This window comes from Lolium perenne, chromosome 4, assembly GCF_019359855.2.
Source record: "Lolium perenne isolate Kyuss_39 chromosome 4, Kyuss_2.0, whole genome shotgun sequence".
In the NCBI taxonomy this organism is placed as follows: Eukaryota; Viridiplantae; Streptophyta; class Magnoliopsida; order Poales; family Poaceae; genus Lolium; species Lolium perenne.
Genome location: NC_067247.2, coordinates 104,794,895 through 104,866,020, shown reverse-complemented (window position 1 = coordinate 104,866,020; position 71,126 = coordinate 104,794,895). Strand labels below are relative to the sequence as shown.

The 71,126-nt window shown below is 45.8% G+C and overlaps 4 protein-coding genes across 9 annotated transcripts; 2 read left to right on the top strand and 2 right to left on the bottom strand.

Moving 5' to 3' along the window:
- Nucleotides 1–39,049: 39,049 nt before the first annotated feature.
- Nucleotides 39,050–52,262, bottom strand: LOC127293535 (protein WHAT'S THIS FACTOR 1 homolog, chloroplastic-like). Of its 5 annotated transcripts, XR_007845904.2 has the most exons (10): nucleotides 52,041–52,262; nucleotides 50,043–51,391; nucleotides 48,889–49,642; nucleotides 48,164–48,329; nucleotides 47,753–47,976; nucleotides 45,615–45,766; nucleotides 41,126–41,266; nucleotides 40,234–40,855; nucleotides 39,352–39,497; nucleotides 39,050–39,253 (listed from the first exon to the last, which is right to left on the bottom strand). XR_007845904.2 is itself a non-coding variant. In XM_051323176.2 (2 exons), exon 2 carries the CDS (start codon nucleotides 51,303–51,305, stop codon nucleotides 50,151–50,153), a length of 1,155 nt encoding a protein of 384 aa, XP_051179136.1. In that variant the 5' UTR covers nucleotides 51,306–51,391; nucleotides 52,036–52,262; the 3' UTR covers nucleotides 49,709–50,150. The 5 variants fall into 5 exon arrangements, 2 of the variants coding, with proteins under 2 accessions (XP_051179136.1, XP_051179135.1); XR_007845903.2 differs by having other exon boundaries at nucleotides 39,050–39,497; XR_007845905.2 differs by lacking the exons at nucleotides 39,050–39,253; nucleotides 39,352–39,497; nucleotides 40,234–40,855; nucleotides 41,126–41,266; nucleotides 45,615–45,766 and adding an exon at nucleotides 47,136–47,676.
- Nucleotides 52,263–52,428: 166 nt separating this feature from the next.
- Nucleotides 52,429–55,432, top strand: LOC127293537 (acidic leucine-rich nuclear phosphoprotein 32-related protein 2). 2 transcript variants are annotated; one of them, XM_071818739.1, is made up of 3 exons: nucleotides 52,429–53,139; nucleotides 53,176–53,188; nucleotides 55,034–55,432. In XM_071818739.1, the coding sequence occupies exons 1-3, from the start codon at nucleotides 52,487–52,489 to the stop codon at nucleotides 55,187–55,189; spliced, it is 822 nt and encodes a 273-aa protein (XP_071674840.1). In that variant the 5' UTR covers nucleotides 52,429–52,486; the 3' UTR covers nucleotides 55,190–55,432. The 2 variants fall into 2 exon arrangements, with proteins under 2 accessions (XP_071674840.1, XP_051179138.1); XM_051323178.1 differs by having other exon boundaries at nucleotides 52,432–53,188.
- Nucleotides 55,433–55,678: 246 nt separating this feature from the next.
- On the bottom strand, nucleotides 55,679–57,360 carry LOC127293536 (uncharacterized). Its single transcript, XM_051323177.2, has 3 exons — nucleotides 56,862–57,360; nucleotides 56,172–56,780; nucleotides 55,679–56,080 (listed from the first exon to the last, which is right to left on the bottom strand). The coding sequence occupies exons 1-3, from the start codon at nucleotides 57,229–57,231 to the stop codon at nucleotides 55,911–55,913; spliced, it is 1,149 nt and encodes a 382-aa protein (XP_051179137.1). The 5' UTR covers nucleotides 57,232–57,360; the 3' UTR covers nucleotides 55,679–55,910.
- An 8,386-nt stretch (nucleotides 57,361–65,746) lies between these two features.
- On the top strand, nucleotides 65,747–70,201 carry LOC127293534 (cysteine-rich receptor-like protein kinase 15). The gene is made up of 7 exons (XM_051323174.2): nucleotides 65,747–66,722; nucleotides 66,926–67,036; nucleotides 68,169–68,290; nucleotides 68,701–68,911; nucleotides 69,130–69,364; nucleotides 69,446–69,605; nucleotides 69,704–70,201. Exons 1-7 carry the CDS (start codon nucleotides 65,813–65,815, stop codon nucleotides 70,034–70,036), a joined length of 2,082 nt encoding a protein of 693 aa, XP_051179134.1. The 5' UTR covers nucleotides 65,747–65,812; the 3' UTR covers nucleotides 70,037–70,201.
- The last annotated feature ends 925 nt before the right edge of the window (nucleotides 70,202–71,126 follow it).

Below are 71,126 nucleotides of genomic sequence, written 5' to 3'. Positions count from 1 at the left end.
AATATGAAACTTATTTTGTGCATTTTTGAGCAGTTATCGGGGTTGAAGATAAATTTCCATAAGAGCGAAGTATTTTGTTTTGGTAAAGCATCGGAGATGGAACACCAATATAAAGAAATATTTGGGTGTGCTTCTGGGTCTTTGCCTATTAGATATCTTGGTATTCCGATTCATCACCGTATGCTTCGTAATTCTGAATGGAATCCGGTGGAAAATAGATTTGCTGCAAAATTAGGTTGTTGGAGGGGTAAGATGCTATCGTATGGGGATCGTCTTACCCTTATTAAGTCAGTTCTTACTAGTCTACCTATGTTTATGCTATCCTTTTGGAGATTCCAATAGGAGTGAGAAAGAGACTTGATTTTTATCGATCTCGCTTCTTTTGGCAATCTGATGAACATAAGAAGAAATATAGATTGACTCGTTGGAATATAATATGTAGACCGAAGGATCAAGGGGGTTTAGGCATTGAAGTTCTTGAATTGAAAAATAAATATTTACTAAGCAAATGGCATTTCAAGTTACTAATGGAGGAGGGAATGTGGCAACAGTTGTTACATAATAAATATCTCAAACATAATACTTTAGCCCAAGTTGAGGAGAAACCCACTGATTCTCCATTTTGGAAGGGTTTAATGCGGGTTAAATCTGATTTCTTCAACCAGGGAAAATTCAAGATAGGGGATGGGTCGAGAACTAGGTTCTGGGAAGATGTATGGCTGGGTGAGGTGTCCTTAGCGCAGCAATATTCGTCCCTGTACAATATTGTCCAACGGAAAAACGTTTTGGTTTCCACAGTTTTGGGTCAAGTGCCTATTAACATTGGTTTTAGGAGATCCCTAAATGAACATAAATGGTTTTTGTGGCTGCATCTATATATGTGAGTGTTTAATGTCGGTACAGCTAACTAATGAAGCTGATAAGTTTGTATGGAAGTTAACAGAGTCGGGTTTGTTTACAGTTAAATCTATGTACTTGTATCTTATGAACGGTCATACTAGATTTTTGCGTAAGTATCTTTGGAAGATCAAAATACCCCTTAAGATTAAAAAAATTATGTGGTTCCTTAGCAATAAGGTTTTGTTGACAAAGGATAATTTGATAAAGAGAAAGTGGACAGGTAGTCAAAAGTGTTGTTTTTGTGATGAGAATGAGATTATTGATCACTTGTTTATTTCTTGTTCCGTTTGCAAAACTAATTTGGAGGATGGTTTTCTTTTCCTACAACATTCCTCCTCCATCTAATATTACAAATATGTTTGGTAATTGGTTGTATGGAGTGAATAAGAAAGATAAAGAACGTATTCACATTGGTGTTTCTGCAATTTGCTGGTCGATATGGACTACTAGAAATGACATTGTGTTTAATAAACAGAAGGGAACCAATTTTTTGCAGGTTATTCTTCGTGCGGCGCATTGGATACAGTTATGGCATACCTTCTCTCGGAGGAGGAGCGGGATATTATGGTTACTGGATGCAACCATCTATTGACGGTCACTCGGGACTGTTATTTTCAGGCTACTGGATGGCGACATATTAGAAGAATCGAAGATGGATAGCCTTTGTTTACTTTTCATCTTTGTTTGGTTGGTCCTTGTTGAGACCTTAGATACTGCATGATTGTAATAAGTATACTCTTTGAAATTCCTTTTTAATAAAAAGCAGGGTTGTGTGCATCTATTGATGCAGAGGCCGGAGCTATGCTCCCATATCGAAAAATTAAGTTGCATATCAGCTCGAGACAAAGAAAAGGATATTTGGTGCTTAAATTTCAGCGCAGTTGCTTCGGTATCGGGACAGACGTGTAGTCTGAAAGTTTCATGGAGGACCATTTGTTATGTCGACGGCCAAAACTGATGGTACTCCGTGATCATCCCTCTTTACTTTTTTCGGCGAGAAATGATGGTACTCCTCAACTGTCACTTCCGATGATTTGATTATTTGAAGATACATGGTAAAACAACGTCAGATTATATCAGCTTCTTAAATAACTGGAACCATTTCTTCAAATTTTCCATTATTCCAACACTGAAAATATTGTTTCGTGCTACTACTACACGATCATCTAATTAATCAAGAGTCTTCGTTTCATAGTCCTTTTCCTTTTGACAGAGTACACGCATAATAGAGTGGTTAGCACACCTGGTGTCATATGGGTTGGCTTCCATCTTCATCCAATAGCTAGCTAGAATGGAAATGTTGTTGACTAACCAAAACTAAATATTATCAGCATGTCCACATCATCAACATGTAGAATATAAACATCGATTTGGACACCAGCGTGCACAAACGGAGACACGACGCAATACGTACCAGGAAGCAGTCCTTTTCTGTGGTCACCTTTCAGACTCTTCTAGGTGTCACGATTGCGAGAGGCTACAGCACTACAAGAATGGAGCTATATGCCAAGGGCCGGGAACCCTCGGCGTAGCCTGCTTTGGCCGTCGACGTAGGCTACGCTGAGGGCCACCCTCGGCATAGCTCATCGGCGTATAACTCCCTCGGCAAAGCCACTATCGCCGTCGGCATAGCCCGGCGCTACGCCGGCGGCAAAACCCTCGGCATAGACTTTTAAAAATTCAAATTTTCCTTTTCAAAAAAAATTCAAAAAAAATTCAAAAAAATATTTTTTCCTATATGCCGATGGCAAAACCCTCGGCGTAGACTATTAAATTTTTTAAGATTTTAATTTCTTTTACATAATTTTTTTTCTTTTTTTTACTTGTTTATCTTTCACCCAATACACTTTTAACTCTAACTACACTTAATCTTAGGTCAAATACAATTATGGTTAAACTTCCTGGTTGGTCACCCATCCTCACACTACTCCAGCCTCAGCACGCTTAACTTATTGGTTCCATTCGCATGAGCTTCCATTATAGAATTAACACCTCTTGCTGATAATAATAGCATATCAACCCTATTAACCCTTGAACCGTGATGCACACCTCTTTAGTTTTGAATCCCAAACAATTATTAAGTAGACAACAATTAATATATAAGTAATAATAATATTGAATTCAAATAACAATAAAATAATTTTATTTTTTGGTCTTCATTCTATTTAATATGGAATAATTAATATCTTTAAATCGGAAAATCGAAATTCCACAAATAATATGTCTAAATCGATCAGAAAAATGAGAGGAATCTAAATATAGCATCCATATCATCATTTGAACCTAAAAATTAGAGGACTCCAAATATGACGCTCAATTTGCCATGTGGCCAAAACGGCCCCCACTAGTAGGAAAACGCTTATAGGTGGAGCTTAGTTCTGTGGCGCACCACAAACAATGCGCCACAGAAAGTTATTTTGTGGCGCATCAGGCACGGTGCGCCAATAGCTTAATTTTGTGGCGCACCATGGATCCATGCGCCCCAGAAATTTGGTGGGGCCAGTCCCAATCATTGGTTTCACTATTTCTGTGGCGCACAGGATCATGTGCGCCACAGAAATAAGACATTCTGTGGCGCACTGGTCCTGGTGCACCACTGAATTAATACTTTCTGTGGCGCATGTGGGATGGTGCGCCATTTCTGTGGCGCACATGAGTTCCATGCGCCACAGAACATTTTTTGGCTCCCCACGCAACTCCCCCCCCCCCCCCACCCCCCCCCCCCCCCCCCGTGGATCGTCTTTTTTACCTCTTTAAAAAATAAAAAATAGCTAAAAATTTCAAAAAATAAATTCCTTCAAGATGCCCATGTATTATGTCATCTTTTACTAGTAAGAATTAACAAACAATAATTTCGACTTTTTTTGCAAAATTGCGTGGGAAAATCATCAAACTGGATTTCTGGTTGCATACGAACTCGAAAAAAAACGCATAATATATCAAAATGTTCCCACGAAAAATCTACATCCGAATTCACCGGGGCTTGCCCTGTTGGACAATTTTTAGAATCTCCAAATCCCAAAAGATTAAAAAGTTACAGGCAGTTAAAGACTTTTTCCTGCAAAATACAAAAAAATAAAAAAAAAATCCGTGGCGCACCAAGTGCCCATGCGCCACAGAATTAACGTTCAAAATTTGAAATTTCTGGCACCCACTTCTCCCCTTCTCCACTTCTCCCCTTCTCCACTTCTCCCCTTCTCCACTTCTCCTCTTCTCCTCCTCTCCTCTTCTCTTCCTCTCCTCCACTTCTCCACTTCTCCTCTCCTCCACCAGCGACCAACTCCGGTAACCAACTCCGGCGACCTACTCCGGCGACCTCCTCCGGCGACCACGACAAACACCTCCTCCGGCGACAACCTCCTCCACAACAACCACCTTCTCCTCCTCCTCCGGCGACAACAACAACCACCACCACCACCTCCTCCTCTACCACCACCACCACCACCACCACCTCCTCCTCCTCCACCTCCTCCTATTCCACCACCACCTCCTCCTCCGGCCGGCCTCATCCTCCACCCACCCACCCACCCCATCCACCCCACCCACGCAACCAACCACCCACCTCCGGCGACCTTCCAGAAATATAAAAAAAAATCGGCGGCCCCAGATCTAGATCTAGATCTGGCCGCCACTTTTTTTTGAAAATTTTAAAAAAATTATGTGGTGCGCCACAGAAATAAGACTTTCTGTTTCTGTGGCGCACCACCGCCCGGTGCGCCACAGAAATAAGACTTTCTGTGGCGCATGGGCAGGTGCGCCACAGAATCCTTATTTTTGTGGCGAGAATTATGTGGCGCACCACCCATGCGCCACAGAATGTTTTTTTGGTGCGCCACTGATGAGACTTTTCCTACTAGTGCCCCTCGGGAGATGCGAAATGGCCGTATCGGGCGGGCTGGTGCACCTTTCGTCAACACGCTAAACGGATAAAAATTAGCACATAAAGTGATGTGTTATAGACCTAAAAACATTTTTTGCGGAATTTATTGAGCGATGGAAAGTGTACCCCTAGTTCAAATTCGGTCAGTTTCCAGCGGATTTGGCGGGACACCGCAGGAAGCCGCAGGGATTCCCAGATAGCTAGCGCGTACATATGGCATGTGATATATGGTGCGGAGACGGTATCCTATGATACGTCTCCGACGTATCGATAATTTCTTATGTTCCATGCCACATTATTGATGTTATCTACATGTTTTATGCACACTTTATGTCATATTCGTGCATTTTCTGGAACTAACCTATTAACAAGATGCCGAAGTGCCAGTTGCTGTTTTCTGCTGTTTTTGGTTTCAGAAATCCTAGTAAAGAAATATTCTCGGAATTGGACGAAATCAACGCCCAAGGTCCTATTTTGCCACGAAGCTTCCAGAAGACCGAAGAGGAGACGAAGTGGGGCCACGAGGTGGCCAAACCACAGGCGGCGCGGCCCAAGCCCTGGCCGCGCCGACCTATAGTGTGGGCCCCTCGTGTGGCCCCCTGACCTGCCCTTCCGCCTACAAATAGCCTCCGTCGCGAAACCCCCAGTACCGAGAGCCACGATACGGAAAACCTTACTGAGACGCCGCCGCCGCCAATCCCATCTCGGGGGATTCAGGAGATCGCCTCCGGCACCCTGCCGGAGAGGGGAATCATCTCCCGGAGGACTCTACGCCGCCATGGTCGCCTCCGGAGTGATGTGTGACTAGTCTACCCCTGGACTATGGGTCCATAGCAGTAGCTAGATGGTTGTCTTCTCCCCATTGTGCTTAATTGTCGGGTCTTGTGAGCTGCCGAACATGATCAAGATCATCTATCTGTAATTCTATATGTTGCGTTTGTTGGGATCCGATGAATAGAGAATACTATGTTATGTTGATTATCAATTCATGTCTATGTGTTGTTTATGATCTTGCATGCTCTCCGTTATTAGTAGATGCTCTGGCCAAGTTGATGCTAGTAACTCCAAGAGGGAGTATTTATGCTCGATAGTGGGTTCATGTCTCCGTGAATCTGGGGGAGTGAGAGAAACCTCTAAGATTATGGATGTGCTGTTGCCACTAGAGATAAAACATTGGTTCTATGTTCGAGGATGTAGTCACTGATTACATTACGCGCAATACTTAATGCAATTGTCTGTTGTTAGCAACTTAATACTGGAGGGGGTTCGGATGATAACCTGAAGGTGGACTTTTTAGGCATAGATGCATGCTGGATAGCGGTCTATGTACTTTGTCGTAATGCCCAATTAAATCTCACTATACTCATCATAATATGTATGTGCATGGTCATGCCCTCTTTATTTGTCAATTGCCCAACTGTAATTTGTTCACCCAACATGCTGTTTATCTTATGGGAGAGACACCTCTAGTGAACTATGGACCCCGGTCCAATTCTCTATACTGAAATACAATCTCAAAATCGTTCTCATGTTTTCTGCAAACAATCATCATCCACACTATACATCTAATCCTTTGTTACAGCAAGCCGGTGAGATTGACAACCTCACTGTTACGTTGGGGCAAAGTACTTGGTTTGTGTTGTGCAGGTTCCACGTTGGCGCCGGAATCCCTGATGTTGCGCCGCACTACATCTCGCCGCCATCAACCTTCAACGTGCTTCTTGGCTCCTACTGGTTCGATAAACCTTGGTTTCATACTGAGGGAAAACTTGCCGCTGTACGCTTCACACCTTCCTCTTGGGGTTCCCAACGGACGTGTGCTGTACACGCCATCAAGCAATTTTTCTGGCGCCGTTGCCGGGGAGATCAAGACACGCTGCAAGGGGAGTCTCCACATCCCAATCTCTTTACTTTGTTTTTGTCTTGCTTAGTTTTATTTACTACTTTGTTTGCTGCACTAAATCAAAATACAAAAAAAATAGTTGCTAGTTTTACTTTATTTGCTATCTTGTTTGCTATATCAAAAACACAAAAAATTAGTTACTTGTTTTACTTTACTTAATATCATGCATGTTTTTATTTCACTAGTTAAGCATAATGGAAAACAACAAAAATATGAGAGATCTTTATGAACTTTATCTTGAATTAGGACATGATGTGTTTGAAGAGAGAATTAAAAAACCCATGGAACTTTATATGCATGCTAATGGGAATGTTATTACTATGAATGCTTTGAACACCATTGTTGCTAATGCTATGGAAAATTCTAAGCTTGGGGAGGCTGGCTCTGATGAGCATGATCTTTTTAGTCCCCCAAGCATTGAGGAGAAAATTTTCTTTTATGATTACAATATGCCTCCTATATATGATGATAGCCACTTTGTTGAATTTGCTCCCACTACAACTAATAAAATTGATTATGCTTCTGTGGAGAGTAATAATTTTATGCATGAGACTCATGATAAGAATGCTTTATGTGATAGTTATATTGTTGAGTTTGCTCATGATGCTACTGAAAATTATTATGAGAGAGGAAAATATGGTTGTAGAAATTTTCATGTTACTAAAACACCTCTCTATGTGCTGAAATTCTTGAAGCTACACTTGTTTTATCTTCCTGTGCTTGTTACTTTGCTCTTCATGAACTTGTTTATTTACAAGATTCCTATGCATAGGAAGCATTTTAGACTTAAATGTGTTTTGAATTTTCCTCTTGATGCTCTCTTTTGCTTCAAATACTATTTCTTGCGAGTGCATCATTAAAACTGCTGAGCACATCTTAATGGCTATAAAGAAAGAACTTCTTGGGAGATAACCCATGTGTTATTTTGCTACAGTACTTTGTTTTTATTTTGTGTATTGGAAGTTGTTTACTACTGTAGCAACCTCTCCTTATCTTAGTTTAGTGTTTTGTTGTGCCAAGTAAAGTCGTTGATAGAAAAGTTCATACTAGATTTGGATTACTGCGCAGAAACAGATTTCTTTGCTGTCACAAATCTGGGCAAAATTCTCTGTAGGTAACTCAGAAAATTATGCCAATTTACGTGAGTGATCCTCAGATATGTACGCAACTTTCATTCAATTTGAGCATTTTCATTTGAGCAAGTCTGGTGCCTCAATAAAATTCGTCAATACGAACTGTTCTGTTTTTGACAGATTCTGCCTTTTATTTCGCATTGCCAGTTTTGTTATGTTCGATGGATTTTTGATTCCATTGACTTTCAGTAGCTTTGTGCAATGTCCAGAAGTGTTAAGAATGATTATGTCACCTCTGAACATGTATATTTTGATTGTGCACTAACCCTCTAATGAGTTGTTCTAAGTTTGGTGTGGAGGAAGTTTTCAAGGATCAAGAGAGGGAGATGATACAACATGATCAAGGAGAGTGAAAGCTCTAAGCTTGGGGATGCCCCGGTGGTTCACCCCTGCATATATCAAGAAGACTCAAGCGTCTAAGCTTGGGGATGCCTTGGGCATCCCCTTCTTCATCGACAACATTATCAGGTTCCTCTAGTGAAACTATATTTTTATTCCATCACATCTTATGTGCTTTTCTTGGAGCGTCGGTTTGTTTTTGTTTTTTGTTTTGTTTGAATAAAATGGATCCTAGCATTCTTTGTGTGGGAGAGTGACACGCTCCGCTGTAGCATATGGACAAGTATGTCCTTAGGCTTTACTCATAGTATTCATGGCAAAGTTTCTTCTTCGTTAAATTGTTATATGGTTGGAATTGGAAAATGATACATGTAGTAATTGCTATAATGTTTTGGGTAATGTGATACTTGGCAATTGTTGTGCTCATGTTTAAGCTCTTGCATCATATACTTTGCACCCATTAATGAAGAAATACATAGAGCATGCTAAAATTTGGTTTGCATATTTGGTCTCTCTAAGGTCTAGATAATTTCTAGTATTGAGTTTAAACAACAAGGAAGACGGTGTAGAGTCTTATAATGTTTACAATGTGTCTTTTATGTGAGTTTTGCTGCACCTCTTCATCCTTGTGTTTGTTTCAAATAGCCTTGCTAGCCTAAACCTTGTATCGAGAGGGAATACTTCTCATGCATCCAAAATACTTGAGCCAACCACTATGCCATTTGTGTCCACCATACCTACCTACTACATGGTATTTCTCCGCCATTCCAAAGTAAATTGCTTGAGTGCTACCTTTAAATTTCCATTCTCCACCTTTACAATATATAGCTCATGGGACAAATAGCTTAAAAACTATTGTGGTATTGAATATGTACTTATGCACTTTATCTCTTATTAAGTTGCTTGTTGTGCGATAACCATGTTCACTGGGGACGCCATCAACTACTCTTTGTTGAATATCATGTGAGTTGCTATGCATGTTCGTCTTGTCTGAAGTAAGAGCGATCTACCACCTTATGGTTAGAGCATGCATATTGTTAGAGAAGAACATTGGGCCGCTAACTAAAGCCATGATCCATGGTGGAAGTTTCAGTTTTGGACAATATCCTCAATCTCAAATGAGAAAATTAATTGTTGTTACATGCTTATGCATAAAAGAGGAGTCCATTATCTGTTGTCTATATTGTCCCGGTATGGATGTCTAAGTTGAGAATAATCAATAGCGAGAAATCCGATGCGAGCTTTCTCCTTAGACCTTTGTACATGCGGCATAGAGGTACCCCTTTGTGACACTTGGTTAAAACATGTGCATTGCGACGATCCCGGTAGTCCAAGCTAATTAGGACAAGGTGCGGGCACTATTAGTATACTATGCATGAGGCTTGCAACTTGTAAGATATAATTTACATAACACATATGCTTTATTACTACCGTTGACAAAATTGTTTCTTGTTTTCAAAAATCAAAGCTCTAGCACAAATATAGCAATCGATGCTTTTCCTCTTCGAAGGACCTTTCTTTTACTTTTATGTTGAGTCAGTTCACCTATTTCTCTCCATCTCAAGAAGCAAACACTTGTGTGAATTGTGCATTGATTCCTACATACTTGCATATTGCACTTATTATATTACTCTATGTTGACAATATCCATGAGATATACATGTTACAAGTTGAAAGCAACCGCTGAAACTTAATCTTCCTTTGTGTTGCTTCAATGCTTCTACTATGAATTATTGCTTTATGAGTTAACTCTTATGCAAGACTTATTGATGCTTGTCTTGAAGTACTATTCATGAAAAGTCTTTGCTACATGATTCATTTGTTTACTCATGTCATATACATTGTTTTGATCGCTGCATTCACTACATATGCTTTACAAATAGTATGATCAAGGTTATGATGGCATGTCACTCCAGAAATTATCTTTGTTTATCGTTTACCTGCTCGGGACGAGCAGGAACTAAGCTTGGGGATGCTGATACGTCTCCGACGTATCGATAATTTCTTATGTTCCATGCCACATTATTGATGTTATCTACATGTTTTATGCACACTTTATGTCATATTCGTGCATTTTCTGGAACTAACCTATTAACAAGATGCCGAAGTGCCAGTTGCTGTTTTCTGCTGTTTTTGGTTTCAGAAATCCTAGTAAAGAAATATTCTCGGAATTGGACGAAATCAACGCCCAGGATCCTATTTTGCCACGAAGCTTCCAGAAGACCGAAGAGGAGACGAAGTGGGGCCACGAGGTGGCCAAACCACAGGGCGGCGCGGCCCAAGCCCTGGCCGCGCCGACCTATAGTGTGGGCCCCTCGTGTGGCCCCCTGACCTGCCCTTCCGCCTACAAATAGCCTCCGTCGCGAAACCCCCAGTACCGAGAGCCACGATACGGAAAACCTTACTGAGACGCCGCCGCCGCCAATCCCATCTCGGGGATTCAGAGATCGCCTCCGGCACCTGCCGGAGAGGGGAATCATCTCCCGGAGGACTCTACGCCGCCATGGTCGCCTCCGGAGTGATGTGTGAGTAGTCTATCCCTGGACTATGGGTCCATAGCAGTAGCTAGATGGTTGTCTTCTCCCCATTGTGCTTAATTGTCGGGTCTTGTGAGCTGCCGAACATGATCAAGATCATCTATCTGTAATTCTATATGTTGCGTTTGTTGGGATCCGATGAATAGAGAATACTATGTTATGTTGATTATCAATTCATGTCTATGTGTTGTTTATGATCTTGCATGCTCTCCGTTATTAGTAGATGCTCTGGCCAAGTTGATGCTAGTAACTCCAAGAGGGAGTATTTATGCTCGATAGTGGGTTCATGTCTCCGTGAATCTGGGGGAGTGAGAGAAACCTCTAAGATTATGGATGTGCTGTTGCCACTAGGGATAAAACATTGGTGCTATGTTCGAGGATGTAGTCACTGATTACATTACACGCAATACTTAATGCAATTGTCTGTTGTTAGCAACTTAATACTGGAGGGGGTTCGGATGATAACCTGAAGGTGGGCTTTTTAGGCATAGATGCATGCTGGATAGCGGTTTATGTACTTTGTCGTAATGCCCAATTAAATCTCACTATACTCATCATAATATGTATGTGCATGGTCATGCCCTCTTTATTTGTCAATTGCCCAACTGTAATTTGTTCACCCAACATGTTGTTTATCTTATGGGAGAGACACCTCTAGTGAACTGTGGACCCCGGTCCAATTCTCTATACTGAAATACAATCTACTGCAATTGTTCTACTGTTTTCTGCAAACAATCATCATCCACACTATACATCTAATCCTTTGTTACAGCAAGCCGGTGAGATTGACAACCTCACTGTTACGTTGGGGCAAAGTACTTGGTTTGTGTTGTGCAGGTTCCACGTTGGCGCCGGAATCCCTGGTGTTGCGCCGCACTATATCTCGCCGCCATCAACCTTCAACGTGCTTCTTGGCTCCTACTGGTTCGATAAACCTTGGTTTCATACTGAGGGAAAACTTGCCGCTGTACGCATCACACCTTCCTCTTGGGGTTCCCAACGGACGTGTGCTGTACACGCCATCATCCTACCACTACGCGGAGGTCTCGCGCAATACTAAAATGCGCCCCATGTAGCTGCTTCAGAAAAAAAAACCGTTTTAGCACCTCGAAAATGAAAAAAACCATCGCCTATGGGTCGGATTGGAAATCCGCTCCCGGGGCCTTGCTTCCCATCCCAGGTACCACGCACGTGCCAAATATGGCCTCATTCGGACAAACTATCCGGTGTCACGGGCCGTTTCCTACGCCTAAAAGCCATAGAACTTCGGACGTGATAGTCCTGTTTGTGAAGGGTTTTCCAAAATAATTGTCGTATCCTAATTCTGACTTTTGTAGTGGTTACTAGGACACATAAAATGACGCCATGCGGCTCCACGGGATTTTCTGACTTCGTTTAAATTGCCATTTGGCCAAAACGGGCCCCCACGGATATGCTGTAAGGCCGTACCGGGCGCGCTGGTGCACTCGTTTACCATTGCACTAAACGGAAAAAAAAATTCGCATATAAAGTGATATGTCATAGATCTAAAAACATTTTTTCTGGAATTTATTGAGCGACGGAAAGTGTAGCCCTAGTTCAAATCCGGTCACTTTCCAGCGGATTCGGCGGGAGACCACAGAAAGCCGCAGTGATTCCCAGATAGCTAGCGTGTACATATTGAAAGAACATCTCTCATATTATGTTTTGTGTGTTTGATGTCCATGTATGTGATACACTAATGTTTGTCTAAGTGGTACAGGGATTATATAGATACATTTATATGTGTGTTGGATGTGGTTAGTCATGTCAAAAAGAAGCAGCAAAAAGATCACCAGGCCGGATAATCCGGGCCAGATATTTCCACAATATACGGCCCCCAGTTTTCGGCTAAGGACTTGAGTAATTGTGGCTCAGTATTCTTCTGGATAGGGGCCGGACATTTGCCCGAATATTTGCCCGGTTTTGTCCCAGGGCCGGATTATCCGGGCCGGATATTTCCAAAATATCCGGCCCCCTCGAAAATGGCTAAGGACCTGAAGAAAAGCAAGTCTGGATAGGGGCCGAACATTTGGCCGGATATTCACCTGGTTTTGTCCCTGAGGCCGGATTATCCGGGGGGGGGGGGGGGCGGATTATCCGGCCCTTACTTAGGCCGGATTATCCGGCCCCCCGGAAGACTTCTTCTTCCTTCCTCCTTTGCTCAATCATTGCACAAAAATCTGCCAAGCTTCACCACCATTAGAGCCACCTCTCAAGAACACAAGATTTGCAAGATCTCCTTCCTCCCCCAACCAAAGCTCTTGATCTTTTGAGATTCGAAGGAGAAGACACCGATCTACATCCTCACTGAAGCGATTTACATTTCCCCCTCATTTGTTTGAGGGATATCATGCTAGTGTTCCTATTTGGTTCCCTAGTTGATTTGTGTTGATGTGTTGTTGTTGATTGTTGTATTGTTACAGATTTGGGAGCCTCCAATTTGGTTGTGGATGTGTGCCCCAATAACCTTGTAAAGGCCCGGTTTCCGCCTCGAGGAAATCCCTTAGTGGAAGTGGGCTAGGCCTTCGTGGCGTTGCTTACAGGAGATCTGAGTGAAGCCTTCGTGGCTGTTGGTTTGGCTTTCGTAGCAACCACACTCCTCCAAACGTAGACGTACATTCTTGCAAAGGAAGGGAACTACGGGAATCATCTCCGTGTCATCGCGTGCTCCACTCTCGGTTACCTCTATCCTATTCTATCTCTTATATTGTGTAGCTATATCTTGCTTAGTTGTTTACCTTGTCATATAGGTAAATTCACTTAGTTGCATATCTAGAGAATTTACCTTTGTGTCAAGCCTAAATTGAAAAAGAACTAAAAATTGGTTAGCACCTATTCACCCCCCCTCTAGGTGCGGCATACGCTCCTTTCACATATGGCATGTGATATATGGTGCGGAGGCGGTGTCCTACCACTACGCGGAGGTCTCGCGCAATACTAAAATGCGTCCCATGTAGCTGCTTCACAAAAAAAAACCGTTTTGGCACCCCGAAAATAAAAAACCCATCACCCATGGGTCGGATTGGAAATCCGCTCCCGGGGCCTTGCTTCCCATCCCAGGGACCACGGGCGTGCCAAATATGGCCTCGTTCCGACAAACTATGTGGTGTCACGGGCCGTTTCCTACTCATTTGCCCTAAAAGCAATAGAACTCCGGACGTGATAGCCATGTTTGTGCAGGGTTTTCCAAAATAATTACCGTATCCTAATTCCGACTTTTGGAGTGGTTACTAGGACACATAAAATGACGCCATGCGGCTCCGCGGGATTTTCTGACTTCGTTTAAATTGCCATTTGGCCAAAACGGGCCCCCATGGAGATGCGGTATGGCCGTACCGGACGTGCTAGTGCCCCCGTTTACCATCGCGCTAAACGGAAAAAAATTCGCACATAAAGTGATATGTCATAGACCTAAAAACATTTTTCCCGGAATTTATTGAGCGACGGAAAGTGTATCCCTAGTTCAAATTCGGTCACTTTCCAGCGGATTCGGCGGGACACCGCAGGAAGCCGCATGGATTCCCAGATAGCTAGCGCGCACATATGGCATGTGATATGTGGTGCGAAGATGGTGTCCTACAACTAGGCGGAGGTCTCGTGCAGTACTAAAATGCGCCCCATGTAGCTGCTTCACAAAAAAAACCCGTTTTGGCACCCCGAAAATGAAAAAACCATCGCCCATGGGTCGGATTGGAAATCCGCTCCCGGGGCCTTGCTTCCCATCCCAGGGACCACGCACGTGCCAAATATGGCCTCGTTCCAACAAACTATGCGGTGTCACGAGACGTTTCCTACTTATTTGCCCTAAAAGCCATAGAACTCCGGACGCGATATCCCTGTTTGTGAAGGGTTTTCCAAAATAATTGGCGTATCCCAATTCCATCTTTTGGAGTGGTTACTAGGACACATAAAATGATGCCATGCGGCTCCGCGAGATTTTTTGACTTCGTTTAAACTGCCATCTGCTAAAACGGGAACCTGAGGACACATAAGAAAGTGATTGAATTGTTTCTATGTTAACATGATACTGTACATTATTCAAATATGCATGATTTTGACATAAACGGATAGATGATGTTTTTATGAACATTTTGATACCTCATACGTATTTTTCTGACATCATATGAATTAGTAATGATTTTTACAAAATTAGACAAATTTGAAAAATGGCTACGCCGAGGGTGGCCGTCGGCGTAGCCCTGTCTACGCCTAGGGCCAATGATATGCCGAGGGCTGCCCTCGGCGTAGACCTCGCTGCGCCGACGGCCGCGCTACGTCGACGGTCGAAAGGGCAGGCTGGCCTGGCTGGGCCATACACGACGGCCCCGACTTTTGGCCGTCGGCGTATAGCTTGGCCCTCGGCGTAGCCTCCCATTCCTGTAGTGCAGGGTCCAAGCATGAACATTTGTCCTATTTAGCACGGGCGCATGTGATTCGTGAGCCTATTATTTAGTCGCACAACCGGCAAAAAGATAGCTCAAATATGGTTAGCCGTCAGGCATCATCCCGTGTATGTGTATCCAAGGCCGGTCACTCGATTTAACCGAGATGTGGTAGTGGTGCCACCATTTTCTCTTGTGTGTCCACTTTTCCTCTATCGACTTCAGATGGTGATTCTTCCTCCATTAATATGGTGTGACGAAAATGTATAAAAGGCCATGGAGGCATAAAGGTGAACCCTAGATTGGTGCTAAAGGCTTTAATTTGTTCCTACCAAGATTTTTCGGTGGTTCACCGTGTGGTTGGATGAGTGGACTGGCTGCCAAAGGCGGTTATTCTAGCTCATGAGTGTGCAACTGGTTTCGTGGATTCCGCTATATGTGCATAGTAAAGTGAAGTGGGCAGGACCTAAGACCCAATCAAGTTTGCAAGAGTTAGGCATATGTTTAAAGGTTGTTTTGTTACTAGATTTTGTGAGGCATCTCACCATGTTTTCTTGATATGTGGAATTAACTGTATATGATCTGCCATTTTATGATTTTACCTCCGGGAACTCCTTCTAGCCTTTTATATTGGTTTTATTTTATAAAATCGATTACAATTCAACACTTGCCGCATCTCTTGGTTCATATCAGGTCATAGATTTTCTCAAGATAAGCCTTTAGAACATGAAACAGTTACTCCATGTGAACATACGAGCCATCAGTTTTTATAGTTGTAAACGAGAGGCCATTGGGCATATTCGTCCATGTAGACTTTTTCTATTCATTGGTCTTAATTATAGCAGATGACATTTCAAGATCTAAAAGCATTGCGTAAACTATAGCCATGTACAACTTGTCACGTAGGTGCAAAAGGTTACCATCAAAGATAAGGTTTTGGTCAAGACACAAGTTCCTCAAAATTTTGATGAAACATTATACCACGGCCTAGCTAAGTGGAGTGAAATACGAGAGATAAAATATTGTGTGTAAGTCTAGTTCTACACACGACCCTATTATACATTTACACACGAGGCAACATACAGCAATTGAAAAGTCTTAGACCTTTACACATGACGGTCCTATTATCAGTGTAAAAATGTATCTACCAAATCCATTCATGTCTCCTATACATGTTTATATTGTGCACACTTTCAGTATACCGAGTAATATGTGAATGTTGATGTAGCATTGTACTATGATTTCATGGAGGCAAATAAAAGACCGATAAAAAAATTTGGTATAAATCTTGGCTGCCAACCTTCTTACTGTTCAAGTTTTCTATCTACTGGCATGTGCTAGCATCTCAAAGACTAAACACGTGTAAACCAAGATAAAACATTTCACAAAGCAATAAATCTACCAACGTAATTTTTTTATGAAATCTTGCCCCACATATGTGGGGCTAGTAGTTTTAATTTAAGGTGTTGCAGGTGGCTAGAAAAAGCTCTCATTTCTCCCTCTCCCCTCTCTCAAGCTGCTACAGTAGCTTATGAGTTCTCCACCACCGACCGGGCCGATCCAAGGCCCTCTTCGCCAGAATAGCCGGCCGGAGTTGGTCAAGGAGACGCGTCGGAGTGGATAGGAGTATGTTTAGGGCTAGATCTAGTCTAGGTTTCGGTTTTATCCAACCTCGATTGTCGCCGTGATCTTTGGGAAAAAAAGGTGGCCCTTCTTCAACCTTCGTCTTGAAGGCCTTGTTGATCCATCGCTGGAGCTCGACGCTGCTAGAAGGCCAAGTGGTTCGTCCCCGGTCTTTTGGCTGTAGCCAGCGGCTGGATCTTGTCGTCGGAGTAGAGCTTTCGAGCTTGTTGCTCTCAGAGATCGGCGGAAAAGCCTGGAGCTCGCCGGCGTTTGGTGGCAGAGGCGTCCCTGTCCTTGCTTGTTTTTTCTTCTTTTCTTTTAGGGTGCTTTTTGTAAAGTTGAAGGCCTAATCTTCAAATAATAGGTTCTTTAGGGCGAGTGATGAAAAGGGGCCTTCTTGTAAAATGTACCTGCCACGTCTTCATCAATGAATTGCTCCGCAGGGTCGTTGACCCCTCCTTGTGTTAAAAAAAGGGGGTTGCAAGTAAATGACCTTGCACAAAGCAAATTCACCCAACATTGGTATCTACGATTTTCTTTTTCAGCAAGCGTCACATCTAAACCTAATGCAATTAGATGGGACCACTTTCTATTCGAATTGAAAGGTGAATATATGTGGATGAAAGGAAAGAGATGGAACATGTTTGACAACAAAAAGGCGAGGAATTTCCGCTACACGAAGAAAGAAATATCTATTGTTCCTAGCTCCCACACCTAGTACTGCAGCTCATGCTATGACCACTTGATTGAGCCTTTTGTTCTACACAAATGGCGTAGAGTACCACATAGAAGCTTCTACACCACCACTACTGCTACACGGAACTTAATTATTCCTCCCTGGAGGCCAATTAGCCAAGCGACAAGACCCAACAAAGATGGCACAGATTTGTTGTCATGTCCGTATGCTATGCTGATTATATCATTAGAAAATGAAACATCTAAACTTTCTAATGATATAATTTTTATAACATATAACCAAATTAACGATCTAGAAGTACGTGCACGCCTAATAAACTGCGAGAGATGGAGTTATCATTGGTGCACGCATGGTGTCTACCATAAAGCCAAGAATTATCCCACAAATATTATAGTATATCAATAATGACCTCGTCGTGCCAAATGAAGATCAGGCTGCTTCTTTGTGAGCGCATGCACGGTCATGTAGAAACACCACAACGCACCACAGCACACCACTTATCCTATCCACCTTTTTCATTTTAGATGCATATATATAGCGTTGCTCCCCACACTATAGCTAAAACTTCTTGATGCCATGTGACTCTTATGATTAAGCACATCACAGATTGTACATCTGCTGGAATTAAAAAAGCTTTCCTTGTTGTGTTGGATTATCATGATTTCCAATTTGTAGGCTACGTGGACAGGGCTATTATGGGGCTTCTAATATGAGAGGAGAATTCAATGGTTTGCAAAAATTGGTTAGAGATGAAGCTCCATATGCATTTTATGTTCATTGCTTTGCTCACCAGTTGCAGTTGTTGGTTGTCACTGTTGCTCAATGTAGTCCTGCTATTGCTAATTTCTTCAACATTATTCCCTTGATAGTGACTCAAGTTGGTTCATCTTGCAAGAGAAAAGATGCATTACTTGCAAAACACCAGGATGAATTGTTAGAGTTGTTGGAGAATGGGATGATTTCAGTTGGAACCGGGTTGCATCAAGAGTCTAGCATAACAAGACCAGGAGACACTCGGTGGGGCTCACACTTGAGAACCTTGCTTCGCATATTCACAATGTGGAAGGCTGTGGTTGGTGTTCTAGGAATTATATTGATTGATGCTCGGGAACACACATGTCAAGGTGGGGCTTTTGGTTTGCTTATTAAGATGCAATGCTTCGAATTTGCGTTCATCATGTTGATCTTAACACTAGTAGGAAAAGCCTCATCAGTGGCGCACGAAAATTCGATTCTGTGGCGCATGGAGGGTGCGCCACAGAAACCTCGCCACAAAAATAAGCTTTCTGTGGCGCATCTGGCCGTGCGCCACAGAATTAAGGTTTTTGTGGCGCACTCGGGCCGGTGCGCCACAGAAATAAGTAGTTCTGTGGCGCATGTGATATAGCTGCGCCACAGAAATAGGTGCGCCACAGAATTATTTTTTGGTGCGCCACAGAACTATCTACAGGTATACTCGATTTTGTGCTCCCTGGTGTATTATACAGGTTTTATACTGGTTTTATACACAGTATACAGGTTATATACTGATATAATATAGACAGATATAATATGGACATATATAATCATCACATCATCATCACATTACTTAGAGCCCGATCGAGTTATACATATAGCTCCATACAACTCATAATCCATGCAAATTAAGAAAGTTCTCATCATCTCTAGATACAAACGAAGTGACACCGGCCGCCGCCTACACTAGGATGAAATAGAGTACCGCCGCGACGATGGTGAGCAAGAGCGAGAGCACAAGGAAGGCCTTCATCTTGCTCTTGTTCGCTTGGTGCACCCTCCACTTGGCAACCGCCTCGTGTCTAGTCGGGTACCCTTTGTAGCAGATTGCCGCTGAACTTGTGCACTGTTTCTTGCACTCCTCCCACTCCTCGTACACTCCTGGAACCCGCCCCTCGAACACGACGTAGTACGTCATCTCTATGGACACAAGGCATATTAGTATATAACGCAATGGAAAGAGTTAGAGGGTTCACATGCATACATATTCACAAGAATTAAAGCAAGGAAATAATAATAAACCTAAAAGAAATATAGCATCGGTATCACATAAGTAATATGGTTCAACGATAACGACTACAATAGAAATTGAAGTCCAACAACGACGACCACCGTTTCGAGCAAATTAAGCAAGTTTAGTTTACAACACGGTACAAATTGTCTATCGATTCAAAGTAATGCTAGCTAGGCACACCGGCCTCGGTCAACGAGACGTCTTCTTGAGCGGCTCCGGGAACGGCTTGTACAAGTCCTTCGTCGTCCACGTCCTTCCATCACCCTGCCTATGTAGGCGTTCTTCGATATCCCTCTTAGGCAACGCTCTGGCTGCGTGTAAGAGCCCCGATCCGTTGGATACATCTTGTAAGATAATTTCCGAGAGCTTTACTTGGATGCGATGGAAGCCTTCTCTAAGATCATCATCACTGATTTCCGACATTTTAATGGGGTCTCGCTTACTAGGTGGCGGAGACATCATCTCGCATCCTCGACAAACCCTTTAAGGTGATGGAGGACATAGAAGGCCTCCTTAATGCTGCCACTGGCTGCTTGATACAAGGGAAGTTGATCACGTGCTTGAACCCGATCTTTTTAGTGTCCGGCCTGATATATTGCCCATTCTTGTCGAAGGTGCCTCCACTTTTGGAGTAGCCAAGGATAGCCTCATCGAGAACACCCCTTATTCTCGTGTAGTCTTTCTTCGTCGTCGTACTCGACGAGTCGAAAATCTTGGGCTAGTGACCACTTTGGATCTAGGATGATGAGTGTGCAGTATTTGTCCCTGCTCAACACATGCAATTGAAATGGAATGTTGGAAATGATCGGCAATGGAAGAAATATATAAGAAAGCATAAGTTACAACGGCCGTGAGCGGATGTGTACTTACTCGGGAAAGACAAGTAAGAATGGTGTTGCTCTCTTTGTGCATGAGCATGAAGTTCGGAGGTACCGCACCGCCTTGGTCCGTGTCCTTGAGCCGTCTCCGGAGCTGGCTATCGCGCATGTAGTAGGGATCCGCTACCGCGATGTGGCGGGGTCTCTCTCTGTTGATCTTCATCTCAAGATTGATCGCGTATAGGCGCACCAAGTTATAGTCGAGCCGTTTCGAGTGAAATAGATTGAAGACGTCCTCGAACGCTATGAAGAAGATATCCGCGGGGTCTTCATTGACGAAGCTCTGGTCGGACGGCACCTTGACCGAGAACACCGGGTAATTTGGATCCTTTTCTTTAAGAAGGACGCTCTCTTGATAATGAATAGAGTGCTGCAAAGGGAGCATTTGTCCACTTGCGAGGTGTTCCATGTCCGGAGGCGGTATAGGTTTACCAGCCTCATGACACCGGGGCAAGCCATCCGGGGTAGGTGGTACCATGTCGTCGGCCCGGATCCTCTTAGGAGCAGGCTGGCTCGAAGATGCGCCCTTCTTGGGTCCTCTCTTCCTTCCCTTCTTCACCTGACCTACCGGGGGTGCTTGTGGTGCCGATGGTGGTGCTTCGGGTGCTGGTGGTGCTTCGATGTTGCTGGGGTTGATTTGGGTGGCTCCCCGATGATCGTCTTACGCAGCGTGTTAGGGCTGAAAACGGTAGCAGGCTTGACTTGAGCTGGATTGCCAGCCTCCGGAGGAGTGTCTTGAGAAAGACCCGTGAAGACCAGGCGCTGCTTCGTGGATCGTAGGGGGACGAGTAAGTTGATCGCCGTGTGTGCGGAAGGCTTGTTCATCCATAGGAGGCATGTACATATCTTGGCTGCAGGCGCCAGTTGATGTAGGCATCGATGTCATGATCATCATCTACATCGTTGCCATCAAGTGGCGCCATGTCCTGGACCTTAGGTGGTGGCGGTTGCGATGCCGCCGCTTGGCGTCGCGTGTCTAGTAGACGGTCGTTGCGGTAGCGCTCCCAACAACTGTTTGTGGCGTCCGGTGGTGACGGCGATCGTCGGTTCCTTCCGGTGGCGGCGGCGACCGCCGGTTCCTTCGGGGTAGTGGGGGCGGCGACCGCCGGTTCCTTCAGGGTAGTGGGGCGGCGACCGCCGTTTCCTTAAGGGTGTCGTCGGCGCCGGCGATCTTGGGCCGGATGATAGGGGAGGTGGCGCCGGTGCTTTTCTTACCACTCGGAAGACCCCCCCGCACGAATCTGGTTCTTCGGCCATGTCATAAGCCATGAGGTGCAATCCCCAAGGGGGAAAACGTCGCCTTTCGTACGTGCCCTGAGGTTGAAAGGGGGGAGGGTAGCGGTACTCCGGCACTACCATTACCAACTTGACCTTCGCCACGTCTTTCGCCAATGTAGTGCCGTGCATAACGCGGGAAGCCATGACATAGCCGCTAGCAACTTCCACCAACTCGCCGCCGGGCTCCACCGTTTGCGAAGTATGCATTGTTCATCCCGAGTCGGGCGCCATGTTGGGCATCGTGAGATGGCAGTCACGAAAGGCATATATAGTTAAAGAAGATGACGCGAAGGAGTAACTAATGAGTTTACCTCCTTGATGGCGTCGATCTCGGCTACCGTCGATACAAGGGCGGCGGTTGGGGGCGTCGATGCGACCGATTGGAGCTGCGGCGGCGGTTGGAGCTGCGGCGGCGTCTGGTGGAGCCCCGACGCCGCGTCGGGTGGAGCGGCACCGTCGGCGACACGTGGAAGCTTGAGTTGCTGCCGCTAATGCTGGGCACATGTATCGGCCCCACTTGACCTCCCGCATTCCAAGCAGCTAACCCCTCCATCAACCCAGGGGATGATCTGCCGGATCTTCTCGTCCAATAACTTGTTCATCATCTCCGTGTTCTCCAGAGGCTTTTCGGCCACCAGCTTCTCTAGTGACTCCACCTTCTTCTTCAGCTCCCGAACCTCGGATTTATCCTTTGCCGATGACCTCCTCTCCAGCTTTCTCGTCTTGGCATCCGATCCGTAGTACTCGGATAGCTTCATACTTGTGCCAAAGCCGGACACACGGCCACCCGACGTCGGTGGCTTGTCTAGCTCCCTCTCCTTGTATTTGTTCATCGCCCTGTTGAAAGGCGTGTCCCACGGTTCCGTCGACCCCTGGGACGACGGGCCAGCCTTCGTCAACTCTTCATCCTTGAGACAAAGGAACTTAAGGTTAGCCCATTTGGCTTCATTGCCTAATAAGATGAGCGAAATAATATAGAACTATCCTTACCGGTACTTCTCGAAATCCTTCACGTCTTCGTGATCCGTAATAAATTCCCCGTCTTCCGATCTAAGTAGTAGCGGGACCGACAAAGTTCCTAGCCCTGTTCATCCCTGGATTTTGTGCCGTGGGTTTTCTTTCCCCAGACGTACCATCTCGGCATCCTCCTTGTCCCAAGTGGGCTGTTTTCCTCGGTAACCGCCGCTTCCGCAATGGTGGGTCCCTAAGTTCAAATCCCGCATTTTCTTCCCCCAGGCGGTCCATTTTTTAACATCGTCACTCTCTAAGTAAGACTTGAATGCATTAAAGTCTTGTAAGGAGAGCGACGGTTCTTTGGTACTTATCCTCTCCCAGCTTTCACCGGCGTCGATCTTTTTCTTCAGCCGGTTCTTCCAGCTGCTCAAGGCGGTGCTCATCTTCGTGAGAGCTAAAGAGTCCACCTTCTTATTGAACGGCTCCGGGAACGTGTATCGTTGGTGAAGCTTCTGGAGGAGGGATTGGACGATAGCCTCGTTCTCCTTGCTTCTGAGGTCATGAGTTAGGATCGGCACGGTTTCATGGTCGATGCACCCTAGTTGCATGCCGTACCCTTTGGCAACCCACGAAGGCTCCATCGGTTGGCCACTTGGGGAGACTACCGTGACAACATCGGTGACGTTGGCGAGCACTTGCGGCCTCCGATCCCTCCTCGCCCTCCTCGCCGTCCTCTTCTTCTTACCCTCCTGAGGGTTGCCGCCGCTATCACCTTCCGTGCGGTTGGCCGCGTTCTCTTCACCGGTCGTCTCTTCACCGGTCCGGGCGGCGTCGTCCGGGTATCTTCATCGTCGCCGGTGTCGGCGGCGGCCCCCGGCCCTCTCCCTTGGAGGCGGTGTCCCGGCCCTCTTCCTCATCGTCGGGCGACTCGGCGGCGGCCTTCCGGGGCTGCTCGTAGTCCTCCCGAAGTCCTTGTTGGCCTCTCTCGCTTCTTCGTTCGGCTCCTGGCTTAGAAGTGTTGCCCGACATGTTTATTTTTGCACTTCATTAAAAAGAGGCAACAAGTTAGTACAAAAGTGAACCAAAAAATTCGGCATGACCTTTGCTATTTTTTCTACGTAGGAGTGCCCATTTCTCAACCGAAACGGAAGTTAATCAACGCTTCGGGAGAAATGGGCAACTCAATGAAATCCCTGCAAAAATATCCACCATATACACCATATATCCACCATATACACCATATATCCACCATATCCACCATATCAGTTAGTACTACAAACCAGAAACCTGCAGCACTACAACAAATTAACCTGGAGTACTACAAACCAGAAACCTGGAGCACTACAACACCATATAGTTCCTATTTTTTTAACCTGGAGCACTACAACAAATTAACCTGAAGCATCTACAATACATCAAACAAAACCTGAAGCATCAGTACAGGAGGCATTATTAACCTAGAGCATCAATACAACAGATATTATTAACCTGGAGCATCTACAACAAATTAACCTGGAGAATCTACAATACATCAAACAAAACCTGGAGCAATCACCTGGAGCACTACAACAAACCTGGAGCATCTTTTTAACCAACTGTTAGCATATTTAGTGCAGCCAAGGCAGTAGCTAATGACTTAGAAAAATGACTTCAATAGTAGGCAGTAGCATTTCATTCAAAATCAACTAGGCAGTATCATTTCATCATTAGCTTGTTCATTTTTTCATTTGTATTAAAAAACCTATTGCATTGTATTAAAAAACCTACTGCATTGTTCATTTTATTGAACCATGTACATCAACAGAGTAGTAGCAGCTTCATTTTAATTTTCATTTAAACAAACTTCATTCTTTTTCAGAGAGAACTTCAAGAACTTTATTAGCTCTACTGCATTTTCTCAACGAACACGGTTCATATATACTATATATATACGTATATATCTTGTAACCATCTATGCATTTAATCATGTATTTAATTAGTGGTCATATGTGAACTAAAACCATCTATTTAATCAAAGGCCAAAGGTGAACTAAAACCATCTACATTCAAAACATTACCTAGCAGTAGTAAATTTGTATCTACATTCACTAACTACATTCAAAACCTAAATCAACCAATTCACTAACTACATTCACTAACCAATTTGTATCTGCCAATTCACTAACTACATTCAAAACCTAAATCAACCAATTATTTGTATCTACATTTCTCTGCCAATTCGAATTTAGAAAATGAGCATGAGCTATTGCTAACATAGCATTACCTACCAATAGCTAGCATAGCATTACCCAGCAGTAGCAAATTTAAATCACCAAATTATATCAACTAAATAAACCTACTGCTAGCTACTGCTGCTACTTTATCAACTAATTAAAATTGTCCTAAAATTGTATAATTGTTTACTGCAAAACACAAGAGACCAATTAATTGTTTACTGCAAAACCAATTAGCTCTAGTGCAAGCAATGAATTAAAAAAAACAGCAACCAATGAATTAAAAAAATAGCAAGAACTTTCTACATCTAGCTATGGAGCCCCTGAATTTCATCACATAGAAAGAATATAATGCCATAACCAAGAAATTAGCTACTGTTAGGATCATGGCAATTCTTTGATGGCTTGGATGGCTTGGATCATGGCAATGCAAACAACAAGAACATGAGACAATACAAAATCTGACCAATGTTGCCCTTCTTCTCCGAAATTCGGGCACAAGACAGTGGGGAGGGGGACAAGGGAGTGGGGAGGGGGAGAGGGACTCTCACCGAACGGCGGCGGTGGCAGGGCGCGGTGGTGATGGCGTTGTACGTCCTCCTCCTCTGCGGCGGCGACTCGGGCTGCGCGTCCTCCTCCTCGATCTGCGGTGGCGGCTCGGGCTTGGGCGTCCTGCTCGGCGGTGGCGTGCCCGTCCTCCTCCTCCTCCTCCTCCTCGGCGGCAGCAGCGCTAGGTGGCGGCGTGGCGGTCCTCCTCCCTCCTCCTCTGCGGCGGCGGCTCGGGCTCGCGCGTCCTCCTCCTCGATCTGCGGTGGCGGCTCGGGCTTGGGCGTCCTGCTCGGCGGTGGCGTGGCCGTCCTCCTCCTCCTCCTCCTCCTCGGCGGCAGCAGCGCTAGGTGGCGGCGCTTGGCGGTGGTGGTGGTTGCAGTGGCGCTAGGGTTGTCGGGGAAGGAAACTGCTGTTGTGAGTGTGGGGAAGAAAGGGTCGATCGATATTTCACCAAGTGTCTAAATTCTGTGGCGCACCCCTCCATGTGCGCCACAGAATTAAGCATTCTGTGGCGCACCAGCTCTGACATGCGCCACAGAATTTAGACACTTAGCAAAACAAAATGGTTTACTGCTGTGTACTGACAGTTACTTAGCACTAGCCCAGTGGTTAAGGTCAATGTTTGCCCATTAGTACCCAGGTTCGAACCCTGGCTGCCACACAATTTTTCTTCCTTTTTTCACATTTTAGTTACATTTCAATAAATAACACAACATTATTTAGTAATTAGTAGAGTATTATAAATTAATTGTCTCATACAAACATGTACGTTCTTGTTTCTCTCACACACACATGGATGTACTTGTCTAACACACACTCACACACACATGTGATAGACCAAAAAAAGATCTTCTTCGTCCCGGCTTCGAGCTCTAGCTAGCGTCTCTTCGCAATCTTCTTGCCCTTTCGGTTGTTGGCGGTTGAATACTTTATGCCGGCCACCTTGAGATTTCTTCGCGTGAACGGACAACCTTTAGAGGGTAGGGAGGTCTTCCTTCTTACTTTACTAGTAGTAGGCATGTCGAAGTGCCTGTCGAATTCCTCCTCAATCTTCGGGTCACCGTTCTTGTCCAAGTCTTCCTCGTTGGCGTCTCCTTGCATTCCTATGATGCTCCTCTTGCCCCTCCTGACGACAACACGGCTAGGCCTCGACGGATCGGTGATGAAGAAGCATTGGTCAACTTGGCTACCGAGTACCCATGGCTCATTTTTCGCGGATGCGTTCTTCGATTTTGCATCGGGTATAACCATGGTTGTGAAATATCGGCCTTCTTTTTCGACCTTCTTGGCCCATCTCACACGAAACATTGGCACCGTCTCTCCACAGTAATTGAGCTCCCATATCTCCTCGATCCTTCCAAAAAATCTTTCATTGACATTAGTCTCGTCATCGGCGTATGACAGCATAGTTACTCCTGAGTTTTGATTTTCACTATTTCTGTCCTTCTCCTCGGTGTAGAATCAGAATCGTTGATGTCGTACCTGATAGGTCCTTACGTTATGCGCGGGTCCCTGTGATAAGGTGTATATGAGTTTTTCATCTTCGGTAGAAGGCGTATTTCTCTCGTGCTTCAAGCAGTTGTGTTTGCTTGAACCAACGCGTGAAGCTGGAGTTGTGCTCTTTGGTTACGTCTCCCATCTTCCTCGGCCGGCCCATATCGATGTAATTCTGCTCGACCATGCTTTTGTGCTCTTGCACGAAAGGTTCGATCAGTTTTAAGTGTTGTAGCGCGACCCGGTGAGCCCTGTCAAAGTCGTCGCGTCGATTTTCAATGCCGACATGGACTGAGCGGTAGCCCTCGCGGTGACCGACTCCGGCCGAGCCTCCCGAGGTGTGTCCCGGGGGTAGACCAACATGATCCTCGTCGTCCTCGGTGCTTAGATAATTCGCGAGAAGGAGATGCACTCGTAGGTTAGAAACCCCTTGGCCATGCTTGCGTCTGGACGGGCCCTATTGCGAACGTATCCTTTCATGACACCGTTACGCCTTTCGAAAGGCATCATGTTGTTGAGGAACGTTGGGCCGAGCTGCTTGATGTCTTCAACGACATGGAGAAGGAGATGGACGCATATATCACAGAATGCGGGCGGGAAGTAAATCTCGAGCTCACATAGTATCACCACGATCTCATCCTGTAGCATCTTGAGCTGCCTCACGCCGATCGACTTCCTGGTGATAACGTCAAAAAAGTTGCATAGGCCAAACAGCGTATCACGGACGTGCTCGTCCATTATGCCTCGGATCGCAACGGAAGTATCTGCGTCATTAGCACGTGGCAATCGTGAGACTTCATCCCGGTGAACCTCTTCTTCGCTACGTCCAGATATCTCGCTATATTCCCCGAGTAACCGTGAGGAACTTTCACTCCTAGGAGGCACTGAAAAACTGCTCGAGCTCCTCCGGACTCGTTGTGAAGCTGCAGCGGGAAGCTGCACCGCGTTCTTCTTAGCCCTTTACGGAGACGTTGAGTCCCTTCCGTCCGATCATCATCATCATCATCGTCGATATCGGGGCTTGAAGATCTTTCCTGATGCCAAAATGTTTAAGATCGTATCTTGCTTTCGGTCCATCCTTGGACTTTTCTGAGTTGCAAAGAGTGCCAAGCAGACTCTCGGTAACGTTATTCGTAATGTGCATGACATCGAGGCTGTGGGGCGTGTGGAGGACCTTCCGCACTCCAAGTCGTGGAAAACAGACTCGCTTTCCATACACCGAGCAGCGGCTCGCTTCGGCCGCTTCTTTCCGGCGCTGGGCACTCCTTCCAATTTTTCGTAAGATCATCGATTTCGCGCCGCTCCTCGGGCGTGGGGGTCCATCGGGCTCATCTTTACCATTGAACATATCACCGCGTTTTCTCCACGGGTGATCCAAGCGAAGCCACCTTCGAGCACCTGGTAGACGGTTTTCGAGGACCCGGATCCCTTGGTAGTTGTAGATGCGGGGTATCGTCCATGCACTTCACACAGCCGTTGAATCCGTGGCCCACCTGGCGTATACATATGCGTAACCAGGATAGTCCGTGACCGTCGTGATCAACGCGCTCTCATATCGAAATAAGTTCTAGTGTAGGCGTCCCACGTACGGGTGGCGTCTTCCACAACGTGTCTAACTCCTCTTTCAGCAGCCCGAGATACAAATGCATGTCGACGCCTGGTTGTTTCGGCCCCTGAATGAGAATACTCAGTGTATGTACCTTTGCTGGGTGCACAGCCACGGGGGTAGGTTGTAAGGCCATACAAACACAGGCCCGGGGCTATGCGTGCTCCGCTGGTTGCCGAACGGATTGAGTCCATCGGTGCTCATACCCAGCCTGATGTTCCTTGCGTCGCCCCGAACCTAGGGAAGGCGATGTCCAATGTTTGCCACTGTTCAGCGTCGAAGGGTGTGTCAAGATATAGCCCATCTCCGGATCTTCTTCGGGCTTCGCCTTTCCGCGTGCCATTGCATGAGCTTTGCTTCCTTAGGGTCCATGAAATACCGCTGCGCAGACGGGGAGTGATAGGAAAGTACCATACCACCTTTCGAGGTACCTTCTTGTTCCCAACCTTGTACCGTCCGTGGCCACACACCGGACATGTGGTTCTGTCCTTGTACTCGCACCTATAAATCACACAATCATTAATGCAGGCGTGGTATTTTTCGTGCGGTAGGTCAAGGGGACACACGACTTTCTTGGCCTCCTCGGTACTACTTGGCAATGTGTTCCCCTCCGGGAGACGATCGTGCCGTAATTTTAAGTTCTTCTTTGAAGCTGGAATCGGTCCACTTGTTCTGCGTCTTCATCTGCAGTAATCAAGCGTTACATGCAAGCGCGTATCCTGCGGACGACACCCAGGAAAGATCGGAGTCATCCCGTCTTTCTCCATTTGCGACAGCTTGGCTCTCTCTCTAGCCGCAACTCTATCGTTGCTCGTCTCCTGGAGGAGAAGATCTTGAACATGAGAGTCCCGCAAGGCCGAAATTAGCGGGGTCGCGCCGGAATCTTCTTCTTCATCATGATGATGTTCTCCGCCGGCATCTTCTTCTTCATGATGATCTTCTCCGCCGACTTCTTCTTCATGATGATAGTCCCCGTCGGCATGATGATAGTCTTCTTCATGATGATAGTCATCTCGCTCGACATGGTCTTCATGCGCACCATTTGATGGGGCCGGCCGCGCCTGGTTGTCTTGCATGAAACCGCGCCTCGGCGGGTGCTCCTCCAGCTTGTCCGGAATCGTGGTTGATCCAGCGCTCGAGTTTGCATGATCGACACGGACATCTTATCTGGCGCCTATTGTTCCGAATCATGTCCTCCTTCGCGTCTATCTTGTATCTAGAGATTCGAGCGGAACTCATCGAGAGGACCATGCTTGCCTGCAAATGGTATACATAGAACAGAAATTAGAACCGCACCAAATGCACACACATGCATGGGCCGTACCTCTCCTCAAGGTATTACATGGAGCGGAAAAATTCGGCATGACCTCTCCTCAAAGTAGGACATATGGGTAGTGCAAAACTTGCCGAAACGGAAATGAATCAACATTTCGGCAAACATCCATGCACCACACCGACACACACAAGCGCTTCACCTGCAACAAGCATCCATACACACGACGGCCACACAAGATCAACAAGCATATGCATGTCTCCTCCAAGCATATGTATGTCTCCTCCAACTACTCACCTTCTAGATTCGATACCGAGACGAGACCGCGATCGATGAGTTCGAGAGGAGGAGAGAGTATGGAGAGCCTTCTCCTCAACTCCAATTAAGTATCAACCAAAGTAAGTGCAATAAATACCCAAGCAAATGAAAAGTAGAGTCAAAATGGTATGAGAGAGAAGGGGGGGACGAGCTAGATGGAGGAAGAAGAATGACTTGTGTAGTGTGGTAGGTGGGAGGTTGGCTCACTTTTGTAGATCTGGTTCGCTAATTCTGTGGCGCACCTGAACAAATGCGCCACAGAATACCTTATTTCTGTGGCGCACGAGCCAAACTGCGCCACAGAATAGCTTATTTTTGTGGCGCACCGTGGCTGTGCGCCACAGAATAGCTTATTTTTGTGGCGCACCGTGGCCGTGCGCCACAGAATATCTTATTTTTGTGGCGCACTGCGGTACATGCGCCATAGAAATAGTAAAACCAATGATTGGGGGTGTCAGCTGGTGGGGCCCACCAAGTTTTTGTGGCGCAGGGTTCTTTGGTGCGCCACAAAATTAAGCTATTTTTGTGGCGCACCTTGCCTGGTGCGCCACAAAAAAAGTTTCTGTGGCGCATATTTTGTGGTGCGCCACAGAACTAAGCTTTTGCCTATAAGGGTTTTCCTACTAGTGTAATAAACATGTTAAACACCACAAATCAGCTCTCACTAGCTTTGCAAAGGAAGAATCAAAATATTGTTGAAGCCATGCGTTTGGTCTTGGATGTGAAAGAAAGTTTGCAAGGGATGAGGGGCAATGGGTTGGATTCTTTATTCAGCCAAGCCAAGAGCTTTTGTGAGACCCATGAGATTGAAGTGCCAAATATGGATGATCATGTTGGATCTTTGGGTCAAACTGTTCGCACCACCAAGAACACGAAGACTGGACTCCACTATTACAAGGTTAGCATATTCAATGTTGCCATTGATGCAACTCTCGCTGAAATGAATCATCGATTCAATGAAGTTTCCACCGAGTTACTTGATTGTATGGCCTGTCTTAGTCCAGCAAACAACTTCTCAAAGTTTAATGTTGACAAACTTATTCGGCTTGCTGAAATTTATGTTGAGGACTTCACAGAAGCGGACAGGTTGTTGCTAAGAGTTGACCTCCCAAGATTTCTTATGAACATTAGGAGAAGTGAAGAATTTAATGGATGTCAAAATCTGTACACACTTGCTCAGTTGATGGTTCAAACAACAAAACACACATATTTCCCATTGGTGTATCGTCTCATTGAGTTGGCTCTCATTCTTCCTGTGGCAACTGCATCAGTTGAACGCATATTTTAAGCAATGAAGATTATTAAAACAGATTTGCGCAATAAGGTGTCCGATGAATGGCTAAATGATTTAATGGTGTGCTACTGTGAGAAAGAGATATTCAGAAGCATTCATGATGATCACATCATTATACAGTTTCAGAAATTGAGGGATCGTAGAGGACATCTACCGCGCGAGTATAATGTGATTTCTTAGAGGTACATGTCTGTTTACTAGTTTCATTAGAGAGTTCACTTTGTCCTTTTGTTGTTGCTTCTCTAGTACTGGATGTATTAGTGTGTGATTTGTATGCTTTTAACCTGAAAATTTGTGGTATTTTGTCTTAATTAATTTTGTGTCTTATATATTGGCTTATTTTCTACCAGAAGTAGTCGTTTAGTTAGTCGTCTTCAACTTTCAGCCTCCCCTGTAAATAATTCCTGGACTCGCCGTTGTCTGAAGTAGTGACCTGAAAGAAGGCCAACAAAAACTCGTGCTTTAAGATTATCACCAATCATTTCGACGCGAAGACCCTAGCTAGGGCCATACTCAACAACATCGATCGACCGGCTGGTCTGATGTAGCTACATGGGGTACTACTAGTTTATTATCGAACATAGAAAGAGACACTAGCTGCCTGCATCTTCGTGCGTCCCCTGCGTAGAACAAAACGGGAATCGCTTCTTCTTTTGAGCCTTTGACATGGGAGATGGGACAGGGAATTGAGATAACGAAAGAACAGAAAAGGAGGGGAATTTATCAAAGGCTGTGGTATATAAAGAGACCGAAACTAAAAGGTGGGTAAAATCACGCAGATCCCTCCCCCAACATGTGCAGATAGATGGCAGACACGTATGCGCAAAAGTGAGAATGCGACGGGTCCGGTCGCTCCTCCTCAATCTCGCAAAATTCCATGGCTCCATTATTGATCCCATTGACGTATTGCACCCCAACCGTATCATCGCCCACTCCGCTTAATTAGCTATACCAAAAAAGAGAGCTAATCTCATCACGATAGCCCCAACGGGGGATGCAGGAAAGTTTCACAAGACTAGGAAATGTTTGGAAAGGGGGGTTATAAACTAAAGAGAGGCAGCTAGCAGGTCTGACTCGGTTTCCAAAGTGGTTGTGGAGATCACTGGATTCCTGCCTGCACTCCAGCTCGCGAAAAAGCCAAAGAATCACTCAAATAATAATACTCGTATTATCATATCATTTACGCTCGTGCATGCTTCCCACGTCTAGGCTTGATCTGGCTTCAAACTATATCATATTATTGTCCTGATCACACTCACTCACAAACACAAACACCTCCTATAAAAAGAAGGCCGATCCAACTTGTGAGGTGGACGGCTAGCTAGCCTTTAATTTGGCACATATGATGACTGTACTGCTCCGTTCGACCCGCCCAATCCGGTGAGAATCGCCATCGATCACCGTCCCTTGCCGGCCATATTTTTTCCGAGTTGCTCTCCGAGATCAGATGCCTCCGTTGGGTCCACGAAAATGAAATAGCAAGTTGGGACCCTTTTGGGCAGGAGCACATGAACATGATACGTCCATCCAGAGCTAGTAATGTTTTACGGTATATCCCAGTGAAGTACTAGTTTTCTTTTCCTTTTTCTAGCTATGTGCATCCGTATTTCCATTAGGGTGGTGCGTTGTTGCAGAGGCTGGGTGTAATTGGTATCTCTTCATATTAACATATTCCCTTTATCGAAAAAGTACTAACCGATAGGGGAAATCATTAATCAACAAACTGTGCTACTAGCACTAGTTTGTCAAATTTACAAGTGCATGCTTTGGCTTAACTCTAAGGGTGTGTTTGGTAGCCCGGCCGACCTCAGATATTTCCACCTCAGCCTAGCTCAACTAGCTATTTGTTGTTTGTTAGACCGGCTCGGTTCATCTCAGCAATGCCCACTCAATACGAAAAAGGTCTCTCAGCCAGGCTGAGTTGCGAAGCTCAAACCCGCCCAAGCTGAGCTCATCCCGCATACCACTGTAGCAGGCCCCGCGCGCCCCCCCAGCCCTCCACCCCCACCTCTATCTCTCCTCATTTCCCCCCCAACGTCCTCTCGCTCCAGCCCTCCTCTGCCGCCGATGGGAAGCTCCCGCTCCGGCCCTCCTCCCGCCCTTATCCTCTCCCGCCGGCCGAGCAGGAGCTCGCGCCCGTGCCCTCTGGTCCGCCGCCTAGCGCCTCGCCGGCGGAGCAACCGAGCAGGAGGCGCAGCTCGGCCTTGCCGCGCGCGGAGCAGGAGGATCTCGGGCTTCTGGCGGCGGCTCCTCAAGACGGCGTAGGCTCCTCACGCCGTCGCCCAGCGCCTCGTCGGCCGCCGCCCAACGCCTCGTCGGCCGCCACCCAGCGCCTCGCCGGCGGAGTAACCGAGCAGGAGGTGCAGCTCGGCCTCGCCGCACGCAAAGCGGGAGGAGCTCAGGCTTCTGGCGGCGGCTCCTCTCGTCGGCGTAGGCTCCTCTCGCCGCCGCCCAGCGCCTCGTCGGCCGCCGCCCAGTGCCTCGCCAGGGCCATCAACCACCGACCAGCTGGGAGCCTGGGACCTGATTGCTTTTTATCTTTCTATCCAAGGTTCTTTCTGTAAAATTTTGGACCTCTTTGCAAATTGGATAATTTCTGTAAAACGGTGGCTGGGTTGAGCTCAGCTTGGCACACCAAACAACATCCTTGCTCAGCATGGGCGGGCACACCCGAGCTGCCAAACAAGTGGTAAATCTCAGGTCAGCTCGTGTGAGATCAGCATATCTGAGGTGGGAAAGTCTTTCTCTAGTGACACAGGCTACCAAACACACCCTAAGCAGTGGACTCGGTCGAGTAGTGCACTCCACATCGCGCGATCCATGTACATGATGTGCTTGGCTTGAACCATCCGTAGTGAGTTAAGCCAGCTCGGGGTGCTGCCGAACTCTCGATCGGCAGTCCAGTGTCGATGTTTCTTCATCTTTCGCTATAGCCTGTACCTCGTAGGCCACCCACGGCATCCGCACATGACGCAGAACGCCCACCCACACAGCGTGCGTGTGCGTCGCCTCGCCACAACCCCCACCTGCCCGCGATACACCGGTGCTGCCCGCACAACGCAGAAGCCAAATGGGGAGGCAGTGCCTGCGGAAAGAGGGGAGGGTGCAGTTAGGTTCGCCAGGATGCCGCCTACCGTTCGCGTCACACTCCCGGGTAAGGGAACAAAGTTCTTTGGAGAAAACACGACGAAAATGACTCGTTTGGATCGTACTTTCCCGCATAGGATATGTGTTGTGACGCATCGTGCATGCCTGGATAGATAGGCAGATGTGCTCATGCGTATGCCGTGCCCAACCGTGCAGGCCTGCAAAATCCCATTCACACGTACTACATCAGCAGCAGTCCCCCTCTCTGGCTCCATGCCACCATCGCCTTTCGTTTTTCTTCTCCAGAGCGATGAGGACAGACATCTTCATCAGAGACGACCGCCACCCCAGAAAACAACGTGTGAGGTAGTAGAAAGATAGACAGGGAAAGAACAAATGCATGCCAACAAGACATACGTACGCGAATGGCTCTGAGAAATATTTGCGGGCAGAAATATATGTAGATCAGTGCGGCTTTCGTCGACCAGCGCGGGACAGGAGCGGCAATGTATGTCGCACAAGCTGGAGTGCAGGAATCCGGTGATCCCCACAACCACTTTTGGAGCCATGTATAACATGACAGCCATAGAAGCTACCTCAAATGCTTACCTAGACTGATTGACCCGGCATGTGCCTTGGCGATGAGGTAAACACGGAATGGTTCACCTCCATGTCCACACGATCTTGCTCTGTCTGATTGACATGGAATAAAATCGTTCGTTTCTAGAGAATGGGGCCAGAATAATCTACCTTGGAAACGTCCTTACCTGGTGACGTGAACATAGTTTACACAGATAGATCAATGAGACATTGCCAACAAAACGGCAAGAGAGAAATCGGGCGCAGAGGGACAGACGACAGACAGGCACCCTCGTTACATGCCACCCTTGCGAAATCTGAACCAACCATATCACACAATGCGTAGACCCCCTACACCTCCACGGATAGTCATATCGACGCACAGATCACTTTCTTCAGATCATACAAGTATAAAAATGACTTGCTACTACTAGAGTAGGGGCTGTGCAGGAGTAGGAAGGAACAATGAGCGAACTTCCCGAATTGATATCGGTTCCTAGAAAATGAGAACCGATCTAGCCACCGATATATTCAGTTCAGGTCTATTCGGTTCGGTCTCAGGTTTTCCGGTTCCATAGTTCGGTCCTCGGTTAATATGCCCACCCCTAACCCCAACCGTATCATCGGCTCATCGCCCACTTCGCTTAATTAGCTGCCAAAAAGAAGAGCTCATATCATCACGATAAACCCTAATGGGGGATGCATGAAAGTTTAATAAGACTATGAAATGTTTACCAAAGGGAGGAGAAAGGGGAGGTTATAAACTAAAGAGAGGCAGCTAGCAGATCTGACTCGGGCTCCAGAAGTGGTTGTGGAGATCACCGGACTCCTGCACTCTAGCTTGCGGAAAGTCGAAGAATCACGCAAATAATAATGATACTCAGTAATATTATTATTCACGCTCGTGCATGCTCCCCAGTCCCCACGTCTAGGACTATCTGGCATCAAGCTAAACCATATTCTTGTCCTGATCACACTCGCACACAAACAGAAACACTTCCTAGAAAAAGAGGTCTGATCCAACTTGTGAGGTGGACGGCTAGTTTGCCTTTTGGCGCATATGATGACCTCTACTGATCCATCCGATCCGCCCTATTTAGTGAGAATCACCATCGATCCTCGGCCATCTTTTTCCCTCCTTTTTTTTCCGTGGTGTTGTCTGTCTGAGATCAGATGCTTCGGTTGGCTCCACCAAAATGAAGCAGCAAGTTGGGACCCTTTTGGCCAGAATCACTCTAGAGCTAGCTAGTAATGTTTTACGACATATCCCGAGCTGAGCTGCCCTCCATAGAAGACATTTAGCTGCGATGGAACAGGGACGAGAATGGAATCCTTGCCACCGTAAGAATGGGTTGCCTGGCCATGTCTATCGGTCTAGATTTTATTTTTTTGTTAAGTTAGCTAGCGCATGGGTTCGATAGCAGCTCTATCCGGCGATCGTGCGTCTGCAGCCCACCTCACGCGCGCACAGGGATGTAACTGTCTAACTGAGATGCCTTGTGGTCCGTCAAGTGATTGGTTTGGTTAGTGGTGTACTGTGCAGGATCCTGAACGATTAGCAGGGGAGATGAACCAATAGTACGTTGTGCTGCTAACACTAGTCCGCCATGTTTCCGGTGGCTTAACTCGAAGCAATCTGCACCCCAAGTCAAGCGATCGATGCATGTACGTGATGTGCAATTGGCAAGATTGAAAATCAATTTCCATAAAAGTGAATTGTTCTGTTTCGGTGATGCCCAAAATGATATGACTCTGTACACAGAGTTGTTTGGTTGTGGGCAAGGCCAATTTCCGTTTCGTTATTTGGGTATTCCGATTCATTATCGGAGACTTACAATCGCGGAATGGAAATTAGTGGAAGAAAGACTACAAAAACGCCTTAGTAGTTGGAAAGGCAAGTTGCTGTCCCTAGGTGGAAGATTGGTACTCATTAATTCGGTACTCACAAATATGGTACTGTATATGTTATCATTTTTCATCCTACCAAAAGGAATTCTGCATAAACTCGATTATTATCGATCCAGATTCTTTTGGCAAGGGGACAGCGAGAAAAAGAAATATCGACTGGTTAAGTGGAGTATAGTTTGTAGTCCCAAAGACCAAGGTGGGCTTGGAGTTCATGATTTGGCAGTCAAGAATTCGGCCCTATTGGGAAAATGGCTGTTTAAACTCCTCACTGAGGATGGGACTTGGCAGACTATCCTTCGGCGAAAGTATATCGGTTCGAAGACATTATCCCAAATGGTTTGGAAACCAGGAGATTCTCGGGCTAATGGCGACAAAAAAATGAATTTTTTCGCCATGGCACTTTCTCAATCAGAAATGGAGCACAAATACGTTTCTGGGAAGATGCTTGGCTTGACAATGCACCCCTAAGTGAACAGTATCCAGCTCTTTATAGGATTGCTCGTCGTCAAGGTGGTACCATTGCTACCGTAATGGCTACCTCACCCCCGAATGTGACGTTCAGACGGGTTTTACTTGGACAAAGACTTGCGGCATGGAGTACCTTAATTCAACGGCTCGGGGATATTCAATTATCGGACGAACCGGACGAATTTAGATGGAACCTTCCTGCCAATGGTGCTTTCTCTGTGAAATCTTTCTACAACGCGATCCTTCTTTCTGATTTACCAGTTGATAATAATAAAAAGATTTGGAAGATGAAGATACCATTAAAAATTAAAATTTTTGGATGGTATCTTCGTCGAGGGGTAATCCTCACCAAAGACAATCTTGTTAAGCGTAATTGGCATGGGAGTACTCGATGTGTTTTCTGTCATCAGGACGAAACAATCAAGCATTTATTCTTCCAGTGCCAGTTCGCGAGATCTATATGGTCAGCCATCCAAGTAGCGTCTACCCTGTATCCTCCGACTAGTGTTGCCAATATCTTTGGTAATTGGCTTCATGGTGTCAATTCAAGGTTTAAGTTGCTTCTTAGGGTGGGGGCGCTAGCAGTTATCTGGGCGCTTTGGCTATGTAGAAATGACAAGATTTTTAATGATATAAATTGCTCTTTGTTGCAGGTCATCTACAGATGTACAGGTATTCTCCGTTCGTGGTTACCTCTTCAGCGAGTGGAGAACCGAAACCTGTTTACGGAGGTCTGTACACGGTTGGAGGCTACGGCGAGGGATGCTTTTTCCCAACATGGGTGGCAGCATAGTCTACGGATAGATGCCCCACCTACTTCTTAGGCGTTATATGTTTTATCCTGATATGTATCTCGTCTAGTTTTTGTTTTTATCAGTTTCAAACCTGAGACAACATAAACGGTTGTGTGCATCCTGGTTATGCAGAGGCTGGATGTAATTGCTTTTAAAAGTAATGAAAGCATCCTTTATCGAAAAAAATGTACGTGATGTGCTCATCGGTGCGCTTGTACCATCCGTAGCCAGCTAGGGGACCAAGTTAATTAGGTACCTGCATGCTGCCGATCGACCTCGCGATCGGAAGTCTAGACTCCAGAGTCGCTGTTCCTTTGTCCTTTGCTATGTCTGTAGCCCCTCTGTAGCCCAAAGCCCCTAGGCTACCGGCGGCATCAGCCCACGACCGCGATATGACACGCCGGTGCCGTTCGCTCCCGGCCGCGCCGAGACATCGTGCCTCTGGGAATGGGGGGTGGTTCAATGCGGTGTGCGTCCCGAAAGAGGGGGCCAGTTGGTGACCACCGATCGCGTCACCCTCTCATTAACACCCAGGGAACAAACTTCTTCTTTGGATGGAAGAAATCAAGAAAACACGACGAAAACGACTTGTTTGTATCCTACTCATCATGCGTGGATAGAGAGATATGTAGATGTGCTCATGCGGATGCCGTGCCCAACCGTGCAGGCCTGCCAGCCTCTATGGCTCCACGCCATCATCGCCTTTCGTTTTTCCTTTATATTTCTTGCCCGGACCGGAGCGACGATAACAAAGATTTTCATAAGATGACCGCCACCCAAAAAGAAATTTGTGAGGTGGTAGAAAGATGGACAACGAGAGACCAAACGCATGGCACCAAAACGTACGCGCGTGGCTTTCGTCGACCAGCACCGGACAAGAGCGGCAATGCAGCTTGCACACAAGCCAGATGGGTTGGCAAAAGGAGCATTAGGGTGGTCATCATCTTGTGCAACAGCAGAAAAAGTTGGCATGTATTGTACTATACTCGTCTCATCTGTTGTGCTACGAGTAGTAGATGGCACTCCATGTTACCTTGCCACAACTTTGCTTTAGCTCTCCTCGATCCATTGCGTTCCGTAATCCGATGGAGGACATGCTAATTCTAAATATGTGCCCTAGAGTTGAAGAAAAGGAGCTACTGAACCCGGCCAATAAAATAAGCATGTGATTGTTTAACTACTGGTACATAGTATATAACATGGCCGTAAGTTACCTCAAATGCTTGCCTAAAATGATTGACCCGGCCTGAGCCTTGGCGACTCCCATGTCCAGATGCTCGTGCTCTCTGTCCGTTTGACATGGAATAAAATCGTCTCTAGAGTATGAGGCTAGAATAATTTCCGTTCGATACGTCCTTACCTGGTGACATGACACATATAGTACATAAAGAAAGGTCAGGGAGACATTGCCAACAAAACAGCAGCACGGAAATCGGACGAAGAGGGACATACAGGCAACCTCATTACATGCCAGGATTGAGAGGTGAACCAACTAAATCGCACATAGCGTAGACCACTACGGATGGACCCCTACACCTCCACAGATAGTTATGCACGCGTCACTTTCTTGAGACCAAACAACTATAAAAATGACTTGCTACTATAGTAGGAGAAGGCTACGCAGGAGTAGGAAGGAACGGGACTCCAGCATGAATTAATGCATGATGCCGATGCCTCACCCAAATATTTGTCTACAGCCAGGGGATGGTGATGGCCGAAGGCTAGTGGTAATTAGAAGAATCCAAGTGAAAGACAAGTAAAGATAATGGTAGCTTCCTAAAGTCAAGGCAGGGTCTGAAGAAAGGGCACCAAGCTGGTCCTTGAAGCAGTGATAACTCAAGGTTTTTGGGGAAGTTGCTAACTTAGAAAGGCAGACCCCAGCCACACACAAAAGTTGTTTATGGAACAGGTAATGCTACTCAAGGACAGGGACAGGCAAGCAAAGACTGGTGTACAAGAAAGATGCATCAATTGGAAATCGGGATGGGTCAATAGAGACTGAAGGTGACTGAATGGCAAGGAAAGCTGTTGGTGGCCAATAATAGAGCCAAAAGTATTTAAGAGAAGCCAATGCACAGGGACATATAAATGCGTACCGGGAGAGGGAAAACAAATTGGGTCAGAAAAGGGCCTGTAGTCTCCATATCCATCCGTTGTATTTTCTGGTAAGCCATCCTAAACTAGCAGCCACTAACACCCATCCCAATCTAGCCAGCTTTGAGTGCATCTGACCAGGCTCATGAGTCATGACCACCATCATAGGTGCTCCCTTAGTGTATGCAGAATCTGGTCCCAGTCACTGATCCCGTTTATGCTCCTCACTTGCACGGGTTATAATTGAGCAGCACAATCATAGTTGGCCTCATTTCACCTCCATGTGTCGACACCAATGCATAATTTTGTCGGTCGTTCTTTACTTAGCATATGTTCATCTGATTGATTGGATCCCACCGAGAGCTTAGTCCACCCCTGCAGGTGAGTACATATGCATCTCCCACCAAGACATTCTATTTGGACAACCACTTCAATGCAGGATTATCAATCAGAAAATACTCAAGATAGTAGGAAAGGGGTCCAAACCAGCCCATCAGCAGCCTGTTGCAGGTATTGGCATCAACAAATGAAACTTTGCACTTGTAGAATCCTGTCCGACATAAACAGCAAGCAGTGTTTGCCCAATTTCACCAGCCATTATTCAAGGCTAAGCAACCACTTAACCTACAGGATTCAAGAGAATGCCATTATTCAGTCCTACTTCAATCTGTCAAAGCACTCTACTGTAACGTCTCCGTACTTGACTACTGCACAACGTACTGATTTTGACAAAAAGCCGAATTACACAAAAATATTATTACTACTAGAGACTATGCAAAAAATAATCTGACAACATCAAACCCATGTTACAAAGACTGGTCCTGACTGCTGGATTGCTATATTTGAACTGAATGCTAACAAGAAAAATAAATTCATGATCAGCTTGTTGTATACCTGTTCCTGCTGGATAAAGATCACACAATAATTGATACGCCATCTTGGATTACAGTTCACCCTCTATGAATTATGTCTGCTGAACAATTGACACTGTAGATTACAAACATGTGGGTAATGGGGAGCATAGTCTAAGGCTATCTGCAGCAAAAAGAAAGTGTGGTAACTGTCAAAACGCACAGAATGTATGGTGTAATCATGTGCTACCACAGTATTATCCTTAGCAGAACTAAAATTTTCTTCTGAAGCGAAGGAATATGCCTGATCAAGTGGTCATCCTTCTTTCCGTCAGTGTCCCAAAGGGCATATGATGAACATGGAAACTGAAGTAATGTATATATGTTCCAGCTATCTAAGATGACTATAAATTGTTTTAAAAAATCACCATGTGAATTAAGCAGTGCAGTGTTTCACACTTCTGAGAAAAAAAACATGGAGAAAACTAATTATCCAAAATTAATAATAACAGTACAAAGACATGCTTTGGGACAATGGTTCAACGTGCTCACTATTTGAGCACAAGTCATTAATTTCACATGCACCACACTGGGCACTACTAGGCCCATACAAAGCCAAAAAGATTTATTTGTTCTTCAATTTTAATCCATGCAAACAAGAAATCTAACATCTGAAACACATGAAGATGTCGGAAAATAAAAGCTAACAAGGGAGGTGGACATCGTCCCACCCCTCCGCGCGCAGGCAAGCGAAGCGGACACGGGGCGGCAGCAGGAGGACACGTGCGCGGTCCGCGTGATGTCTGCGCCGACTCATTTGCTGCCTAAATTTGTGCTGCAAACGGGTTGCCGCGGACATGTCGGTCCGTTTGCGTCGAGCCACTTAGCTGGGTTTTTGGTGTCCTCCTGTCCGCATGGACCAAAACGGACAGCCACGGTCTGTTTGTGTCGGGCCGCTTGAGATGCCCTAAGGAAAGAGATGGAACATCGTTTGACAACAAAAGGGGTTGATGTGAGGAATTTTGCTCCATGAAGAAAGAAATATATATTGTTACTAGTTCCCACACACAGTGCTACAGCAGTACAGCTAATGATATGACCACTTGATCCAGCCTTTTGTTCTACACAAATGGAGAAGAGCACCACATATATATATATATCTTCTACACCACCACTACTACTACGCGGAACTTAATTATTCCTCCCTGGAAGCCAATTAGCCAAGGGACAAGACCCAACAAAGCTGGCAAAGATTTGTTCTCCTGTCTGTATACTATGCTGATTGGCCTTTTCAGATCTACCAAGCTACCATTGGTACAAGCATGGTGTCTACGAAAAAGCCAAAAAATATCCCACAAATATTATAGCATATCAACAATGCGCTAGCTCGTTGTGCCAAATGCAGATTGGGCTGCTGCTTTGTGAGAGCACGGGGTCACGGAGAAAAACCACAGCACAGCGCACCACTTATCCTATCCACCTTTTTCATTTTTCATGGCTGAGATGCATATCTATATGGTGCCTAGTAACCAGCGTTGCTTCCCACACTATAGCTAAAACTTGTTAGTGCCCTGTGACTCTGAAGTAGTGACCTGAAAGAGGGCTAACAAAAACTTGTGCTTTAAGATTATCATCAATCATTTCAACGCAAAGACCCTAGGGGTGACAAACTCGACAGCATCGATCGAACGGCTGGTCTGATGTAGCTATAGGGATACTAGTTGCCTGCATCTTCGTGCGGCCCTACATAGAATAAAACGGGAACCGCTTCTTCTTTTCAGCCTTTGCCATGGGAGATGGGAAAGGGAATTAGGAATTTGGGATAATGAAAGAACAAAAAAGGACAGGAATTTAACAAAGTGGGTATAAAAGTAAAGAGAGAGAAACTAAAAGGCAGGTAAAATCATGCAGATCCCTCCACCAACATGTGTAGATAGATTGCAGACACGTAAGTACGAAAGTGAGAATGTGACAGTGTCTCGTCGCTCTTCCTCAATTTCGCAAAATTCCATGGCTCCATTATTGGCTGCACCCCAGCCGTATCATGCATCCACCACTTCCCTTAGCTACCAGAAAAGATAACTAATCTCATCACGATTACACAAATGTGGGGGTGCGGGAAATTTAATAGACTAGGAATTGTTTGTAAAGGGGAAGAAAAAAAGGGAGGTTATAAACTAAAGAGGTAGCAGATCTGTCATCTGACTCGACTCCAAAGTGGTTGTGAAGATCACTGGATTCCTGCCTGCACTCCAGCACACGAAAAGCTGAAGAATCACTGAAATAATAAAACTGTTATTACTATTATTATTCGCACTCGTGCATGCACTCTGCGTTAGGGGCCGACGATCTGGCATCAAACAAAATCATATTCTTGTCCTGAAATCATGCTCACTCACAAACACAAACACACCTTGTTGAAAAGAAGTCCAATCCAACTTGTGAAGTCAGAGGTGGACAGGTAGCTTGCCTTTTGGCACAGATGATGATTGCTACTCCATCCGATCCGCCCTATTTGGTGAGAATCCCTATCAATCCTCGGCCATTTTTCCCTCCTTTTTCGGTGTTGCTGTCTGAGATCAGATGCTCAGGTTGGCTCCACCAAAATGAAGTACAGTAGCAAGTTGGGACCCTTTTGGCAGGACCACAGGAGCTGGTAATATTTTACAACATCCCGATCCAGCTGACCTGGCCTCCATATACGACTTGTAGCTGGGAACAGGGACGAGAATAGAGTCGTTGGCCACTCTCCGGCGATCGTGTGTCTGACGTTCTTCTTCAACGTCCACGCACAGGGACATAACTGAGATGCCAGCCACGTGTTCCTCAATGCATGATACTGGACTTGTCACCGCCACAAATTGTTCTGATCGGTCAAGTGATTGGAGCGCTGCGGGGTGCCGCAGGATCCTAACCGATTAGCAGAGGAGATCAACGAATAGTGTGCTGCTGGTGCTAGTTTGTCAAGGTTTCCAGCGCATGCTTTGGCTTAACTCAAAGCAACAGCCTCAAGTGCACCCCACGTCGCACGATGCATCTACATGCACCATCCATATTGACTACTGACTAGTGAGTTAAGCCAGCTTGGGGACCAGTTTGATTATGTATGTGTTGCCGAGTTTGTGATCAGTGTCAAGGTTCATGCACTAGCCAACGCAACCAATGAGCATATACGTGGACAAAGAGGGAGGCAACAACAATTTTAGGATAAATTGCGAAAGACAGGACTCGATCTCGAGACCCTGGTCTCTGACACCATGTCAAGGTTCATGCACTTGCCAACGCAACCAAAAGTCAGAACCGATGGAAACAGCTAGTACAATCCACTTATACACTTCACAACAATCAGCAGTCCAGAATCCAGAGTCGTTGTTTCCTCGTCCTTTGGCTCTCCCTGTAGGCCAACCATGGCGTCCACACTCATAGTGTGCTTCGTCTCCACTCAACCCCCACCTGCCCACGGCACGCCAGTGCCAGGTGTTCCGCGCCGCCGGGGCATCTAGATTCAGATAAAAAAGGCATTGTGTCCCAAGGGTGCGGTTCGATGCAGCGGCCGTGCTACCGGGTAGCAACCTCGCAGAAGCCAAAGGGGGTGTGGTGCGTGCCGAAAGAGGGGAGGGGGGCAGTTGGTGCACAAGGATGCCGCCTACCGTTCGCGTCACCCTCGCTCTCGGCCAGGTCGCAACACCCAGGGAGCAAACTTCTTCTTTGGATGGAAGAGAACGCAACGACAACGACCTGTTTTTATTATCCTACATAGGTGCTGAGACTCATCGTGCGTGCGTGGATAGATAGGCTGGTGTGCTCATGCGGAGTGCCGTGCCCAACCGTGCAGGCCTGCCATCCCATCCCCACATACTACATCAGCAGCAGTCCGCCTCTCTGGCTCCTTGCCACCACCATCGCCTTTCATTTTTCTTCTCCGGAGCGATGAGAACAGACATCGTCACACTCACACGATGACCGCAACCGAAAATAGAAATTGAGAGGTAGCAGAAATATGAGGGACAGACCAAACGCATGGCAACAAAACATACGCAAATGGCTCCAAGAAATATTTGTTGGCAGAAAGATGCAGGTGTGGTGTGGCTTTCGTCAACCAGTACAGGACAAGAGCGGCAATGCAGCTTCCACAAGCCACTATACCACTGGACGGGTTGGCAAAATAGCAGTTAAGAGGTGAGAGGTCCATGGCAAAAAGAGAATTAGATGGTACTCCGCGTCTACGCGCAAACAGAGAAGAGCTGTGTCAGACTTAACAAAATGTTGGCATGTATACTATGCTCAACTGTATGCTAGTAGATGGAACTCCATGTTACATTGCCACAACTTTGCTTAGCTCGTGTTCCATAATCCATGGATGGGGCAACATGCATGCTAGTTGCATTTTTTTTCTATCCCTAGAGTTGGTGGTCGGAGAAGAAAATAAGTATATGGCCTAGAGTTGAAGAAAGGGGCTGCTAATAAGACCAATGAAATATGCATGTGATTGTTTAACTGCTACAAATTAGTATAACATGGCCAGTGCTTACCTAAAATTGATTGACCTGGCGCCTTGGCGACGAGGTAAACACGGAATGGTTCATTTCCATGTCCAGATGCCCATGCTCTGTCTGATTGACATGGAATAAAATCGTTTCTAGAGTACTTGGGCTAGAATAATCTCCCTTCGATACGTCCTTACCTGGTGACATGACAAGGATAGAGAAAGATCAGTGAGACATTGCCAACAAAACAGCAACACGGAAATCGGACGTAGAGCGACAGGCAGACAGGCACTCTCATTACACGCCACGATCGCGAAATCTGAACCAACCATATCAAACATGGCGTAGACCCCTACACCTCCACGGATAGTTATATTGACGCATACGTAACTTTCTTCAGATCAGACAACTAGCAAAATGACTTGCTACTACTAGAGTTTAGGTTATGCAGGAGCAGGAAGGAACGGGACTCCAGCATGAGTTAATGCGTGATGCTCGCCCAAATGTTTGTCCGAGCAGAGGGATGGTGATGGCCGGGCAGGTTCTTATGTTCAAATCAGGATTCTTTGCTTGCAAAGCACTGGTTCGTTTATCCAACTCATCAAGATAGATTGGTACTACATGACCTAAATGGGCCGCCTTCTCCTCCCAACGGATAGACACCAGGCAGATGATGACAGCACCGCGAGTGGTATTGACTGGCCACACTAATTGCAACATTCGACATCAAAAAGACGTCGAACAGCACAATTCACAGGACCGCCTCAACGCCAAACTTTATCTGAAGTTCAGAAACATATTATAACCAAGAGTAGAAAGAGTAAAATGCACCCACTGTATAAGCTAAGAACCAATAGAGACATTCATCCGAAATGAAGAGAGCAATGACATCAATGAATCGATAAGATGCAAGAAACTGGAACGCTACCTAATTCGACAAATAATATAAGATTTAGGTCAAAACATAGTGGTAACAAGGAGAATCGAAGTGAAGGACGAGTAAAGATAGTGGTAGCTTTCTGAAGTCAAAGACCCAATGTAGTAGTAGAAAACTTACTATACCCGGTACTAAAAAGAGTAAAACAAACTCAATGTAAAAGCTAAGAACCAACAGAGACATGCATCAGAAATGAATAGGCCAGTGATGTACTTGAATCAATAAGCTGCAAGAAACTGGAATTCTACCTAATCCGGCAAATAAAATACTAAGGTTTAGGTCGAAATCAACTGATAACTAGGTGAATCCAAGTGAAGACAGGTAAAGATAATGGTAGCTACATTCAAAAAAAAAAATTAATGGTAGCTTCCTAAAGTCAAGGCAGGGTCCGGAGAAAGAGACACCAAACCGTGGAAGCAAGCTGGTCCTTGAAGCAGTGATAACTCATGGTTTTTGTGGAAGTTGGCAGCTTAGAAAGGCAGGCCCCAGCCACACACAAAAGTTGTTTATGGAACAGGTAATGCTGCTACTCAAGGACAGGGACAGGCAAGCACAGACTTGTGTACAAGAAAGATGCATCAATTGGAAATCGGGATGGGTCAACAGAGGCTGAAGGTGACTGAATGGCAATGAAAGCATGTGCTGTTGGTGGCCAATAATCTATGCTAACAATAAAGAGAGGCCAATGCAAGGTTCACAGTGCAAGTTGTGGAAATAACATCGTTTGGGAAGGCTACTGCACAGGGACAGATAAATGCTTACAGGGAGAAACAAATAGGGTCAGAAAAGGACATGCAGTCTCCATCCATCCATTGTATTTGCGTGACTCTTCTGGGTAAGCCATCCTAAACTAGCAGCCACTAACACCCATCCAAATCTAGCTAGCTTTGAGTGCATCTAACCAGGCTCATGACCACCATCATAGGTGCTCCCTTAGTGTATGCAGAATCTGGTCCCAGTCACTGCTCCTATTTATGCTCCTCACTTTCACGGGTTATAATTGAGCAGCACAATCATAGTTGACCTCATTTCACCTCCATGTGTCCACACCATGCATAATTTTGTCAGTTGTTCTTTACTTAGCATATGTTCATCCGATCAATAGGATCCCACCGAGAGTTTAGTCTATCGCTGCAGGTGAGTATATATGCATCTCCCAACAAGACATTTCTGTGTGAACAACCACTTCAATACAGGATCATCAATCGGAAAATAAATACTCAAGATAGTCGGGAATGGGTCCAACCTGCCCATCAGCAGCCTGTTGCAGGTATTTGCATAACAACCAATGAAACTTTGCACATGTAGAATCCGGTCCGGCATCAACAGCAAAGCAGTGTTTACCCAATTTCACCAGCCATTATTCAAGACTAAGCAACCACTTCACCTACAGGATTCTAGAGGATGCCATTTTTCAGCCCTCGCTCAATCCGTCAAAGCACTCCACTGTAATGTCTCTGTACTTGACTACTGCAAAACATATCGATATTGACACAAAGCCAAATTACAGAAAAATATTATTATTACTAGAGACTATGCGCAAAATAATCTGACAACATCAAACCCATGCTACAAAGACTGGTCCTGACTGCTGGATTGCTATATTTGAACTGAATGCTAACAAGAAAAATAAATTCATGCTCAGCTTGCTGTATACCTGTCCCTGCTGGTTAAAGATCGCACAGTAATTGATATGCCATGTTGGATTACAGTTCACACTCTATGATTTCTGTCTGCTGAACAATTGACACTGTAGATTACAAACATGTGGGATGGGGACCATAGTCCCAGGCATAAGTCTTGCTTAACAGAAATGGGGCAATCTGCAGCAAAAAAGTGCGGTAACTGTCAAAACGCACAGGCTGTAAGGTGTAATCACGTGCTACCACACTATTATCCTTAGCAGAACTAAAATTTTCTTCTGAAGCAAAGGAATATGCCTGATCATACTTGTTTCTGTCAGTGGCCCAAAGGGCATATGATGAATGTGGTAATGCAACATGAGTAGTTGTTGAACATGGAAACTGAAGTAATGTATATATTTTGAACCTATCTAAGATGACTATCAATTGTTTCAAAAAAATAATCACCATGTGAATTAAGCAGGTGCAGTATTTCACACTTTTGAGATTAAAAAAAATCAAGAGAGCTATCCAAATAACCATGGAGAAAACCAACTATCCAAAAAAAAAAACATCAAATAAGAGTACAAAGACATGGTTTGGAACATGTTTCGACATGCTCACTATTTGAGCACAAGTCATCAAATTTCGTATGCACCACACTGGGACAAAAAGACATGTTCGTTCTCCAATTTTAATCCATGTAAACAAGAAATCTGACATCTGAAACACATGAAGATGTTGGAAAAGAAAAGCTAACCAGTGTTGTGTTTCAATCATCCTGAATACTCATGTATATAAAGTTAAGACTATACCAATGATATAGGAAGACATCAAGTTACTTCAAATGTCAGTAACTTATGTTGCCAATCTGTCACGAAAATGAAGAATATTATATACCAGAAGTAAGTTTATGTCTCTAGATGCTTATAATAATCGACTCACGGACGATCAATTAGATATTAAGTTACCGAAGATGTACAATTACATGTGAAATCATGTCTCGTTCTTAGTATCTCAAACAACCTGTAGGGATGTCCTGCTGCTTATTCACTACTCAGGACACCTAAGAAAAATAAATAAGTGGACCGAGACGGAAATGATACACCATCCTGAAGAAAATATCAAAAACTAAGATAATGATACCGTGCAAGTCCAATGTGGAAAATTGAAGTCACTAGTGACACGAGCATGAGAACACAATTGGATACGCCAAACATAGATAAGCACTGTAAACAAATCTGATAAGCATGAAGGGAAATTCGGTCATTAACAGCATCTGGAGCATCTTACAGGTGCTTTCTGCCTGTTATTGGATGCAGAAACAACAAAACAAGGACTGATTGGGATTTGGGATTGTTAATTTGCTAAAACCAATACCAATAGTAAGTTCATGCAAGGAATGACGAGCACTGGTAATAAAATTAAAGCCATCCGACCTACCAATAGAATCTAGTGGTGTAACTGTGTGAGTATGACACGTTTTAACTTGCAGAACAGCAACAAATATCCTTCTGCAAGCAAAATAACATGTGACTGAATTGAACAATAGAGTTCCAGAAAAATGAGTATCTGTACTATTTACGAGAAAAAGTCATAAAGCCATTTAAGTAGGAGAAGCACACTCAACATTAAGTATGTCAGTACAAGGGGAACTGATACTATAACTTCTTTTTTGGAATTACAAGCTACACGACTGGAGAACCTAACCACTAGCATCCCCTAATTTCCAAATCCACAATGATGGGAACTGGGAACTGAACATGTGACTTGCGTACAAACACAGATGTCTCGTCCTGCTGATTCATCATTTGATTCCTAGGGGGCTTTACATTTGAAGATCGGATGTTGGTGTATACAATTCTATCTTTAACAGGTAAGCTGCAAGAAACATCCATTGTACAAAGGACTTACATAGCTGGTTGCGTGCAAATGAGCTCATGTGAGCATCTAGCAATCAACTAAGAGGATGCACAAAGCAACCCGACCGTGGTTTGGCCTCCCAATAAATCAATACTCCATTTATACTGCCAGTGCAGTATTTGAGTCAGAGCATGGTCGGCCAATTAAAGATGAAAACTGATCATGGAATTTCAACAGAGGACACTTCTCAATAAGGTCAGTGTCATCATAGGCCTCCTTGAGGAAGACAGTACTTCTTGCTCCCTTGTTAGTGATGTAGAAGATACCATGATTTTTTACTAAGCAAAGAAGTAGCTTGCATGGCAGCCTGTACTCGTTATGGAAGACTTCTAGCTTATCAGATGTCAGTCTTTTGTGCATTGTCAAGCTCAAAATCTCATGTAAAACAGCAACAGATCGCTTCCGGGCCTGTGGAGTTGCAGGCTCCACTTCCCTAGCATTCAAATAAGGTGAAGGAAATGCCATCTTCTGCCACCTGACTACCTCCTCAAGGTACTTTCGGTTGGGCCTAAATCCTGCTGGATACTTTACCTTGAAAGCAAAAGGACCCAGTATATTTCCATCTTTAGGAACGCCTCTGTAGTCCATCTGGAATCCATCGAAATTCAGTTTTTCTTCTCGTGCTGTGACTGCTAGTGAAGAATCCCAACTCTCCAAACACAGGTAGTCCAATCCTCTCACATCACGGATTGAAAAAAAATCAGGGTAACTAGGAATCAGCTTGTTCTTAAAGTTCTTTGGTAAACCCAATTCAGACTGGATGAGCTCGATCTTCTCTAGAGGGATCTGGCAGTCCATCGACATCATTAGCAGCTTCCTCAGATTTCTTACTAGGACAGGCTCCATTAGCTCTTGTGCTTGGATCTCTTCACTGGAAATATTTCTGGCTTTCTCGGTAAGCGTAACAGCAATGGGCTCCCGTGATGTACTTCCACCAGAGACACGGAAGATATTGGGGTGGCGCTCGATAAGTGCAACAAAGTTCCACTTTTGGACGAAGCCAACCTCCTTTTCAAGGTCACGCACGAGTAGCGAACCAGACTTTTGGGCCATGATGAGCTCACGGAGTCGGAGGAGGAGAGCGGGCTTCTTGTGGAGGTCCATGGCCTTGTCGAGGCCAGGCTCGCGGTGATAAAGCTTTTTCTTCGGTCGGCGCCCATGACCAGCCGAAAACGAGGACATAGCCTTGAGTTGTATCAAGGGAAGAATTCCGCGAATGGGAGATACATGTTCAGCCAATCTTAGTTTCATCATTTGTGCCTGAATGAAAGTCTGCACGCACCGCAGGTCCAAGTATTCAGGAGCACGGGATAAAGAAGCAGAAAACCGCAGTTCAAATTCTGCATTGAAAAGGCCGAAATACCATTAGCCATTTTAAACACGAGCTAAGCTTTGCAGGTAAGGAATCAAATTCATAATAACTAAGTGCTACCAAAACCTGTGTATCAACAATTCTCATTTCAGATCAACGATGCACTGCAGTAATTTGGAAGTAAGTGAGGGCCAGGATTCGGTCTTCTGGAAACTAACGCCACAGAATAACCATACAGAACTAAAGCATAACGAATGGTCTCTGGTCTGATATCAAATTTGAACCCCATTCTTACCGATTCAATGAAGTAGATAAAACATGGAAACGATGTAGCACTGCCACTTTGCAAAACGGGACTATCAAGCAGAGGAATACAGAAGCCTATGCTACACTGCTACAGATAACAAAGATGCACACATTCATCAGAATATCACGGAGTAATCGAGTGAGCAGAGCATTGAGTTTAAAACGTACATTCTGAACTCGACGCTTAACTGTAGCATTGTAAAATAAACTGGAGTATGTAGAACTATCTTTTGGAAACCTAAACGTAGATTCTGAACTCAATGCTTAACAATCCAACAAAGTACGTAACGAATCAATTGAAGGGTTCGACTCCACACACACCCAAAAGGAAAATTGGTGCGGGGGTTGAGGTGAATTAGAAATTACTTTACCCAGTGGCTGTGACCGAGCAGAACACTGCAGGCTACAGCTGCGCGAATCAGCGAGGTAGAACAGCAAAGCTTCGTTCCTCGGCGGAGCAGCGAGGGAAGGGATCGGCGGAGACCGGTCGGGTCGGCGCAGTCACGGCGTCGCGCGGAGGCAGGGGACGACGGCCGTCAGCTGACGAAATGGAGACGGGCGGCGCGGCGGCGGCGGCGGCGGCGAGGGAGTTGCGTTTACTCAACCTGGGCTTTCCATCCGAGGTTGGAGATGGAGAGCTGGGCTCTTCGCGGGCCACTAATGGATTTTATCCCGGGCCGAATCAAGAGGCCCATTATAAGCCCATTTCCAATTGCCAACGCACGCCATCCATTTCCGTACTTGTCCGCTCCGCCTCCGGCTCCACCAGGGTTTAGCTAGGGTTCTACTCTCCAGTCCCCAATCCCCCGCCGCAGCCATGACCGGCACCGGCGCCGGCGCCGCCGCCGCCGGAGAGGACGACGCGGCGTGGGAGCGCGCGATCAACGCCTCGGTGAAGAACGCGCCCAACTCCCCCTTCTCCGCGCCCAAAACCCTAACCCTGGACGGCGCCGTCAAATCCTCTACCGGCCGCCTCCCCTCACCAGCCCTCTTCGACCGCTTCCCCTCGCTCGAGGAGCTCTCCATCGCCGGCGCCCGCCTCTCCTCGCTCGCGGGCCTGCCGCGCCTCCCGGCGCTCCGCCGCCTCTCGCTCCCCGACAACCGCCTCTCGGGCGCCGAGTCCCTCGCGGCCGTCGCGGGGTCCTGCGGCGGCACCATCCGCCACCTCGACCTCGGCAACAACCGCTTCGCGCAGGTCGAGGAGCTCGCGCCGCTCGCGCCGCTCGCCGTCGAGGCGCTGGATCTGTACCAGTGCCCGGTCACCAAGGTCAAGGGGTACAGGGAGAAAGTGTTTGCGCTGGTTCCTAGTTTGAAGTACCTGGATGGCGTTGATGCTGAGGGTAACGATCGTCTGGAGACTGATGAGGATGAGGATGAGGAGGAGGAGGAGGAGGAGGAGGGAGAGGAGGGAGGTGAAGAGGAAGAAGGAGATGAAGAGGACGGGGAGGAAGAGGAAGGAGATGAAGAGGATGGGGAAGAAGAGGAAGAAGAAGGAGATGAAGAGGAAGAAGGTGATGAGGTGAGATTTTTGCTCTGATTCATGTACCCTTGTGAAATCCTTAGTGTCTATATTCGATTAAAATGTTCCTCACATGATACAATAATCCGTTGCATATTTCACAAGTACCTAACCAGTAAATGAGTTGTATCAGTAATGGTATACAATTCTATTTGAAATCAATGAATTGTTGCTCATAGTCGTAACAGATGATCCTATTGTTATTTGTTTGCCTTACTGTCATGTATAATCCCATAGCTTGATGTGGTTGGGTTAAGCATAATTTTGTTTCTAATCTAGATTCTCTACCAGTGAGTTCTCTCAATGGTATGATGTGCTCTTGATGTTAAATTGAGCTACTTGTTTATTTAGGTTGTTTAGTACTATGCCTTGTATATTCATGGCTTCATGCCAAGACCTTAAATAGATATATGTTTTAACAATTCTTCTCAGTTCCTTAAAATTCAGTACAGTGTTATGAGATGAATGGCGAAGGTGACAACAAATTGGCCGACTATTTTACAATGGTGGCCGATAGCCAAAACAATAGTTTGCATAATTATCGCACTATGTACTGTTGCTCCACTAGTCTGTATTGTTTGTCTGCATTTTGATAGTGGTATGAAATGAATGGCTAAAGTCACAAGAAATTGGCCGAATATTTTACAATGGTGGCCGATAGCCAACAGGATGGTTGCATAACTATCCTACTCTGTACTGTTGCCCCATTAGTCTGTATTGTTTGTCTGTAATTTGATAGTGGTATGAAATGAATGGCTAAACTCACAACAAATTGGTCCACTATTTAACACTGGTGGCCGAATTTCAAAAGTATAGTTGCATGATTATCGCGGTCTATATTGTTGATCTTTTTTTGATAAGGAGCATATATTAATATCACGGAGATACCAATTACACCCAGCCTCTGCAACAACGCACTGCCCTAGCGGCATTACGGATGCACACAGCCCAAAAAAAGAGAGAAGAATTACAAAAAAAAGAAAAGTTTGTCATCTGATGGTCCATTTTGATACTTGCTTTAAGTTCAAAGTAGGAACAAATTACCCGATTTTTGCATTCACTTTTGCTTCGCAATCTGCAGTATAATCCTAAAATTTGCCTTCTCTTCTTGGGTATAATCCTAAAATTTCACAGTTCAGTGGGTATTTGTAAAGTTCCTACATGTTTTGTTCATTTTCTGTTTGTCCACTGTTATGCATTGCGATCTGCATGACCTGTTACTTTGTTGTTTGTCTCTAAAAAATATCCCAGGCTCAGATGCTGAGATTGAGAGGCAACTAAAAAGACTCCTATCTTGGAGCAACTTTTACTTTTATACTTCCTCCGATTCATATTACTTGTCGCTAATATGGATGTATCTAGAACTGAAATGTGTCTAGATACATCAATATTGGTAAAAATTAGTATGGATCGCAGGGGGTAGTTTTATTAGTGCCTTGGCTTATACATTTTGAGATCCGACAGCAACACAATTACACAACATTGTCCTTATTTGTTCTTCTGCAAAGATGGTAAAATTGGGCTCAGTTTACACACTTGCGGCTCACTCTTGTTCATTTGCAACTTGCATCTAGTTATCTACCATGGCTCTATACATGAAAAAATTAGCATCTTATGATAGAGAACCCTTTCCTTATAATTCTTCGTTGGCTTCTCTGCATCCTCATTGAGTAACCCGATGCTTTTAACAGACAACAATTTAAAATCAGTTTGTTGGTCCTATAATTTGTACAGCCAGATGGTATACTATTTCACATTACGCTTTTCCTGCTGCTCTATACTTGTAAGCTATTTCAACCTTACATTGTTCATACTCCTAAGCTAGTTCAATTGTACCCTTTTTAGCCTGAAGATGGAGAAGATGAGGCTGAGGACGATGAACCAGATTCTGGTGCGGATGAGAAAAGCAAAGAAACCAACGGGAGCAAAGAGTCAACAGGACCTGCCCTTCCAGGCAAGAGGAAAAGGGATAACGAAGATGATGGCAATGGAGGCAAATAATTTAGTTCCGGGAATGCTTATGGTTGGTTGGTCTTTCCGAGTTCCTTGCGAAGGTTTTAGTTGCCGCATGCTTTTCGGTGGCTCCTTGCTGTGTAGGAGCCTCCATAGTTTTCTAGAAGAAAGTTACCCAAATGATTCTCTGGAAATTGTATAATTCTAATTGAGATGTGGGGTTCCTCCACGTAGTGTTGCTCCTATCTGTGGATTGTTTGGCGTTACGAAATGAGATGTTGGTTCTGCTTCTGTGGATTTGAGTTACTGTCATGGTTGTAATGTGAAGGCATCCGTTTTCCATGTTTTTTTTTTGGAGATGGTTTTCCATGTTTCTTTTGTTGGTTCCAAACTTATTGGGTGGTAATGGCCTGTTGCTTTGTTCTCATTTGTTTTGCATGCATGGAGGCCTGCGCAAGGATCTGCAATACAACGCATGTTTGCCTGGACAAGGATCGCAGCCCGCCAGTGCTCATCTGCGACGGCTGAACACATCAATTTGAACAATTGTTATTTGCACCAAACTGTTTGATCTGAAATTGCACGCATTCAATTCGTAGGAGAGTTGAGTTGAGAGAATGCAAAAGATACAATGTGCTTTTGTGTCCGGCAAGATGGCCGCCGAGATCGGGTCACGACTCACGACACGAACCACCATGGACGCACGCCGCGCAGAAACTACTTGTACTACATACGGTCTAGAATCAAATCTCGAAGAGCATTTACTGCTTCACCAACAACTAAATCGCAATTTCACCTTCTCGAAACACAGCGAGATCAAGCCATAGCGGTCTCCGGCAGTGTCCGGGCGGATGCGGATGGCGCCGCCGTCGTGGTTCTGCTGCAGCGGGGTGGTGGGAGTCTTGCCGGTCGGTGGCAGCGGCAAGGGCAGTCCATACCCTGCACGGCGACAAATGCACGCATACGCTTCAGGCGATGAGAACATATACGGTACCAGAATCGAAGAGCAGGCGCAGACCATATACATTACCTTCGCACGACGCGGCGGCGGCTTTATGCTCGGCCCCTCCTAGGCGGAGTCCTCCACAGGCGTTATAGATGGCGAGGAGGTCGGTGGTCTTGAGCTGCGCGCTGATGGTAACGTGCTCGACGGCCGCACGGCAGAGGCACGGGACGCCGCCGCCGAAGTCGACGGAGGCCACCAGGTTCCTGCAGGTCAGCGCGGTGGGATCCTTGTACACGTACGAGACCATGAAGAAAGCGATGGCCTTGGGCGCGCACGACGCCGATGCCGCCATCGTGGGCGGCAGGACACTCGGCGGCTTTGTGGTGGCAGGAGGTGCCAGGGCAGGGGTCGGGAGGTTCCATGCTTTGCAGGCATCGACGAGGTGCGGGCCTACGGGGTTAGTGCCTCCGCAGGCGGCGTAGAGCTCGAGGATGCCGGTGCCGTTGAGGCCGGCGGCGGCGAGCTGCGGCTCTGCCGCGACGCGGCAGAGGCAGGACGGGTGTCCGCGGTATACGACTGTGGGCACTACCGCCAGGCAGCACGCCGAGGTGATCTTGCCGTTGATCACGCAGGACCGGGACACCCGCGTGGCGAGGTTCGCGGCGTTGCACTTCTCCCTGTCGATGTCCTCCACTGATTAAACCAAGCAAAGTGAGCCAATGAGGAGAAGCTGGGGAGGCCGGGGAGCAGTGATGGCAAGTGACGAGTGTATACCTTCACAGTACCGGTTAGCGAAGCTGGGGCCTCTGCGGAAGCTTCCTTTGACGCAGCGGCGGTAGAGCGCGAAGATGCGGGGGACGTCGAGCCTGGCGGCGACGAGCCGTGGGTCGCCCGCCGCACGGCAGAGGCACGGGAGGGCCATCTCTATCTGCGCAGGCAGAGAGCCCACCAGCGCCTCGCAGCACTGCGCGGTGGGACTGAGAAGGAAGCTAGGCACGTCGGGATCGGACTGGCAGTGGCGCGCCAGTTTTGGGGCGATGATGCTGAGGTCGCACACTGGCGACGCTGGATCGGACTGCGCCGCGAAGGTGCTCACGGCCGCGGAGGCGATTAAACTGAGGAGGAGGAGGCGAGAGAGGCCCATTGTGCCGCCTCCCGAGAGACAGAGTGCCTAGCTGATTGGCTTGCTCTCCATGGATCCATTTATGCAGCCTCGTGGATGGATGGATGCATTACTAATGTGTGAGCACACTTTCTCTAGAGCACTAGTGTGTGAGCGTCCTACGTCTTCTGAAGAGAAATGTGTGAGCTTCTCCTTCCTGAATTTAACGATTTAACGGTTTAACCTGGACGGTTTTGGATGATCTGCGTTTTGTGCAATGTTGGAAGCCACACAATTTGAGTGCATGTCTCGCCTTGGCAAGGTTGTGCCGCCTCAAGCTTCTTCGAACGACACACCACCAGCTAACTTTGCATTTGGAAAAACGTATTTTTCCTTCACAGTCGAAGGATTTGTTTATGTTTTTTCAGATCAGGACTTGTTTATGTTGTTCCGCATCCAAGTCGGTATGTACGTCAAGAGACGGTCATGTGATAGTTAAGTCAAGTCATACTTTACAAACTTTGACCAGGTGTACGGAAAAATATCAATAAGCTAGCAAGATGGCCCTCGCAAATGCGAGGGCATCACTTATGTATTTACGAGGATGTTATGTTTTCAATTGATATTCTCCAATTCACCTCGTTCGTTGCAAAATAAGGTATAACTGTCTATTGAGAGGATTTTTCTGGTGTGAATCGATGGATGCTTCATCCAGCTTCTCCATCCTTCTATTATAATGTTTACAAGTTACAGTTAAGCCCCTCTACTACTTTACATATTACAAGGACCTCCAACACTCCCCCTCAAGATGGGGCAAAGATATCAATAAGCCCCATCTTGTTACAAGTTCTAGCAAAGGACACAACACTCATTCCCTTGGTCAAAACATCATCTAGTTGATATACAGATTTAACATAAGTAACTTGAAGTACACCCTTCTCTAGTTTTTCTTTGACGAAGTGTTTATCTATTTCAACGTGCTTAGTCATGTCATGGTGAACTAGATTGTGCACAATATTAATTGCAGCCTGATTGTCACAGTACAACTGGAGAGGTACACTCTGGTGCAGCTGTAGTTCTATTAGTAACATTTTTATCCACATCAACTCACATAACCCGGATGCCATTGCTCTAAATTCAGCCTCGGCTGTAGACCTTGCAACTACCGTCTGTTTTTTACTCCTCCAACTAATTAAGTTACCACCAAGAAACATGCAGTAACCCGACGTAGACCTTCGGTCATCTAAACACCCAGCCCAATCAGCATCCGTATACCCCTCAATATTCAGATGTCCATGAGCAGAAAACAAGATCCCTTTTCCGGGGCAACCTTTAAGATATCTAAGAATTCTGTTCACCGCGTCCATATGACCAGAACGGGGATCATGCATATATCTACTCACCACACTAACAGCATATGCTATATCTGGTCTAGTATGTGATAGATATATGAGTCGCCCAACTAATCGTTGGTATTGTTGTTCATCCACATAATCCCCATAGTCAGCAGTTATGCGATGATTTGATTCAATTGGTGTGGCTGCTGGTTTGCAATTTAGCATTCCAGTTTCAGTACGCAAATCTACCACATATTTCCTTTGTGAGAGATAAATACCTTGCACACCATATAGGACTTCAATGCCGAGGAAATAGTGAAGATGGCCCAGATCTTTAACTTCAAACGTTTTTGCCAGTGACTTCTTCAAACAAGATATTTCTCCATCATCATTACCTGTAATAACTATATCATCAACATATACAACAAGTACAATAACTTTATCATGGTTTTGCTTGTAAAACAGGGTATGATCAGCATTGCTTTGTTTAAAACCCATTGAACAAATCTCATTCCGGAATCGTCCAAACCATGATCTAGGTGACTGTTTTAACCCATATAAAGTCTTTTTCAGCCTGCACACTTTACCCTTAGTCTCTTGTGTACTAAACCCAGGAGGAATCTCCATATAAACTTCTTCATGCAAATCTCCGTGAAGAAAGGCATTCTTTACATCCATTTGAAACAATTTCCACTTATTATTTGCTGCTATAGATATAAGGGCCTTGATGGTGTTCATTTACGCCACCGGTGCGAAGGTCTCATCATAATCCACTCCATAGGTTTGACTATAACCCTTTACCACTAATCTGACTTTATATCTTTCTACTTTACCATTTGGATTTTGTTTCACGGTAAATACCCACTTACAACCAACAACCCTTTTATTAGAAGGGAGAGTAGTAAGTACCCACGTGTTGTTCTTGTCAAGCGCTGCCATCTCCTCCATCATAGCTTCCCTCCATTCTAGATATTGCTTTGCTTCCTGCCAATCACGTGGTATAGGTAAAGTGGAATCTAGTGCAGCTATAAATGATTTGTACTGAGAACCCACAGATAAGCATGAAACATAATTAGAAAGATCATATGGAGACAAATTTTGTGGTAATTTTCCAGCTGTGGCACGAGGCTGTTTTCTGAGAGCGATAGGAATATCTAAATCATCCGAGCAGAGATGTGTACCATCGTTAGGAGGAGATGACCCATGCAAATCTGATTGCGTCAGGCCAACCGAGGTCTCTTCTTGTGCTTGTAATATAGACTTTTCTTGATGATGTTGATGTCTCCGTGAATACACTTGAAGATTTTGCTATTCGTTGAACCTTGGCCACCGTATAGCTTCATTTGATGTGTCTTGAAGCTCCCCCTGAACCTGTTCTTGCCCTGCATTTAACTCACACACATCATCATGCACTTCTTCTCTAGGTATAACTCCAACTATTGTCTCTCTTGATGCCATGATCTGATTCTCATCTTCCTTATCTTCCCCTATTTCACAATTTAAATCTGAAACATCATTTGTAAACATGTCTGGAAACACATCAGTAAGGTCAGTTGGCTCCCCATAAAATGATTCATTCTACCTAAACGTCACATCCATACTGATAAACATTCTTTTCTTAGTAGGACACCAACATTTATAACCCTTTTGTTTCCCTGAATATCCAACAAATATACATTTTAAAGCTCTAGGATCTAATTTACCAACCGAAGGCCTGTAATCCTTCACAAAGCATACACACCCAAACACTTTTGGAGGCACCAGAAATGTGTTCTCACCAGTTAGACATTCTATTGGAGTCTTATGTTCAAGTACCCTTGATGGCATCCTGTTTATCAAATAAGTTGTTGTCATTATAGCCTCACTCCATAGATATTTAGGTACATTCATTGCGAACATTAGGCTTCTAGTAACGTCTAAAAGATGCATGTTTTTTCCTTTCAGCCAAACCATTTGTTCTGAAGTATCTGGGCAGGTAGTTTGATGAATAATCCCAAAGCTAGATAAATACTCGTCAAACTCTCTATTTAAATACTCCGTACAGTTATCCGTACGAAATATTTTCACACAAGCATTATATTGGGTCATAATCAAACTATGGAAATCTCGGAAGCATTCAAACACATCACTTTTATGTCTTAATACATAAACCCACGTAGCCCTGGTGCAACAGTCAATAAAAGTAACAAAATAGTGATAGCCATTGATCGATCTCACACCACTAGGCCTCCATACATCAGAGTGAATAGTATGCAGGGGTTGAGTACTTCTGTTATCCGATGACACATAAGAACTCCGAGTGTGCTTCCCAAACTCACATGCATCACATACTAAACTATCCTTCTTAATCCTACTATAGAGATTAGGATAGAGCTGACCCAGCGTAGCAAAGGACATATGCCCTAGCCGACGATGTTGGAGTAGAAACTCATTTAGAGGAGAGGGTGACAGAACAGTAGCTACCACGGGTGAAATATCCTTATCAAGGTAGTACAACCCATCATGCATCCTCCCCGTCCCAAGCCTTCTTCCAGCCCCAAGCTCCTGAAACAAACACCATGACGGGAAGAACAAAGCAACACAATTCAACTTATTTGTAATGCCACTGATAGACAAAAGATTTATTGGAAATGAGGGAACATGCAACACAGAAGATAAAGATATGTTAGGGATGCACACAGCTGTCCCAAAACCCATGATATGTTGTGTCGATCCATCAGCAAGTTTAATGGTTTCTCTCTTTGAACTAGGGAGATATTTCAAGAAATCTTTATAGGATCCAGCCATGTGTCGTGATGCACCCGAATCAATTAACCATGGTGCATCATTGCAATTATACTTAGCGGAATTAGAGATATTACCACAAATTTTAGTAGAGGCAGTAGCAGCTTGGTTAGGTCCTTTAGCACCCTGTTTCATCCCTTTGAACTGCTGCCATTCTTCTAGCTCAGCGGCAGTCATCTCAACTTTTATATTTTGTGATACATCATCAACAGTGGTTGAAGCATTTGCCCTTCCAGCTTTCCGTGTTCCTTGGCCACGACCACCACCACTATAGCCTTGAAGGGGACGTCCACGACCACGGCCTCTCCAGACCTGACCTCGCCCGCGCCCTCCTCCAATTAGTTCATGATAATTTGCCTTCAAGTGCCCTGGTTGACCACATTCGAAACATGTTCTGTCATATGTAGTTGTCCCAAGTTTTTGATAATTACCACCTCCTACAGCGAGCAAGGCTGAGCGCCTTTGTGATATGTCATGCACCATTGGTCCCGCTGCCTCCAGTTTGAGACGAGTCTCCTCGCTTATTATTGCAGAAACCGCTTGCTCTAGACTTGGCAACTTCTCACTACCATACAGAGCAGCCCTCCTATTTTCAAACCTGTGATGGAGACCATTTAGGAAATCCCTAACACGCCTTTTCTCATTCCACTTATTGTATTTCTCAATACATTTGCCACATTCCATCTCAACAGGATCATAGTAGTCTAGATCACTCCACAATCTCTTCGATTCCGACACATACTCGACCACAGTCTTCTCACCTTGGCTCAAATCTTGCAATTCCTTCTGAATTTTACATGCCAACATTTCATTTCCCACTCTTGAAAATGTACCCTTGAGGAGCCTCCAAATTTCTGAAGCTTCCTTGATCCTCTCAACTTGTTTTGCGATCTGAGATGACACTGAACTTAACAGCCAACCCTCACCAAAGCATTAGTCACCTTCCACTTCTGACCCTCTTTAGAATCCTCTTCCATGGGTTTCTTTATCGTTCCGAGTATGTATCCCTCTAATTTTCTTGAGACCAAGATGGTTTCAGCATGCTCTGCCCAGCTGACATAGGTTTCTGGACCTTCTAGTTTTATATGTGGCAGCTGTAATGGATGAATTTCCTCCTTAATCTCAGCTTCAGGCCTTAATCCTCCTTGTTGTCTGCTAAGGGCATCCAACAAAGGCCTGTACTTGTCATCCATTGCCTTCAGAACAGCTGCAAGCTCCCCAGCCGTGACCCCCGCAGGAGCACCTGAGTTATCTCCCATCTTCCACCAACACCACTAATCTACAGCACTACAACCTCTCCCAAAAGATTTGATCACAACACACCTCCAGAAATCGCAGGCAGCAGCAACACACCACCAGCAATCCTTCTTATCTCCACTCCAGCCTCCAGGACAGCAGCAACACACCACCAGCAATCCTTCTTCTCTCCACTCCAGCCTCCAGGACAGCAGCAACCACAACACCTATTCTCCTCTTCAAATGTCTTGCTACAGGTGATCTGCTCCTCCCAGATCTCAGCACAGATCTGCCACTCCAGGAGACCAGGACCAAGCTCCAGCAACCTCCTTTCTCCCAGGGCTCGTCTCCAACCACAAGTGACAGGATACGACCCCCTTCTTCTCCTTTCCGATCCAGAGCCGCATCACCTCCTTCCCTCCACTTCTCCTCACCGGGATCTCCAGCACGGGAACCGGCTCAACGCCGGCGAGAGCCGAGCGCCTCCTGCTCTGATACCATGTCTACTGAGAGGATTTTTCTGGTGTGAATCGATGGATGCTTCATCCAGCTTCTCCATCCTTCTATTATAATGTTTACACGTTACAGTTAAGCCCCTCTACTACTTTACATATTACAAGGACCTCCAACAATAACTATATTTTGTATTAATATATCAAGGTGTTTCTAAGAAAAATATGAAAAATGGGGTATAACTTTGATCTCTGTTTTGTTGTTTTGGCTCTCTGTTGGCTGACATGTGGAAATTTGGACCCGGTTCGGTGATTTCGCTGATAACCCCCACACCTTTCCGTAACTTCTTGATTCGTCATATCCCTTTCCCTTCCAACTTTTGGCACTTTCCCATTTCCGTGTTATCTCTAATTTCTAAATCTGGCAGAGAGAGAGAGAGAGAGAGGGATGGAGGGAGGGAGGGAGAGAGGGAGAGAGAGAGAGAGAGGCGGGGTGGACCGAGGCCGGAGGCGGAGCGGTGCAGGAGGCGGAGTGGGGATGATGGGGTCACAGGCTGAGCTCTCCTTCCATGGAGCGACGAGAGTTGCCACTATCGCTGGCGGCGATGACGAAGAGTGTTGGACGGTCACTGGTGAGGTGCTTTACATGGATTGCCCGTGTGATGGTGATGCCACTATCGTTGGCGATGTTGTGAAGAAGGAATTGAGCACTGAAGTTGCAAAGAAGAAGTTGTTTGCATAGAATGTGTTGTAGAAAAAATCTGGAGGAGATGCAACAAAACCTGGAGATGGATTTCTTTAGAAAAGAGTGGCAGAATTGGAGCTGCAGGCCAAACGGATGAAAAAGGAGGAGAAAAGGGCGAAGAAGATTCACATAATTGAGATGAGAAGAAGGGATAAGAAGGAACTAGGTACTGTCATAGTTGTATTTATTTATATGTGCAATTATCTATGGTGTAGTTGATTTGATTACTAGAGGATTTTTTTTTACAAGCAATACCACATATATTTATAGTAACAAATGGTACATGGTAGATATACACGAGCAGTCTCCAACGAGTACAAAATAAAGTCTAAAAGATACTGGCAAATTTTCGAGGTCTTCAAACTCTTTCTTCTTCCAAGACACAATCTTGTACTTTTCTGAAGGCAGCCAAAGATATATATAACAAACCAAAAACCTGTAAGTACTAACGAAGGTTATCACATAATTTTAATTTGAGCCGCAATGCCAAGGCTGCGTGCACGCGCGCAACCATTAAAGTAGTGAATCAACATCGGCAAGAGTACCAACACCAGTATGTCAGGGAATAACAACCGATCAGCCTTGTCGATGTTGATGGAGAGCCAAGAATACGAATCACCATTGTCGAGCACGTAGCAAGTGAGTTTGTTTTCCTAGTTGCTAGTGAGATTGCTACTGAGTTTTTCCCAACCGAGAGAGAAATGCTCTGAAATCCATTCTAAATGCTAATTTTTCAATTGTAAGGTGGGTTACAACTGAGTTTTTTCCAAGTTGCAGGTCGAGTTGCACCCGAGATTATGGTAGTTGCAACTAAGATTTTTGCAGTTGCAAGTTCAGTCGTAACTGAGGTTTTTTTCTGGTGGCAAGTCGAGTTGTATATATGTGAGATTTTTCTAGTTGCAAGCTGAGTTGCAATTAAGATTTTTCATGTTGCAAGTCCGCAGTTTTTCCAGTTGCAAATCGAGTCGCAACTGAGGTTTTTCCAGTTGCAAGTCGAGTGGGAATTGAGAATTTTCCAGCTGCAAGTCGAGTTGCAACTGTGATTTTTTAGTTCCTAGTCCGCAAGCAAGAATTTTCCAGTTGCAAGTACAGTGAAAACATTGATTTTTCTAGTTGCAAGTCGAGTTAGAACTAAGATTCCAGTTACAAGTCGAGTTGGAACTAAGATTCTAGTTGCAAGTGGGAGTTCAACTGAGATTTGTCTAGTTGCAAGTGAGGTTGCAATTAAGATTTGTCCCGTTGCAAGTGAGATATTTATTCAGTCGCAAATAGCGTTGCAACTGTGATTTTACTCATTTGCAAGTGAGGTTGCAACTGAAATATTTTTCAGTTGCAAGTGACATTGCAAGTGAGATATTTTTCTGAGTCATACATGGGATTACAACTAAGAATTTTCGAGTTGCAAGTGATGTTACAAACGGGACATTTTTTAGTCGCAAATAGGATTGCAACCGAGATTTATTCAGTTGCAAGTGAGGTTGCAACTGAAATATTTAAGTGACTTAACGTTTTGTAGATATGAATGAATCTAGATACTAAAAATATATCTAAATACAACTATACGTAGCTAAAGTTGTGTCACTTATTTTTAGAGAGGGGAAGTACTAGTTAAGAATTTGAAACATCGTGTTTTAGTTCGTTTGGAGCTGGCCTCCTTGGTGAAGCATGGGATATGAGAGACAGGAAGTACTCAACACGTTATAACTGTGCTCGTATGAATTATCTTACCGTTGGCTGCCTTGGTGCATCTACGGAAGACTTTGTCGACGCAGAAGGAATTCTAGCGATGGCGATGGCGATGGCGATAGCGTTCACACAACAACAGCATGAGGCGGAAAAAACGCGACAGATGTCACGGACCAGTACACGGCAAGCGGTCTGACCAGATGTCACGGACCAGTACACGGCAAGCGGTCTGACGTGGACTTACTGAGAGCTAGGCTAGCTACTTCCTAGAAGTTACCGCTCGGCTATATATCGACTTGTCTAGTTTAGCACTAGTCGCGATACACCGCTAGACAGAGCCGTGTTACCGGCGTAGAACCGTGTGGCTGAGTTTCAGCGGTGCAATGCCTTGCTCCACCTTGGCTTCTCTGGCCTTCCACGTTTGCGCAGCCAGCTTGTTCATCCTTGCCGCCGGGTTCACAACTGCGGCCGCCGGAGACGACCGATCCGAATGCTACACGCGGGACGCCACCGACACCGTCGTGACATACAGACCGTGCGACGACCCAACGTGCTCCGCAACGGACAACTACACCACCGGCAGCCCCTACGACCTCAGCCTCCGGCGTCTCCTCGCCGCGGTCCCGCTGGCCAACGCAACGGTAGGCGGCTTTTTCAACGGGACGGCCGGGTCGGGGCCGGACGACACGGCGTTCGCGCTCGCCGCGTGCCAGGCGGATCTGCAGCCTCCGGAGTGCCGCCGGTGCCTCCAGTCCGCGTCGGGCAACCTCACCGGCTACTGCCCTCACAGCAAGAAGGTCGTCGCAGCCTACGTCGGCTGCATGCTGCGCTACTCCGACCAGCCGTTCTTCGGCGTCGCCTCAATCGGCTTCTTGTTCTACGAGGACGTCGCGGGCCCTAACGTCACCGGCCGGGACCAGGCGGCGTTCCGTACCGTGCGCGCGGAGCTGTTCGACGAGCTGCGCGGTGCCGCGGCCGCGTTGCCCACGCTGGCCACGGCGGGCAACCTGACGTACAACAGCACGCACAGGATGTACGGGCTGGCGCAGTGCACGCAGGATCTGGCCGCCGGCGAGTGCTCCCGGTGCCTCGTGGACCTGGCCACGAATCTCCCGGAGCCGGGCGCGCGTCCTGGACCGGACGACGTGCCGTGGACGGAGGGAGCGTCGTTGAAAGCCTACAGCTGCTACATTAGGTACGATCTGCGCCCCTTCTTCGTCTCAGATATCGTTGCCCTGCCGTATACGGCGCCAGGTTCACCTCTCAGCCAGCCTACAGCGACCACTTCCAAAGGTACTTCCTTGTTCCTGCACGGAAATAAGTGTACGTCTAGCCGTCTAGGACTGCTGAAATGATTTCTTATGGGAACTTAAATTCTGACTTACTGGGAGCCAAACTCTGATATATCCGTTTGAACTTTGAACTACTACTGGTTAATACTGAGTTCACGTGCCCAAAGAGGCCAACTCTAAAATTGCACGTATATGTTACTGCAGGAAACAGGATAAGCGATGCAGGAGTGGTGATTGCCATTGTTCTTGCCGTCCTGGTTATCTTCATGTCCGTGGCCCTGGTCTACATGTGGAGAAAAGCTAAAGCAAAACAATGTGAGCTATATATGCATTTGAATTCTGTTGCGAACACCATGCGGGGTAAAAGGGACACGTTCTGATCATCACAAAATACATGTTAAATCAATTATCTTTAGTTTATTTTTAGAGCGAATTTCATTTAGTGAAAGTTGTGCCAGTTTTCATTCTTTAAATTTTTTGACACCATTCGATGGTGGAGCCCTGCATTTTTTTTTTTGATGTGTGGAGCTATACACTTTCTTTTACAATCAATATTATGATATGTTTAGGGAGTTTCTATTTGTCAACCGACAGATTTTCTATTCGTTGTAATTCATTTTCCTTCCAAATCGTAAGATGACACGTGACATTAGGAAAAATCCCCTAAACCATAAGATGAAATCATTGAGAGCTTTATAGACGACCTTAGGTCTAGTGTGGATGTTGTAGCGGCAGTTCCGAATGTTTCCTTCATGACTTAGGATGTTCGCTTTGTTAGCTTGGGCATCAGAGTAGGCAACTTGGTTGGCGCGCGGCCTCTGAGCTGGAGTGGATATCACAGTGGCGGCTCTGGTCGTCATCGTGCCAGGCGTCAGCTCTGGTCGCTTGGATGCCAGAGTCGGGAGTCGTCGGTCTCACTGAGCACGGTCTTGAGACCGGTGTGGGTGGTTTGGACAACGGAGCGTGGCTCCGGAAGCGGTTGTCAAGTTGCAAGGTGTCATCATTTCTCGCTTGGGCGGAAGAGCTATCAGGTCATGTGGTGCGCGGCCTCGAGATGACGTGTGGCATTGTGTTGTATCTATTTTTGGCAAGTTTTCCTTATTAACCGGTGAATTCTCTTCTTATTAATGAAAAGGCCGAAGCAAGGGTAAAAGATGGCACAACTTTGGGATCCGGGCAACTTTTCACTAAATTGGATAAGTAGGATGAGTTGCTGCTATAAGTGGGTAATTCATGTCAAAAATGTCGTAATAGGGGGGCAACAACTGGAATTCACTCTTAGTTTTATTTTGCGTAGATAATATGATGTCCTTATCTTCATAAAATTGGCATGTGTAAGCAATTTGTGATCCCAACCACCCATCAACTTAACAAGAAAATAGCTCACATACAAGACTAATACTATAAATATTTCAGAACACTAGGATCTGATCATTTTCCTATGCAGACGCCGAGAAAGATGAAGACGCTGGATCCCTTCTCTTTGACCTCCCCACATTAAGAAAGGCGACAGGAAATTTTGCTGAAGAAAATAAACTAGGGCATGGAGGCTTTGGCGCAGTATACAAGGTACGTCAGTACTTGTATGTTAATACTCTGACCTTCTCTCATAATTTTAAGAACTTGATTAACATTCTAATTTAGAATTATTGCAATATAAGGGATTTAAGGCCACTCCTCGGTAGGTTCTAGCAATATGACGTATATTTTGTGCTTTTTCAACACCCATCCTTTTTTATTTTCTCGTTGATCGAATATATTTTCACAATTTACTTGAAACCGTATTGTATGAATGAACTGTTCGAAGAAATCTACCGCTGCCAAACAGAAATACTTTCGGGGCTACTGAGTGTATTTAAAGAGAAAAAGAGGTCATAATCAAGCTGAACATTTCTGATCTTAAAAACAAGTATAGAACCATTTGGTCTGTTCAAAGCAACAAATAGATCATCTGGTAACTGTACTACTACTGCTTTCAGGGTTTCTTGCCAAATGGACGTGAAATAGCGGTGAAAAGACTAGACAAGGCTTCAAAGCAAGGCGTAAAGCAGCTGAGAAACGAGCTCATACTGGTGGCCAAGCTTCGCCACAACAATCTCGCAAAGCTACTCGGCGTTTGTTTGAAGGGGCAGGAGAAACTGCTCGTGTACGAGTACCTTCCCAATCGGAGCCTCGACACCATTCTTTTCGGTACGAAAAACATCTTAATCTTTCAGCTCTTCCTCCTTTTGGTACGAAAAACATATTGGTTGGACAGGGACGAATTTCTGGAATTGTCACACCGCCAAGTTCCGCTTCTTCTACATCAGTAGTGTCTAGTTCCTCCTAGACACTGTTTCATTTATTTCATTTTTAAAAACATATTAGTTGGCTGATCATTGCTTGCATATATATATATAATTGTATAGAAGCTAGGAGGTGTGAGTTAGGCTGGGGAACAAGGCACGACATCATCCACGGCACGGCAAGAGGCCTACTGTACCTCCACGAAGACTCGCAGATAAAGATCATACACCGAGACCTCAAGGCGAGCAACATCCTGCTGGACGCCGGCATGATCCCCAAGATCTCGGATTTCGGTTTGGCGAGGCTCTTCAGCGGCGATAGGACGACCAGCATCACAAGCCAAATCGCCGGGACGTTGTAAGCTAGCTCAGCGAAGTTTACTTCTTATTATGAACTGTTTCTGAGCATCATGAGAAGATCGGAAGTATCGTTGTGCAGAGGCTACATGGCGCCAGAGGCCGTGCTCGGTCACTGTTCGGTCAAGCTAGACGTCTACAGCTTCGGAGTCCTGGTCCTGGAGATCGTGTCTGGGAGGAGGAGCACCGACTTGTTGGAATCCATGGAAAGCGAAGAAGATTCTAGCACTTTCCTAAGCTATGTGAGTACACTTGTTCCTTCTTAACTTACACCTTCCTTAAGACGCACGCTGTAATTGTTAAGCAAGCATGTACCTTCTGTGGTGGTGGTGGTGGTTAGGTGTGGGCTAACTGGAGAAGAGGAACGCCACTGGAGATCATGGACCCGATGCTGGATGGCCGCCAAGTCCCCGAGAGCGAGGTGCTGAGATGTATCCACGTCGCGCTCCTTTGTGTACAGGCAAATGCGGCGGACCGGCCGACGATGATGGGCGTCCTCCTTATGCTTCATGGCAAGGTTTCGGGCTTCCCGGCGCCGTCAAAGCCTGCGTTTACGTTTTCGCAGAGTGAGCTGATGAGCAGTTCTGAAGGTTTAGACAGCCACAGAGAGGTGGCGATTCCCGTACCTGAGATGTCCCCTCGTTACGAATCCACCGTTAGGTGTCCTTCGTGATTTGTGCTAGGTCCCCTCATCATATCTAACTTGTTTCATATTAATATGACATGCCTTGAAGTGAACCCTAGTTAAATCTTTCATTTTAGGAACATTATTTATAGATCCAACACTTTATTGGATTATTTCAGTTCTTTTTCAATCAAACTATTGTTAATCTCGGTTCGTAATCTTTTTACTCCCTCCGTTCCATGAAACATGTCGAAAATTTATCTAAATTTGGATGTATCTAGATACTAAACCCTTGGTGTCCTTTGGTGTGTCGTCGTCATCATCATCATCATCATCATCATCACCATAAGGCCTACAACATCCATTAGCAGGATGACCTTCTTTTTTGCAAATTTGGCAATAAACTCCTTCCTTCCATGGTGAAGCAACACGACCACGGTCCTTTCGCCCTCCTTTCGGATGGCTCCCCTGACGCTGAGCGAGATCCTGATGCACCTGCTGATGCTGCTGCTACAAGCGCGGAGGGCGGTACTAGGGTGGCGGCAGAGCTGTGGGGCGGGTATGGTAGAGCGGGGGTTGATAGGATGACTACTGATAGGGTGGCTAGTAGGACATCACCAGTGGCTCGTACTGTGGATATATGGGTGCATACTGTTGTTGTTGATACATGTATGGCGATGGGGGCGGCGGTGGCCTGATAGTTCCTCCCCCAAAAGAAGGGTTTGGACGCCAAGTAATGTTAACTGAGGATGTGAACGACATATGAGTTTGTCTAGTGGAGAGCAGCATGTTATCGCGCGTCTCACATGACAGGAGATGTGAACACATGTCATTGAGGGAAGTGGAGGGAACAGTGTTGATAGCAGCCACGAGCGAGTAGAAATTTCCATCCAGGCCATTTAGAATATAGTCCTCCAATTCATCATCATCTACGGGTTTCCCGGCAGCAGCAACTTCTGAGGCGTAGCCTTTCATCTTCGAGATGTATTGTTGGCAGTCATGTCGAGTTCTTTGTGTTGGTAAGGGCACCACGGATGATGGAAACTCGCAACTTGGACTGAGAGGAGAATGGCTCCTGGAGGGCACGCCACACATCAGCAACATGTGCAAGCCAAAAAACATGAGGGAGAACATCATC

Coding starts and splice junctions, on each gene's coding strand:
- LOC127293537 (XM_051323178.1), top strand. CDS start 52,487: ATGACCGGCACCGGCGCCGGCGCCGCCGCCGCCGGAGAGGACGACGCG. Junction 53,189..55,033: donor AAGAGGAAGAAGGTGATGAG/GTGAGATTTTTG, acceptor TACCCTTTTTAG/CCTGAAGATGGAGAAGATGA.
- LOC127293536 (XM_051323177.2), bottom strand. CDS start 57,231: ATGGGCCTCTCTCGCCTCCTCCTCCTCAGTTTAATCGCCTCCGCGGCC. Junction 56,781..56,861: donor CGCTAACCGGTACTGTGAAG/GTATACACTCGT, acceptor TGGTTTAATCAG/TGGAGGACATCGACAGGGAG. Junction 56,081..56,171: donor CGCCGCCGCGTCGTGCGAAG/GTAATGTATATG, acceptor GTCGCCGTGCAG/GGTATGGACTGCCCTTGCCG.
- LOC127293534 (XM_051323174.2), top strand. CDS start 65,813: ATGCCTTGCTCCACCTTGGCTTCTCTGGCCTTCCACGTTTGCGCAGCC. Junction 66,723..66,925: donor TACAGCGACCACTTCCAAAG/GTACTTCCTTGT, acceptor ATGTTACTGCAG/GAAACAGGATAAGCGATGCA. Junction 69,606..69,703: donor CTAGCACTTTCCTAAGCTAT/GTGAGTACACTT, acceptor GGTGGTGGTTAG/GTGTGGGCTAACTGGAGAAG.
- LOC127293535 (XM_051323176.2), bottom strand. CDS start 51,305: ATGATGAAACTAAGATTGGCTGAACATGTATCTCCCATTCGCGGAATT.